Below are 70,881 nucleotides of genomic sequence, written 5' to 3' on the forward strand. Positions count from 1 at the left end.
CCCTGTTTTTAACTAGTTATTAAGATTGATTTAGGATGGAACACCTGCCTGCTTTTTCATAGGGTGCCAGTCCTCTTTGAGTCAAAACAGTGCGAAATAAGCAGAATGTCTGTGGTTTTTGTCGTCTGGCCAAAATGTTTCAGACAGCCTATAGCTCTGGTCTAGTCAAGTCTTCCATTCCAAAATGTTGGAATCTGTACTCTTCTACTTCTACCCGTTAGCAGCCTGTTAGCCACTTACCTACAACCAATTGTAAGTTAACTCTGTTTTCTTTACACTACATCTTATTCTTTTGGCACTTCCTGTAGCACTACTTTCCTGGTTGGTGCATCCATTCCCTTTCCAGATGAATTTTCCTTGGAGCTTTCTTTAAAAAACATTTTTTGTACAGTACCACTTATTTTGCTAGAAGTTTGATTTAATATGAAAACTTATTCAGCTAGTCAACTGTATTTGGCTTGAAATATTATGCTATCTGGGGAAGCAGTAAGAGGGATCACTGATTTAGCATCAGGTCTAATTATTAGTCTACAAAGCTGCAGAAAGGAAAAGGACCAGTTTGTGATTAATGATATTTGAGAGTTGTGGTTATGTTCAGGAAATGATGTTTACTTGACAAAACATCATAATGTTGTTTAAAAAAAATCTTGATAGCATAAATTGAAATATTGAAATGTCAATGGAAAAACTGAAACGGCAACTAATACTTGTCAAAGGGCTCTCTTCCTGATTTATGGGTTTTTATTTGAAGTAATGTGTGCGTGTGTGCGAACAGGGGGGTTGGATGAAAATGAAATGTTTTAGAGGAAGGGAAACACAACCTATTTGAGCCCTCATTGCTCTAAACTGTTCGAATAACATATGCGTTTAGAAGTTGCCTGGAGACACATATGGTGGATGTGCTGGCACTAGTATGTCACACCATGTTGTTGTATGCAAGCTAATAGTTGGAGCTTTTGGTAGAAGTGGCTTAATTAATGGTGTTCTTTAGTATTACCAGGGATAAAGTTGTTAAGGCACACCAATGTTAGGGTGCTTGAATAGTGAGGTGTGACGAACTCCTGAGTCCTGACCGTAACTTGCTTTGCTGATGTTATCACTTTACAATTTACATATGATTATTGAGCTTGGACAGTAACAAAAAGAAATACATACAGTCATGCTAATCAACTTGCTAGCGAGACAAAGATACATCTCTTACTTTCTTATCTGGTACAAATTTTCAAAGACTCCATTTTGATTTATGGCTATCAGGCAACTTAGTTGAAAAGGTTATGTTCGTCATTTTACTTGTGCATTCCTTAACTTACCATCTTATTGACAATTATTTTGGTACATCTTTTGCAGCCGGTTCTTGCAATGCAGAGGACCATTTGCTCAAAGAAGACATCCTCTTGTTGATGCTGTAGTAGTTACTCAGATTCAGAGATGCTTAGAGGAAGGAACTGAGTTCCAGGGTGATCTGCTGAATTTCAAGAAAGATGGTTCCCCATTCATGACGACTCTGCAACTAAAACCCATATATGGAGATGATGAAACAATAACCCACTATATGGGCATTCAGTTCTTCAACGACTGTAACGTTGATTTGGGGCCGTTGCCTGGCTCTGTGGCAAAGGAAGTTGTGAAATCAATATGGATTGCACCAGATAATACTATCCGATCAAGTCCAACACGGAAGGGTAACTTTTGCTCTGAGCATTCTAATCTCTTCCAACTGAGTGATGAGGTACTGTGCCAGAAGATCCTATCAAAATTGTCACCTAGGGATATAGCATCCGTAAACTCTGTATGTAAACGTTTGTATCACATGACAAGGAATGATCACCTTTGGAAAATGGTTTGCCAAAAAGCATGGGGAAGCGAGGCTACTCGGGCTCTTGAGAATGTGGCTGGCACAAAAAGTTTGGCATGGGGACGGCTAGCAAGAGAGCTGACCACATTGGAAGCTGTCGCCTGGAGGAAATTGACAATTGGGGGTACAGTGGAGCCATCTCGCTGTAATTTCAGTGCTTGTGCTGTAGGGAACCGTGTTGTCCTTTTCGGTGGGGAAGGTGTTAACGCCCAGCCGATGAATGATACATTTGTGCTGGATTTGAGTGCCAGCAAGCCAGAATGGAGGCACATCACTGTGGGCTCAGCTCCTCCTGGCCGCTGGGGCCATACCCTGTCATGTCTAAGTGGATCACTGTTGGTTCTGTTTGGTGGATGCGGAGGCCAGGGCCTGCTCAATGATGTATTCATTTTGGATTTGGATGCAAAACAACCAACATGGCGTGAGATTTTTGGCCGTGCACCACCAGTTCCACGGTCATGGCATAGTTCTTGCACACTGGATGGATCAAAGCTGGTGGTTTCTGGTGGCTGTGCCGACTCTGGTGTGCTTCTCAGTGATACTCATCTCTTAGATGTAACAATGGAAAGACCTGTTTGGAGGGAGATACCTGCACCTTGGACTCCACCTTCTAGATTGGGGCACTCACTCTCTGTTTACGATGGCAGAAAAATCCTGATGTTTGGTGGTCTTGCTAAAAGTGGCCCTTTACGGCTCAGGTCTGGTGATGTATTCACCATGGACTTAAGTGAAGACGCGCCATCCTGGCGGTGCATCACTGGTAGTGGAATGCCAGGAGCTTGTAACCCAGCTGGAGTTGGCCCACCTCCTCGCCTTGATCATGTTGCCGTGAGCCTTCCTGGAGGGAGAATCATGATATTTGGTGGTTCAGTAGCAGGTCTTCACTCTGCTTCACAGCTCTACCTCCTGGATCCAACCGAAGAGAAACCTACCTGGAGAATACTGAATGTTCCAGGGCGCCCCCCGAGGTTCGCCTGGGGCCACAGCACCTGTGTTATGGAAGGAACAAAGGCAATAGTCCTTGGAGGACAAACTGGAGAAGAGTGGACGCTGACTGAAATACATGAGCTTTCTCTGGCAAGCTCATTAGTTTGAGATCTGAAAGTCTCAGTCAAGCCTACAAGTTCCTCAAAGCCATGCAATACTGAGTTACTCTGTTCGCAGGTTAGTTGTGTATGCTTGGAAGGAGACTACGATTAGTATCGAGTAGATCAAACCTGGTTACTCCCACAATGACTCGGGAGTAGCCTCATGTAGTCTATGAAGTAGGAATATGCTCTCGCTCCTATTGTTGTTTGTTTGGTCTAGTACAAGATAAGTAATTACTGTTCATAACCCTTAATATGTGCTGTTCTCATCAGATGTTTCCAGCACTCTGATAGGGAAACCGAAGGGGCTGGTGTTGTATAGTTGGAATCTCTGGCGTGACACTGCGATGCGCTTCTGTGGCTGGGTCTCTGGCACCACCACGAACAACCTGATGATGTTGTAATGGCTCTGAAATTTCGATCGCCTGGTCGGTTATGTTAAGTTTTGCTTTATGTACTATTTCTATTTTCTGCGGGTGGGCGGCATCGTGAATTTTACCGAAGCAGGAGTTTATCCTGTGGCCGTACATTGTTACTACTTCAGCTGACAGAGACCTTTTCAGTTATACCTTTTGTAACACTGATTGTAGGTAAAAGTATCAGGTTTGGTTGTATGAAAAATAGGGAAATTCGCTTCCTTGCTACATCTTTTTAGAATGTAATTTCACAATTTACAGAGATCTTGTTACAGCAATAGTAGTCATAAGCTGATATATATTTATATGCCATGTTGGACTCCATTTTGAGATCTGGTTTTTGCGGAGAATGAGAACTCCCACCAGTTCTAATAAACTCTCGCGTCCAGCTCCTAGTTGGATGCCATTGCGTACCCTGGTGCCTTGTGCAATTATAGTTGGATGCTAGTTGCGCAAAGAGTTGCGTACCCTGGTGCTTTGTGCAATTATAGTTGGATGCTAGTTGCGCAAAGAGTTGGGTACCCTGTTGCTTTGTGCAATTAGTGTCGAATCGCATAGCGCAAAGAGTTCACTGAACACACAATTCTCCCAACCAATCACCTAAACTAAGGTTCCGTGGCCATAGCCGATGGATGTTTTAGCCGTGCAAGCAAGTGAATGGAATATCAGCGTTCCATGTCTAAATAAAGCACCAAACAAACGAAGATCCCATCCAAGTCATCTTCAAGCCATCGGTACAGCTCTAACGGAAGCCAGGTCAACCAGGAATCAAGCAGCAAAGCGATTGATTGAAGCAACCAGAAACATATAAGATTCAGACAGACAACATCAGTTGTGCTTCTGCACGAAATCACAGTTTAGTTTAGACACCAGTACCAATCAATCAAACGCATCCTAGCACAGGAAGCCATTCTACAACAGCCCCAGCAGCAGAAGCAAAGCACATCACACAACCCAGCACTTAACACAACCTTCTTTTGGAGATACAAAAAACAACTGGAAAGGTTTCCTGACAATCATCGCACACGGAAGATTCCGCGGCGGTGTTTTTACATAGTGGTTTCTCAGACAGAAACCGAGACAGACTATAAGGTACTTCGTAAAAGCTAAGATATTTACAAGAAGAATCTAAGATGGGGAGACCTGAAAAGCTTGAACAATGAGGGGAAGGTCTACTATCTTGTAATATGCACAACGAATTAGGGCTGAGATAGCAAAGAGAAGGTAGAAAGAATGAAGTGAGCAGAGCTGGAACGGTTCTGATTGTTGCAGGATTGTATGTCAGGGCTGATCTTTCTTTCTCGCCTCTTGATCCTACATTTGCGGGCGTCGGCGGACATACCTGGCATCCCTGGATTGATAGGAAAATTACATGTCAGTGCACACCGAAGCGAAATATAAGCAAATATGATTTGCTACAGTTTCTAACAAGATGATTCGTTTGTGCTGATTTTCAAAGGATCAAGACACTGCTCAAGGGCTATATACAAGTAACAAAATCTAGTGGTTGATAGCTTGAAATGGAACCAATAAAATCTGGTGGTTAAAGTGGTACTACCTTATTTATGCTTTCTGAATAAAATGTTAGTACTCTAGAATGACCAAAGGGAGTAAATCTCTTAGCAACAAGCCAACGACAAAGAAGAGGGAAATCAAAGTATATGCGCAGACCTGTAATGACTGGTCATTCTCCTGGATGCCCCTGTAACTAGATATTCATCATCTACTCCACCGAATCTGATTTCTCTTATGCCAACGGATCTGGCTGGAACCTCGACAGCAAACCTTTCCTGAGTAGACCTGCTGACGCCCCTGCTTTCACTACCTCTCCTTTCTCTTGTCCTTGCTCTTCTCCGGCCTCTCGAAGATCCAAATGACTTGCAGAAAATACAGGACGTCCACCAGTTTCCCCTGACCCTGTGGAGAACTTCATAGTCATCACCAGCTTCATCATCCCCATACTCGATCACATAATCTCCCAGAACTATACTGTTGGGCACATGTGCATGTATCGTGCTCAAGACATCTATGATGTCGGACGATTGCTGGAAATTCTCCCAGTCAACTCGGCGAGCGGGATCAATTTCCGAAGGGCGGGAATTCGGATGCTTCTGCTGGGTGTGCTTCTGGAGGTCATGGAAGTTGCCAACATATGAACAGCAACTCTCTTCACAACATCTTTTCTTTTGGTTAAGATGCTGGCGGGCCTCACCGATAACAACCCACCCAATAACATCGCCTCTACACAATGGGCAAGCTGGGTGGTTGTTTGCATTTGATGAGATGATATGGATGCTATCGCGAGGAGCGATATTAACAGCTGAGACTTTCACGTTGACTGGCTGCCCATGAGCACCTTTAAACCGCTCAAGGCAGTTTGAACGGGACTTGTCGGTGTCACATACGAACGGCCTACAGCCCTTCTCATAAGATGTGCACCTCAGCAAGACCGCGTTGTGTGGAAAATCAAGACATATCGGGCAAGTAACATCCTCTATCCAGCTTCTGTCAAGTTGTATGTCCAGGTCGAAAGAGCTCGGCTTCACCGCCTTCTTCATCACCAGATTTCCTGAACCCATGCTGAAACTTGAACGTCGGACGCCTACCAAGTTTATCTTTTCATGACAGCCTGCATGTCATAAAGCAGCATGTCAACTTACTCTTGCACTCCCATAAGCAATAAAAGCAGCAAGACTCTGCATCTCCATCACTGCACAAATACTCCAATCATAAGCCTAAGAAGCTGCTACAACATGGTACAGCAGCAACTTTCCAGATCAGCCTAGTTAACTAGATACGGGTCCAATTAATCGTACTCGCATCTAGCATCTCAATTGATCCAGTAATGATCAACCTAAAATTTTACAGGTGCCCCACCCTCACATCATTTGTCAAGAAAAGAGTTGTGGATCATAATGATTTGTTTTGATTTGTTAAATAACATTTCTTACCATGTGCTTGAGACTTTACTATAGACATGAGTATAATTCAAATGTGCAGGAGAAGGAAAACCAAGCCATCTTGTGCGCAACCAATTCTATGAAATCATTCCACCTAAATTGCCAAATATTCGAATAGATTGACCACAACCTACCATTTCAGCACAAGAACAAATAGTACCAGAAATTGGGGAAAACAATTCCTAGAACAACATGGAAGCAGACAAGCAGTAGTCTAGTAAATTAATCAACACGCTAGGAATAAAACTGGAGCAGATTGGGCACAAGAAATTAATCAAAATCTATGCGGCAACTAACCAAAACCCAGAGACTAAAGCCATCCAAGCTTAATTCAGTTAATTCGCAAAAAAATCAGTTAAATCCGCCATACAAACATGAAACACCAAAAGGGGAAAAAAGAAGAAATAACTCTGACACAGTCACACAGACAAGCTTGGTGCTGCTACCCCCAAATAAGAACTTCTTGGAATAACTTAGGACGCGGATCAACGACAAAATCTTCAGAATGACACGAAAAAGGGAAAGAATCAGAGGAAGGGGAAGAAAGGATGTGACGGGGGCGAGACGAGAGAGACGTACCGCCGCCGAGGTCGCGCCGGCCGTCCCGCTGGAGAGAGCAGCGAACTATGGACGGACACTGAATCGCCGCCGCCTCCCTTCTTCCGAATCGCGCGCTCTCTCTCTCTCTCTCTCTCTACACTTTTGTCCTCTGACTCTCTCTCTCTCTCTCGGGCGCCCTTAATATTCTCTGCGATTCGCACCACCACGGCACCACTACCACTAGTCGACTCGTACAAGCATAAAAACTCCAACTTTTCTCTGCTTCCGTGAGGAAAGCCAACAAAAATCGAATTTCTTTATTGGGCGTTTTCTCAACAGTACTGTATTTGGTTTGGTGTGAGAAATGACTCGGTGGGGGATGAGGGAGAAAGTAAAAGTCCGCGGTAGAGAGAGAAAGAGTGATGCGCACAACTCCAAAGCAAACGTCTACTGCTACTGTAGTTCTCTCTCTCTCCTTGCATCATCCGGCTGCCCTTTTCAACGCCTTCTCCTCTTTATTTACTTAGATGACGAAAACACCCTTGGAACAATTTTCTGCTGAGACTTTCTTTAGTTTACACACGAGAGCTAAACAATTTTCTCCAGAATTTCCGGACGCAGTTGAAAATTTGAAGTACTTCATGCATTCACACTTACCTCTAGAACTCGGTTTAGTTAAAGTCAAATTTCGTAAAGTTTAATCGAATATTTAGAAAAACATATTGTATTAGAATCAGCATGACGTACAATTTCGTAGCATATGTGTTTGCTATTAACAATATTGACTTCTCTTTTACATATTTTTAGTTAAACTTTATAAATTTCGACTTTGCCTAATAAAACTTACGAGATAAATAAAAATAGAGAAATATTTGCATAAAATAAGGTTGGATGCATCAGATCGAATCAGACACGTAAAACTAAGGAGCAATCTAAACCAACTTGCTACTATTCAATTGGCCTCGTGGCTTTCATTCCCATTTGTTTAGGGGACGGTGACCAAAGGTATTGTCCCACCTGATCCGAGCTTGCGTGATCACACATTCTCATTTTAATATCCTTCTCTAAATGTAAACACCAACAGCAATGTGTATCCTTTATTTAAAAAAAAATATTTATTATATTTTAAAATCTTAAAAATTAAAATAAAATTAACATGTACTTCTTCATATGCTAAGTACACATGATGTCTTTCCATGAAAGACTACCTTGACATTTAGGCTGCGTAAAGAACATAAATTTGGTGCTAAAACAAGGCTTTTTTGTTTTATTTTTTTACGTCGACCACAAAAAATATAGGTTCCACGTGGAACCATATGAACACACATAAATTATCGAGATGTACATGGAAATTTTTGTTAGAACTTTTTCATAATTAAAAATATGTTTTTGGTGAAGCAAGCATATACACTCTGAAGCTAAATTGAATTTCCGTTTCGTTCCAAAATAATAAACGTTCAATTTAAAAAAAGATGTTTTAGAAGTTCAAATAGAGCTGGTACTATCTTTCTACTTTGTCTATTTTATTTTCTAGTTTCTATTATTAGGACTATTAGTGTTTTTCTAATAAAATTAGGGAGATATCTTCTCGTAAAGAAATAAATAAACTGGTACACTGGGCTATTTTATCGCATTTGTCTTGCATTTGATAATATCCTCAGCTCTGCAGTACGCACATTTTACTCGTATTTATTTAAGGTAAGGTTGATCGTATTTGGTGTCTAACTGAATAAAAGAGATTGATTCAGTTTATAAGAAAAATCCAGTCTAAAAACAATACTCGTACTGTATTATTTAGTATGGCATGACCGAGGATACAAATCAATTGGCTAGACAAACAATTCTTTCATTACAAGGTGGCCAAGTTGTGGGCACTCGATCGGAGATATGTACACGTACACCCATGAGCCATGATGATTCGAATCTCGATATTCACGCCTACACATAGTACGATTGATGTTGTGGTGTCAACTATCACGATGGCCTTCTTCTATAACACTTTAATATTTTTCTTAGGATTGAACACGATTAGGAAATTTGCAAGGTTATTTTTTGCAAAGAGGTCCTTCAATCTATTAATCATAATAAAACTATACAAAAATCCAAGGAGTAACACAAATTACAATGAAGTCCTTAGACCATGACTATAAATAATGGAACAAGCCGAAGGTGTACCACCGTCATCGCTCATGGGAGCGCGACAATGAATCTACATGGACTTCTTCCCGGGCATGACACGGGCTCCTGGGGTCGACTAGATTTCGGGATCTCTCAACACCCCCACAGTGGTCGCTTTTTGCCTAGCTTGCCTCATGCAGCAAGTATTGGACATCTCATCGTCTCTAGCGACATGGACTCCCTTGCCCGCTACATTTCCATTTTGTGATCAGGAATAGGAGACCATACATCACTTGTTGTCGGTGTGTGTGTGTGTTCTCTCACGATGTCTGGGCTTGAATCCTTGTATGCTTTGCTGGAGGAAGATGGATTGGATTCCGTAGCCCGACTCCGACCTTGTGGAGTGGTGGGCCGAAGGAGCCCTAGAGGCAATAATAAAGTATTTATTATTATTATAACTTCAACTTCATGATTAAGTTGTTTTCTTTATGCTATAACTGCTTTGTGTCTTGGATAGGAGATTCAAAGGAAAACGCATAAGCACATGTAGAGAAATAAACAAACAAGTATTCTTGTAGTCCCGCCTCTAGGACTAGCTCATGTGTTGTTTTGATAATCATGTTTTCCTGATCATGATCGAGTATTGATAAATACTGATAACAGTGGGGGTAGATTGTTAAGGACAAGAATGGTACTGAACCTAGTTTTCTAGATATGCTATCAGACATTATTCCTGTACTATCTATGTGTGTTCTTATGAGACCAATCCTTGTACCATGTGAGTATCAGAAATCTCATTCCCGAGCAACATGTATTGGTTGCCATCAGAACTCTAACGTAAAAGGAGATGAGAAAGATGGTAGTCATATATGTTGGAAAGAGTGACTGAGGACCCGATGACTCCGGAGTGGGAATTGCTTATCCGGAATAAGGAGAGGTATCTTAAGGGCATGTCTCGATATTAGATGTCATCCAAACCATCTGGCTAGACACGATTATAATATGTATTACAAGGACATCGGAATGCAAGACGAGAAAGAGAAATGAAACCGGATCAAGGTTAACGATATAGTGATTAAGATTTGAATCACGAGGATATCAATGTCTCACCTCGGAATTTTTATAATATCGTGAAGCAATAGGATTGATACTATAAGATGTCACAAAAGGTTACCTAGCCGCTAACAATAGCTATTATGAATGTCCCGATACCGCTGTTAGCTATTTATCGGAAAGAGCTTCGAAATCATGTCTGTATGTGATTGGGATTTCATAATTTTTATATTGTGGAGAAATAAGATTTACACTATAAGATGTCACGTAAGGTTACCTAGTCACGAAAATGAGCTATTAGGGATGTTCGGTCCCGGTGTTAGGCATTGATTAGGAAGATTTTTGGAATCATGTCTATAAGTGATTGGGTCTGTCAGGGTCACAAGCTCAAGTGTTTTACGTTATAAAGTACTTCATGTAATGAGAGAAATGATTGAAATATGTTTCGATGATTGTTTGGGTTCTGTTAGGGGCGCCCTTCCCTCCTAGATGACCCCCTCATCTCCTCCAAACACAACACCAAGCCTTCGGGGTCCCTCCCTCTCTCTCTCTCTCTCTCTCTCTCTCTCTCTCTCTCTCTCTCTCTCTCTCTCTCTCTCTCTCTCTCACTCTCAGAAGTACTTTAGTACGATTCCATCCGTGAAGATGGAGTCCTGCTGAAACAAAAGCATGAACCTGTGCAATGTTGTAGAGGGGGTTGTGGCGTTAAACCCTGTGAGGAATAAGAAGGCGGAGCTCCATCCGTGTTCATCTTCGGATCTTCATCGACTAGGCAAAGCCCTGCTAGAGCTCTTTATCGAATGGACTCTGAAGTTTTGCTCGCGCTCATCATCAACGTCATCACCGGATCTCCTGCAAAAACCCCAAGGTGAGAATACGATGACCATTATCGCAGTTTAAGTTGCTATATATAGATCTTCGGGGTAATCGTGTTAGTAAAAGTTTTTATTTTACACACACAAACCCCTTCACGGTCTTCTAGAGATGCGCCACGAGTAGATCAAAGGGACATTTGGATGGTGCTGACACTAGTTTTCCGGTGCCTTTGGTGTCATCACAGCGAAGTCGTCTTCAACTCTCTATCCTCCTTGGTCGCCGTGGTTACACAAAAGATTAGATCGGAAGCGGAGGCTTGGGGTCACATTGGGCTGATCTAGGTAGAGACGTTTGGTTTCCCTTCGCCAACGCTAGGGAGAGTGGTTATAGGTTGTCACGAGCTGCTACGCATGTGGCAGCGTCGCAAAGCTATCACAACTCTGTGAACTTTTTTCAACACTCTTTCTTTGAAAATCTAATTCACATTTTAGGGTGTATTTTAGAAAAACATTGTTTTTCTAGAAGACATACAAGAAATCATTGTGCTAAGTCCTAGCAATTGTCGCCAACGATGAGAAACATATATCGAAAGGGCCATGCCTGCGACCACACCAAGGAAGACGAACACCGACCAGATTCCAGGAGATCCACCAGCAATACAACTCCATGCACCCTCTGTCGGTGCTAGGTGCACCTATTCCGACTTCAAGATGTCGCAGCCACCTCAACACCCCAAAGAAAACACGGAAATTACCTAATAAATGGGCAAAAACCCTCCCACCGATGAAGGGCCTTGGTCTGCCGCTCCTCCAAGATACCAAGGGCCATTGGAAGCAGGACGGACCGGCGGTATCGTAGCGACATGGATGGGAACCCTAATCGCCCCTAGATTGCCTTCCTCTATCCCTTGTGGGCGCGACCGCTTTTTAATTGGATGAAAGAGGGTATGATATCAGTTTGTCAATTTGCAAGGAGTTCAAATGAATGATACCACGAGGTCCAAAATCTTGTGTAAAAACATGTAAGCTCTATCAACCCTGCTCTTTGCGCCAACCAAGAAAACACAAAACAAGATCATATATGGCCTACGAGCATGAGCCCCTACACGGGATAGGTCTGGCACCACCAACACGTCTCACACTCTCTTCTAGTGATAGGCTATGTCAAAGGACGCAAAAGGAAAAAGTCGTTTATACCGTATTCGCTCGGTACGTAGCTGCTAAGTGCTAATTATATGGTAGCCCCCTCACAAAAGTTTGTGTAGCTTAGCTGCTTTCGGTGACCCTCCAAGTCGATCACCACACCTTTCTTTTTCCTCACAACTTGTATGCTGTAAAGAGAAAGGATGGTGAAAACTAAAAGGGGAGAAAAGAAGGAGTGGCGATGCGTGGAAAGAATCAGTTCCATGTCATCCAATCTTAATAGATCCATGCTAAAAGAGGCACTACTCCCACGATTTTTTTGCTAGATCTGTTTCAAGTACGGGATCGAATGGTTCATTTTTTTGGGTTTAGATATTCGCTTAATTAACGATGTTAGTGATACTATCACCCGTTTTGCACGTTTAGCTGTGAGTTCAGCGAATGGATGCGTCGTTGACATGTACTACGACGCTGTAGCTGCATTGTGCTCGGTCACGTGATGACTGACGCGGACGCATATGAGAAGAATTACGGGAGAATGGAACTTGCCGGTGTTGACCCATTGTATGATGCCAGATCCGCGAGGTCAACGAGGAGGAAGGCCGCCAAGAGTGCGCCACTTTATTTCTTACCTTTGCTTTATTTTTTGTCTATAATGGGCATGCTTTTTTTAAAGGACCGTCCATCTATTAATCATCATCAACAGTAGTACAAAGAACACCAAAGCTAATAAAAAATATAAATAGGTTTTTTGACCACCTAGCGAAAACTACACCGGAGCGAGCCCAAGGCACAACTGTCCTCACACCTCCATCACTGGAGCCAACAAAGCTTGTTGAAGTAAAACTTGTTGTAATAAATAGACGGGAAGTCGTCATGCTAATGCCCCGAAGAACCAACACAGAAGAGCAGCAATCAACACCAAAGATGAAGACCTAGATCGGAACAGTCAAACATATAACTGCACTGACAAACACAAAGACGAACCAAATCCCAAAACTCCACGCGCCCTCCACCAACGCTAGGCGCACCACTAAAACGAGGATAGGATGGAGAGGATCTTATTCTACCATTAGGATGTAGCCGCTGCCTCACCGTCCCGTAAAAAACTTTGAAAAAACCTAAAACAAAAAACTGGAACTCTCCCTCCGGCGAGAGACTGAGGTCCACCACACCTCCAAATCCTAAAAGGCCATGAAAAGCAGGGCTGACCGGTGGCTCTGCCGGCGGAGGACACATAAACCCTAGCCGCCGCCTGGAGATCGCCTCCTCTTTCTGCTCCTAAATCTCACATACCGTTTCAATGGTTATGTTTCATTTGTAAACTAATTTTAAGTTGACTATATTTCCACTTCTCCTAAAAAAAGATTCTCTTTTTTTTTGCCTCCCTTTCTTCTTCTCTTCATACTTTTTACTCATATTTATGTTGCCCAAATCATGAAAAACCGATTAATTGAATATGTACAGGCGTGTGTTGGGGTTTTAAGAACTTGCATGCTGACTTCAGGGGACATGGTTAGTTAAAATTATTCGGATGTTGCTTCCACAGTTAGTCAATTTTATATTCCGATTCGAAAGTATCTCCAACTAATAGCAAAGTAGGGCAGTTTTTCAGACTTTTTTGAAACTTAAAACATATATAATTTATTGAAAATAAAGTGCTACATGTATCTCGGCCTCCATTTATATATTTTCAGTACAGTAATAGTATATATGTATCTAGGATTTTAAACGCCTAATATCTCATTGCTTTCATAATTAATCATTTTTCTACAAAATAAAAGTCAATTTTGATTTTACTTTTACTTGTGTGAAACATCAAATATCACTCCATTTAAATGGTCTTTGCACCTTTCACCTTTTAGTTGTGCATATTTGAGGTCCCTTCTGTTTAACTAGTTGCCCCAGATCTAGCCCCCACTTGTCTTCATGTGAGAATTGACTGAGGTATGTGTTGTAAGAGGTTCTTTTCATGTTGCAATGATACTTGTTCTGCCATTGCCCATTGCATACATTTATCTTACGTCGCTTACATGGTTAATTTTTGTTTGTAGTTTTTTTTTAGAAAACAACAACTCTCAACTGACTCTTTTAAAAATTTCGGGCCTATGAATTTCTGTTTCTAGGTTCTTATATTGTCTTCATGCGCCTGATGGTCTAGTCTAAATCATAAACCATGCCGACTACAGGCACCCAAATAACGACAGCAAAGCCAGTTGCATTCGAATGGATTAGCTCATAACAAGGCTGAGTCACGCTTGCTTACACTTTTTTTTATAGATCGAGACTGCTGTTAACTTGCTGCTATCCTTTTGATTCCACGTTTCCATCACCATTTAGTCCGTTCCCACTATAAAATGGATGCGCTGTCTGACCACGAGATTCCGACCATGACACGCAGACGCGAAGGTGTCAACCATGCAGTATTGCAGATGTGTTCGATATGGGTTTCTCAAGTCTATTACGTGGCACTCTGGCAGCTTCTAAGGATCAAACTTGTGACATTTAACAAGTGTAAAGTCACCACATTTCATCCTGGCCGACCTTGCATTCTTTTTCTTGCGAGTAACCTTAGCGCAAAATATTTCGATCTCTTTTACGTGCACGTGGCTTCACTGTCTTTTGTTATATACAAACCCACCTAGCCACAAGTCATCTGTTACGTGTAGCCACAAGTCAAATACGTATACTGGCAGTATCGAGAACGACGTGTATATTGCATCAGAAACATAATGGATCCACTCAGTACTCGGAACTCCTTCAGTTATAAAAGGTTTGGAGTTACGTGCAAGGAATATGTGGTTTAGCAGCTTAACCAAGGGTATCAAACTCAATTTGATTGCGCATTGCAACGAGCAGGTTACACACCGGAACCACCTATAATTATCTGGAAGTGTCTTCATTCTTTCCAAGTGGCTTGATCTGGAATCAGCATTTTTCAGAATCCAGAAATGCCTACCGCTACATCATCAATTCATCATCGATCATCACATTCACAGAAATGGTGGGTGAAAAAAAATACAGAAAACGAAGTGTTTCGAAAAAAGCAACAACAGGCCGTAGGCTTCATCTATGCATTTCCAGGAACTTGAGAAATTTACACAGAGGCAGAAAGTGGTTTCATCAGAAAGGCAAGAGAAGAGGGCTCGATCCTCCAACCCAAACCAATCTCAATGTCGGACCTGCAGCAACTGCTTGTATCTCTCCGCCTTGTAGGTCTACCTCAAGTGAACCCAGGCTTCGCCTCCCGTCGCGACGGTTCTCGAGGTCCAGGCACTCCTTAAGCTGAGCCGCAACCTCCGCCATCGTCGGGCGCTCCCGGGAGACCTCCTGCTTGCAACGTAGCGCTAGATCAGCAACTTTCCGGACAGAGTTGATATCATAGTCCCCTCCCATCTTTGCACCCACAATGCTCTCGATGGTGCCGCGGTCCAGGCTCTGGTTCACCCACTCGCCGACGTGGATGCTCAGGCTGTCACTGATTGGGACGACAGGAGGACGGCCCGTGATGAGCTCTAGGAGGACGACACCAAAGCTATACAAGTCGCTCTTCTCGCTGATGCGGTAACTGCGGAAGTACCTGAACAATGGTAGACATGAGGATCCTTAATTATGATAAACCATGCCCACTGTAGGAAATGTTGAAGAAACTAGTGGAGTATAGAGAAGAGATGTTTGTAAATGACGTACTCGGGATCCAAGTAGCCCATAGTACCAGCTGGTTCAGTGGTTATATGTGTTTTATGATAAACTTGCTGGATTGACTAGGGTAGATCATGGCCGGGTAGGAGAGGGGTACTGTTAGTTTACCTTGTCACTTGGAGGAGGAACTCGCCGATCTGGACATGGCGAGGACGGCGGTGTGTGGGCGAGGTGGTGGTGGTGCTTCCCGTCGGCACTGCACTAACCCTAATCGGTGGGTCGTCTGGTGGGGCGAGTGGCAGCTCAGGGCAACCTCGTAACGTGTGCCACTGGCCCCCACCACTCTATATAGTGCAGGCGACAGGGGCCCACCAACAAGCGAACGGTTGGGCGCCCCCGATCAGGGCGCGGACGAGGTCAAGGGGTCGTGCCAGAGCCGTTGGGCTCTGGTGCGGTGGAGATCAATCCTAACATTCTCCCCCTTGATCTTAACTTTTCTTTTAACTTTATACTTTCACTTTATTCGTTTCATTTTGGATCAGTACATAGGGCATATTTCTTCGCCACAGCTCTATTGCCGATAGAATCGGACAGCCACAATGCACTTCTCTGTTCTGAAACAAATTCTTTTACTTTTGGGCCTCTTATGATCCAGGATAGGTAAGACTTTTCCTTAAACCCATGCCGGCTACGTGTTCCTTGAACACGCTGGGTGGTAAGCCTTTCGTTAGTGGATCCGCAAGCATATCTTTTGTCCTTATATGCTCGAGACTTATTGTTTGATCCTGGACCTTGTGTTTCACAACATAATACTTAACCTCAATCGGTTTAGTAGCTGTACTCGACTTGTTGTTGTGAGCATAAAATACTGCAGGCTCATTATCGCAGTACATCTTTAGTGGTTTGTCAATACAATCTACCACTTTCAAGTCGGGTATAAATTTCTTTAACCATAATGCCTGTCCCGTGGCTTCATAACATGCTATAAATTCTGCATACATCGTGGATGATGCAACTATGGTCTGTTTGGAGCTTCTCCACGAAATAGCTCCCCCTGCGAGGGTGAATACATATCCAAATGTGGATTTTCTATCATCTTTATCCCCCGCAAAATCTGCATCTGAATACCCTCTTATTTCTAGGGAATCAGATCTTCTGTATGTTAGCATGTAACTCTTTGTGCCTTTCACATAACACAATACCTTCTTTACCATTTTCCAGTGTTCAAAAACTGGATTTTCTTGATATCTACCGAGTACTCCGGTGATAAATGCTAAGTCAGGGCGAGTGCACACTTGTGCATACTGTAGGCTTCCAATATCCGAAGCATATGGAACCACTTTCATTTGATCGAGCTCGTATTGATTTTGGGGACTTTGATGTTTCCCAAAACTGTCGCCCTTGACTATAGGGGCAGGTGTGGCACTGCACTTATGCATATTATACTTACTTAGAATCTTTTCTAAATAAGCCTTTTGCGATAGTCCTAATACTCCATTGTTTTTATCTCGGTGAATTTCTATGCCCAAAACATATGACGCTTCACCAAGATCTTTCATATCAAAATTTGAGGACAATAACTTCTTTGTCTCTTGCAGTAGACTAACATCACTGCTGGCAAGCAGAATATCATCCACAAACAAGATTAGGAAAATATATTTCCCACTTTTAAACTTTGCATAAACGCAATTGTCCTCAATATTTTCTTTAAATCCAAATCTCTTAATTGTTTCATTAAACTTTAGATACCACTGTCTGGAGGCTTGCTTTAATCCATAAATGGATTTCTTTAGGCGGCATCCCATTTCTTCCTTGCCTTCCATGATAAAACCCTTGGGTTGTTTCATGTAGACATTTTCTTCTAAATCCCCGTTTAGAAATGCCGTCTTTACATCCATTTGATGCAACTCTAAATCAAAATGTGCAACTAGTGCCATGATGATTCTGACCTTACATGAGACCGGAGAAAATGTCTCATTGTAATATATCCCTTCTCTTTGTGTAAATTCTTTTGCCACTAGAGGTGGCTGTTGTTGCTCCCTTTCATGCTCAACAAATGGTTCATTCGGCTCCTGACGGACATGTTCCGAATTTTCACTCATCGTTGTCATGGGTGGAGTTACAACAGGCGCTTGCACCACAATCGCAGGGATCGTCGGTACAGGTGCACATGGTAGTGATGGCGTGTAACTCACACGTTCGTTGGGAACCCCAAGAGGAAGGTATGATGCGCACAGCAGCAAGTTTTCCCTCAGAAAGAAACCAAGGTTTATCGAACCAGGAGGAGCCAAGAAGCACGTTGAAGGTTGATGGCGGCGGGATGTAGTGCGGCGCAACACCAGGGATTCCGGCGCCAACGTGGAACCTGCACAACACAACCAAAGTACTTTGCCCCAACGAAACAGTGAGGTTGTCAATCTCACCGGCTTGCTGTAACAAAGGATTAACCGTATTGTGTGGAAGATGATTGTTTGCAGAAAACAGTAGAACAAGTATTGCAGTAGATTGTATTTCAGTAAAGAGAATTGGACCGGGGTCCACAGTTCACTAGAGGTGTCTCTCCCATAAGATAAACAGCATGTTGGGTGAACAAATTACAGTTGGGCAATTGACAAATAAAGAGGGCATGACCATGCACATACATATCATGATGAGTATAGTGAGATTTAATTGGGCATTACAACAAAGTACATAGACCGCCATCCAACTGCATCTATGCCTAAAAAGTCCACCTTCAGGTTATCATCCGAACCCCTTCCAGTATTAAGTTGCAAAGCAACAGACAATTGCATTAAGTATGGTGCGTAATGTAATCAACAACTACATCCTTAGACATAGCATCAATGTTTTATCCCTAGTGGCAACAGCACAACACAACCTTAGAACTTTCATCACTGTCCCGGTGTCAATGCGGGCATGAACCCACTATCGAGCATAAATACTCCCTCTTGGAGTTACAAGCATCTACTTGGCCAGAGCATCTACTAGTAACGGAAAGCATGCAAGATCATAAACAACACATAGATATAACTTTGATAATCAACATAACAAGTATTCTCTATTCATCGGATCCCAACAAACGCAACATATAGAATTACAGATAGATGATCTTGATCATGTTAGGCAGCTCACAAGATCCGACAATGATAGCACAATGGGGAGAAGACAACCATCTAGCTACTGCTATGGACCCATAGTCCAGGGGTAGACTACTCACACATCACACCGGAGGCGACCATGGCGGCGTAGAGTCCTCCGGGAGATGATTCCCCTCTCCGGCAGGGTGCCGGAGGCGATCTCTGGATCCCCCGAGATGGGATCGGCGTTGGCGGCGTCTCCGGAAGGTTTTCCGTATCGTGGCTCTCGCATGCTGGGGGTTTCGTCACGGAGGCTTTAAGTAGGCGGAAGGGCAAGTCAAGAGGGGGCACAGGGGGCCCCAGATGACAGAGGCGGCGCGGCCAAGGGGGGCCGCGCCGCCTAGGGTTTGGGCACCCTGTGGCCCCACTTCGCTTCGTCTTCGGACTTCCGGAAGCTTCGTGGAAAAATAGGCCCCTGGGCGTTGATTTCGTCCAATTCCGAGAATATTTCCTTACTAGGATTTCTGAAACCAAAAACAGCAGAAACAAAGAATCGGCACTTCGGCATCTTGTTAATAGGTTAGTTCCAGAAAATGCACGAATATGACATAAAGTGTGCATAAAACATGTAGATAACATCAATAATGTGGCATGGAACATAAGAAATTATCGATACGTCGGAGACGTATCAGCATCCCCAAGCTTAGTTCTGCTCGTCCCGAGCAAGTAAAACGATAACACAGATAATTTCTGGAGTGACATGCCATCATAATCTTGATCATACTATTTGTAAAGCATATGTAGTGAATGCAGCGATCAAAACAATGTATATGACATGAGTAAACAAGTGAATCATATAGCAAAGACTTTTCATGAATAGCACTTCAAGACAAGCATCAATAAGTCTTGCATAAGAGTTAACTCATAAAGCAATAATTCAAAGTAAAGGCATTGAAGCAACACAAAAGAAGATTAAGTTTCAGCGGTTGCTTTCAACTTGTAACATGTATATCTCATGGATATTGTCAACATAGAGTAATATAATAAGTGCAATAAGCAAGTATGTAGGAATCAATGCACAGTTCACACAAGTGTTTGCTTCTTGAGGTGGAGAGAAATAGGTGAACTGACTCAACATTGAAAGTAAAAGAATGGTCCTCCATAGAGGAAAAGCATCGATTGCTATATTTGTGCTAGAGCTTTGATTTTGAAAACATGAAACAATTTTGTCAACGGTAGTAATAAAGCACATGCATCATGTAAATTATATCTTATAAGTTGCAAGCCTCATGCATAGTGTACTAATAGTGCCCGCACCTTGTCCTAATTAGCTTGGACTACCGGATCATCACAATGCACATGTTTTTACCAAGTGTCACAAAGGGGTACCTCTATGCCGCCTGTACAAAGGTCTAAGGAGAAAGCTCGCATTGGATTTCTCGCTATTGATTATTCTTCAACTTAGACATCCATACCGGGACAACATAGACAATAGATAATGGACTCCTCTTTTATGCATAAGCATGTAGCAACAATTAATAATTTTCTCATTTGAGATTTGAGGATATATGTCCAAAACTGAAACTTCCACCATGGATCATGGCTTTAGTTAGCGGCCCAATGTTCTTCTCTAACATTATGCATGCTTAACCATAAGGTGGTAGATCTCTCTTACTTCAGACAAGACGGACATGCATAGCAACTCACATGAAATTCAACAATGAGTAGTTGATGGCGTCCCCAGTAAACATGGTTATCGCACAACAAGCAACTTAATAAGAGATAAAGTGCATAATTACATATTCAATACCACAATAGTTTTTAAGCTATTTGTCCCATGAGCTATATATTGCAAAGGTGAATGATGGAATTTTAAAGGTAGCACTCAAGCAATATACTTTGGAATGGCGGAAAATACCATGTAGTAGGTAGGTATGGTGGACACAAATGGCATAGTGGTTGGCTCAAGTATTTTGGATGCATGAGAAGTATTCCCTCTCGATACAAGGTTTAGGCTAGCAAGGCTTATTTGAAACAAACACAAGGATGAACCGGTGCAGCAAAACTCACATAAAAGACATATTGAAAACATTATAAGACTCTACACCGTCTTCCTTGTTGTTCAAACTCAATACTAGAAATTATCTAGACCTTAGAGAAACCAAATATGCAAACCAAATTTTAGCATGCTCTATGTATTTCTTCATTAATGGGTGCAAAGAATATGATGCAAGAGCTTAATCATGAACACAACAATTGCCAAGTATCACATTACCCAAGAAATTTATAGCAATTACTACATGTATCATTTTCCAATTCCAACCATATAACAATTTAACGAAGGAGAAACTTCGCCATGAATACTATGAGTAGAAACTAAGGACATACTTGTCCATATGCTACAGCGGAGCGTGTCTCTCTCCCATAAAGTGAATGCTAGGATCCATTTTATTCAAACAAAACAAAAACAAAAACAAACCGACGCTCCAAGAAAAAGCACATAAGATGTGATGGAATAAAAATATAGTTTCAGGGGAGGAACCTGATAATGTTGTCGATGAAGAAGGGGATGCCTTGGGCATCCCCAAGCTTAGACGCTTGAGTCTTCTTGATATATGCAGGGGTGAACCACCGGGGCATCCCCAAGCTTAGAGCTTTCACTCTCCTTGATCATGTTGCATCATACTCCTCTCTTGATCCTTGAAAACTTCCTCCACACCAAACTCGAAACAACTCATTAGAGGGTTAGTGCACAATAAAAATTAACATATTCAGAGGTGACACAATCATTCTTAACACTTCTGGACATTGCATAATGCTACTGGACATTAGTGGATCAAAGAAATTCATCCAACATAGCAAAAGAGGCAATGCGAAATAAAAGGCAGAATCTGTCAAAACAGAACAGTTCGTATTGACGAATTTTAAAATGGCACCAGACTTGCTCAAATGAAAATGCTCAAATTGAATGAAAGTTGCGTACATATCTGAGGATCATGCACGTAAATTGGCTTTATTTTCTGAGCTACCTACAGGGAGGTGGACCCAGATTCGTGACAGCAAAGAAATCTGGAACTGCGCAGTAATCCAAATCTAGTACTTACTTTTCTATCAACGGCTTTACTTGGCACAACAAAACACAAAACTAAGATAAGGAGAGGTTGCTACAGTAGTAAACAACTTCCAAGACACAAAAAAAATAAAAATAAAGTACTGTAGGTAAAAACATGGGTTGTCTCCCATAAGCGCTTTTCTTTAACGCCTTTCAGCTAGGCGCAGAAAGTGTGCATCAAGTATTATCAAGAGACGAAGTGTCAACATCATAATTTGTTCTCATAATAGAATCAAAAGGTACCTTCATTCTCTTTCTAGGGAAGTGTTCCATACCTTTCTTGAGAGGAAATTGATATTTTATATTACCTTCCTTCATATCAATAATAGCACCAACAGTTCGAAGAAAAGGTCTTCCCAATATAATGGGACAAGATGCATTGCATTCAATATCCAAGACAACAAAATCAACGGGGACAAGGTTATTGTTAACGGTAATGCGAACATTATCAACCTTACCCAAAGGTTTCTTTGTAGAATGATCAGCAAGATTAACATCCAAATAACAATTTTTCAGCGGTGGCAAGTCAAGCATATTATAAATTTTCTTAGGCATAACAGAAATACTTGCACCAAGATCACATAAAGCATTACAATCAAAATCTTTAACCTTCATCTTAATGATGGGCTCCCAACCATCCTCTAGCTTTTTAGGAATAGAGGCTTCACGCTCTAGTTTCTCTTCTCTAGCTTTTATGAGAGCATTTGTAATATGATGTGTAAAGGCCAAATTTATAGCACTAGCATTAGGACTTTTAGCAAGTTTTTGCAAGAACTTTATAACTTCAGAGATGTGGCAATCATCAAAATTCAAACCATTATAATCTAAAGCAATGGGATCATCATCCCCAATGTTAGAAAAAATTTCAGCAGCTTTATCACAGGCAATTTCAGCAGTTTTAGCAGTTTCAGGCAGTTTTTCGCGCTTTGCATTAGAAGTGGAAACATTGCTAACACCAATTCTTTTATTAGTATTAGTAGGAGGTGCAGCAACATGTGTAGTATTAGCATTACTAGTGGTGGTAATAGTCCAAACTTTAGCTACATTCTTCTCTTTAGCTAGTTTTTCATTTTCTTCTCTATCCCACCTAGCACGCAGTTCAGCCATTAATCTTATATTCTCATTAATTCTAACTTGAATGGCATTTGCTGTAGTAGTAATTTTATCATGATGATTCTCATTAGGCAAAACTTTTGATTTCAAAAGATCAACATCAGCAGCAAGACTATCGACTTTAGAAGCAAGTATATCAATTTTCCCAAGCTTTTCTTCAACAGATTTGTTAAAAGCAGTTTGTGTACTAATAAATTCTTTGAGCATGGCTTCAAGTCCAGGGGGTGAACTCCTATTATTGTTGTAAGAATTCCCATAAGAATTACCATAGCCGTTGCCATTATTATAAGGATATGGCCTATAGTTGTTTCTAGAATTGTTCCGGTAAGCATTGTTGTTGAAATTATTATTTTTAATGAAGTTTACATCAACATGTTCTTCTTGTGCAACCAATGAAGCTAATGGAACATTATTAGGATCAATATTAGTCCTATCATTCACAAGCATAGACATAATAGCATCAATCTTATCACTCAAGGAAGAGGTTTCTTCGACAGAATTTACCTTCTTACCTTGTGGAGCTCTTTCCGTGTGCCATTCAGAGTAATTGATCATCATATTATCAAGAAGCTTTGTTGCTTCACCAAGAGTGATGGACATAAAGGTACCTCCAGCAGCTGAATCCAATAAATTCCGTGAAGAAAAATTTAGTCCTGCATAGAAGGTTTGGATGATCATCCAAGTAGTCAGTCCATGGGTTGGGCAATTTTTAACCAGAGATTTCATTCTTTCCTAAGCTTGAGCAACATGTTCAGTATCTAATTGTTTAAAATTCATTATGCTACTCCTCAAAGATATAATTTTAGCAGGGGGATAATATCTACCAATAAAAGCATCCTTGCATTTAGTCCATGAATCAATACTATTCTTAGGCAGAGATAGCAACCAATCTTTAGCTCTTCCTCTTAATGAGAAAGGGAACAATTTTAGTTTAATAATATCACCATCTACATCTTTATATTTTTGCATTTCACATAGTTCAACAAAATTATTAAGATGGGCAGCAGCATCATCAGAACTAACACGAGAAAATTGCTCTCGCATAACAAGATTCAGTAAAGCAGGTTTAATTTCAAAGAATTCTGCTGTAGTAGCAGGTGGAGCAATAGGTGTGCATAAGAAATCATTATTATTTGTGGTTGTGAAGTCACACAACTTAGTATTTTCAGGGTTGGCCATTTTAGCAACAGTAAATAAAACAAACTAGATAAAGTAAATGCAAGTAAACTAATTTTTTTGTGTTTTAGATATAGCAAACAAGATAGCAAATAAAGTAAAACTAGCAACTAATTTTTTTGTATTTTGATTTAGTGCAGCAAACAAAGTAGTAAATAAAACTAAGCAAGACAAAAACAAAGTAAAGAGATTGAGAAGTGGAGACTCCCCTTGCAGCGTGTCTTGATCTCCCCGGCAACGGCGCCCGAAAAAGAGCTTGATGGCGTGTAACTCACACGTTCGTTGGGAACCCCAAGAGGAAGGTATGATGCGCACAGCAGCAAGTTTTCCCTCAGAAAGAAACCAAGGTTTATCGAACCAGGAGGAGCCAAGAAGCACGTTGAAGGTTGATGGCGGCGGGATGTAGTGCGGCGCAACACCAGGGATTCCGGCGCCAACGTGGAACCTGCACAACACAACCAAAGTACTTTGCTCCAACGAAACAGTGAGGTTGTCAATCTCACCGGCTTGCTGTAACAAAGGATTAACCGTATTGTGTGGAAGATGATTGTTTGCAGAAAACAGTAGAACAAGTATTGCAGTAGATTGTATTTCAAAGAAAGAGAATTGGACCGGGGTCCACAGTTCACTAGAGGTGTCTCTCCCATAAGATAAACAGCATGTTGGGTGAACAAATTACAGTTGGGCAATTGACAAATAAAGAGGGCATGACCATGCACATACATATCATGATGAGTATAGTGAGATTTAATTGGGCATTACGACAAAGTACATAGACCGCCATCCAACTGCATCTATGCCTAAAAAGTCCACCTTCAGGTTATCATCCGAACCCCTTCCAGTATTAAGTTGCAAAGCAACAGACAATTGCATTAAGTATGGTGCGTAATGTAATCAACAACTACATCCTTAAACATAGCATCAATGTTTTATCCCTAGTGGCAACAAGACAACACAACCTTAGAACTTTTCTGCCATCGTCCTGTGTGTCAATGCAGGCATGAACCCACTATCGAGCATAAATACTCCCTCTTGGAGTTACAAGCATCTACTTGGCCAGAGCATCTACTAGTAACGGAAAGCATGCAAGATCATAAACAACACATAGATATAACTTTGATAATCAACATAACAAGTATTCTCTATTCATCGGATCCCAACAAACGCAACATATAGAATTACAGATAGATGATCTTGATCATGTTAGGCAGCTCACAAGATCCGACAATGATAGCACAATGGGGAGAAGACAACCATCTAGCTACTGCTATGGACCCATAGTCCAGGGGTAGACTACTCACACATCACACCGGAGGCGACCATGGCGGCGTAGAGTCCTCCGGGAGATGATTCCCCTCTCCGGCAGGGTGCCGGAGGCGATCTCCTGGATCCCCCGAGATGGGATCGGCGTTGGCGGCGTCTCTGGAAGGTTTTCCGTATCGTGGCTCTCGGTACTGGGGGTTTCGTCACGGAGGCTTTAAGTAGGCGGAAGGGCAAGTCAAGAGGGGGCACAGGGGCCCCAGATGACAGGCGGCGCGGCCAAGGGGGGCCGCGCCGCCTAGGGTTTGGGCACCACTGTGGCCCCACTTCGTTTCGTCTTCGGACTTCTGGAAGCTTCGTGGAAAAATAGGCCCCTGGGCGTTGATTTCGTCCAATTCCGAGAATATTTCCTTACTAGGATTTCTGAAACCAAAAATAGCAGAAAACAAAGAATCGGCACTTCGGCATCTTGTTAATAGGTTAGTTCCAGAAAATGCACGAATATGACATAAAGTGTGCATAAAACATGTAGATAACATCAATAATGTGGCATGGAACATAAGAAATTATCGATACGTCGGAGACGTATCAGGTAGCGCAAAAAATGGCTCCTGAGTCATCGGATTAGGTGCATGCACCCTCTTCTCCTCAAGATCAATTTTCCGAGCTACCATGCTCCCCCTCATCATTTCGTCCTCTAAGAAGACAACTTGTCTCGTTTCCACAAACTTTGTGTATTTCTCTGAACAGTAGAAACGATAACCCTTTGACTTTTCAGGATAGCCAATAAAATTGCAGCTGACTGTTTTGGTATCTAACTTTGCGATATTTGGATTGAATACTTTGGCCTCAGCAGGGCTCCCCCACACTTTCAGGTGGTTTAGAGAAGGCACTCTCCCTGTCCATAGCTCATATGGTGTTTTGGGCACCGATTTGCTTGGTACTCTGTTTAGAATGTGAATAGCGGTTTTTTAGCGCCTCAATTCACAATCCCAATGGTAGGGTGGAATAGCTCATCATACTGCGCACCATATCCATAAGGGTACGGTTGCGCCTTTCAGCTACCCCATTCTGCTGAGGTTCGCCCGACATCGAGTACTGGGCGACTATTCCAGTCTCCTGTAGAAACCTTGCAAAAGGTCCAGGGACTTGGCCATATGGAGTATGTCGACTGTAGTACTCCCCTCCACGATCAGACCTGACTATCTTTATTCTTTTATCATGTTGATTTTCAACTTCAGCTTTGAATATTTTGAATTTATCCAACGCTTCTATTTTTTCTTTTATTGGATAAATATAACCATATTGGGAGTAATCATTCGTGAATGTTATGAACGAATCATAGTCGTCCACACTCTTCACAGGAAATGATCCACATATCTCGGTGTGAATTATTTCTAGTGTCGATGTGCATCGATTTGCACCCTTTTTAATTTGCTTTACAACTTTTTCTTTAATGCAATCGATGCGCTGTTATGTGTGAGAATTCTAATGGAGGAAGAATACCATTTTTAACAAGTCTTTCTATTCTCCCCCTCGAAATATGGCCTAAGCTACAATGCCATATTTCGACGATTCATCAGTTCTTTTCTTTTGTTTTGTTCTTTGTCCAACGCGGACAACATTCTTTCACTCACATTACACACAGACAACACCCACATAAGCATTATTACAACATATGTCACACTTGCCATGTCCTTCATGTCCATGTGTACTTTTCTGTCACCAGTTGCTTCAGCAGCTGGGTTGCACATATCTTTGAAGAACCAGTGAACTGGCTCTTTATTCTTTCAATATACTCCCATACGGAAGCACACTCTGCAATTGAGCCCACAATAGCGTTCTCAATTGTATTCTTTATAAATGGCACTTAGCCACTTTTATTCTGTCATGCAGAATCATCTTTCTTGTCATTTCTGACTGGATCTTTTGGTCTGACCGGCTGTGGGGAACCAGTCCACCTTAGCACAAATCGACCTTCTTTCTTCATTCAGTGTAGTTGTCACCTCTAAGGGTTGGAACATCCTTGATGCAACTTATCAAGTAGTACCCTCCTTTAAACAACAATGAAATGAAATCATAACAACAATTGCATGCAATAATCCAACGTTGGTCAAAATTAGAACATACAACTGTTTGGGCAATTAAATCTATATCACCGTTGGGCAGAAAATAGAGATAAATGCACACCTTATTGCAACAAATCATGATCATGTCATTAATAACGTTGGTTAAAAAATAACAGAATCATAATTGTCACAATAATCACTTTGATTATCACTTTTGCACATGTTATTACAACAAAACATGATCATACCATCAATAAGGTTGGTCATAAAATGACATATCATAATTGTTTCAACAATCACTTTTAAGCAACCCTTTAAATTTTAATCATCACTTTTGCATTTTTCAAATTGAAAATGCATCTTAACTATTTGCAGCGGAAACTTTGAAGTCAAACTTTAAACTTTAAACTTTTCAGAAGCATCTCTGTTACTTTTTAATTTTCTAAAACAAATATCTTGTTGGTTCAATTTGCTCAGGAAAAAAACTTAACAAAAATGCTTCTTTTACTATTGCAGCGGAAACTTTTACTATTAACTTTTGAACTTTCCAGAGGCATGTCTTTCACTTTTAATTTCTAAACAAATATCACGTTGGTTCTATTTGTTCAGAAAAAAAACTTGGACAAAATTAGGTCAAAATTAACCCAAAACTGTCTAAAAAATGCCTTTGGAAAAACATAAACCAGTAAAAAAAAACTGTTGTTACTGTGCTCACGTGGCCAGCGGACCACGCGGCCTGTTCGGCCAGGGCTGCGCCCATGTGCGGCACGCAGCAACGCTGCGGCCTACTCGCGGCCCGCACACGCGGCCCGGACACGGCGCCCCGCGGCCCAGCCGGCGGCCTCTACGCGGCCTGCCGCCGCGGCCCGAACGCGCCGAGCGACGTGCAGCAACGCGTCGCCCACGCTGCTGGCAGACGCGGCGCCCACGCGGCCAGCAGACGCGGCCCGCACGCGGCGAGGCCTGCTAACGCGGCATGGCCCGCGTCACCTACATTGTAGGGTTTCGATCCTGGCCGTCGGATCCATCCGACGGTCAGCCTTCACTTTCGGGCCGGTATAAAAAGGGCCGAAACGGCCTGAACCCGAAACCCTAGCTCACTTTTTCCCCAAGCCTCTCTGTAACTCTCGGTGGCGGCGGCGGAGAGAAATCTCTTCCCGCGCGCTCACGCCGCCCGGCGGCTCACCGGCGACGGTGGGGCTCTCCCCCACTCGCCCTTTCTTTCTCTGGCGGCTGGGAGACGGCGGCAGCAGCTCTCGCGCGCGCCTAGCCAGCTTGTCGCTGGCGGCGGGTGGAGCAGCCTGCCCCTCCTCCCACTGTTCTTTCCTCTCTCCACCGAAAACCCGAGAGCCTAGCTCTCTGGCGGACGGCGCCGCCCAGCCCTTGGCCGGCGACGAGCACCCCGTCCCCCTCTCTGTTTTGCTTCTCTTCCACCAGAACCCCGGCGGCCTGTGACAAGACGGTGGTAGTGGCACCCCCCATGGCCCTCTTGCCGGCGCGTGCGTCCACCCGAGCGTGGGCGCACCGCCGGCAAGCGGCTCATGTGGCGGCGTCCTTTGCCGGCAGCAGCAGCCGCAGCGGCTGCATCCGGTAGCTTTGCCGGCGAGCCCGAGGGCGTCGGCCGGTAACTTTTCTTTTTCCCTTGTCAAAAAAAAGTTAGGGTTTCGGATCCGGTGGGGATGAACTAGGGTTTGCATGTTCTTTCTTTTGCATGTTCTTTCTTTTCTACCCGAAAAAAGCACAAGATCTACACACTAGCGGCTCTGATACCAATGATAAACTTGCTGGATCGACTAGGGTAGATCATGGCCGGGTAGGAGAGGGGTACTGTTAGTTTACCTTGTCACTTGGAGGAGGAACTCGCCGATCTGGACATGGCGAGGACGGCGGTGCGTGGGCCAGGTGGTGGTGGTGCTTCCCGTCGGCACTGCACTAACCCTAATCGGTGGGTCGTCTGGTGGGGCGAGTGGCAGCTCAGGGCAACCTCGTAACGTGTGCCACTGGCCCCCACCACTCTATATAGTGCAGGCGACAGGGGTCCACCAACCAGCGAACAATTGGACGCCCCCGATCAGGGCGCGGACGAGGTCAAGGGGTCGTGCCAGAGCCGTTGGGCTCTGGTGCGGTGGAGATCAATCCTAACATTTTAGAGTCGCCGAAAGCCTTGGTCAGGCCAAAATCAGCAACCTTAGCCCCAAGACCTGTTGTCAGCAGGATGTTGCTACTCTTCACATCTCTGCGGATCAATGCTGGCGTACACGCGGTATGGAGATACTCCAGACCTGTGATCAAAATAATACTGGTGTTTGAAACCCATGCAGGGGGAAATCTGAGGAACTACATAGATTGTGAAGTCCTAACCCTGTGCAGAATCACAAGCGATGTGAAGACGTTGCTCCCAAGTGAGTGGTTTACGATTAGAACCTTCATGTCAGACAGAAATTAAACATAATTAGTTTAAAGAAGATGTCAGAGAAATTCATGAGCTCCAGTTATGTAGTTCTCTTTTGAGCAACGCAACATCCTTATGCAATACCGGTTTCACACTGCTGATCTAATATAGGGCGCCTAAAAACTCATTAGCCCGTATAAGGATCTATATTTGAATAGCCAAGATGAACAACCTCTCAGATGATCCTCAAGGTTCCCTTCAGGCATGTACTCGTAAACAAGGGCCAGATGATTTTTCTCCTTGCAGTAACCAATCAACGAAACCAAGTTCTTGTGATGAATCCTTGTCAAGTGCTTAGCCTGCAATATAGTTTCCAGAACTTCTGTTCAGATAATTTAAGCAGAATGTACAATAAGAATGGTATGTGTAGTTTTATCTACAAAACCACCCAAAAGCCTTGAAAATGCTCATTCATCAAAACTGAGAAACATATGGCCACACAAGAAGACACGAATATTTGAACTGCCACACGTATAACTTCAAACCGATTTTTTTTTTACCTCAGCCAGAAACTCTTTAACCCCTTGTGAAGATGAATCAGAATGCACTTTCACAGCAACAGGGTTTCCATTCTCCAACGTTTTGTTCCTCCTCCAAGGCCTAAGGCCTCCCCATGGGAGATGAATCCGAGACCTCCTCCTAGGAGATGAACTATCCCCACGTGGTTCTACCATTCTTCGGATTGTGTTGAACCAAGTGACCTCTTCAGTGCAAAATAGGTTTCAGTTGAGAGTGTTGTGGGTTGTAGATTTCAAATTGGCTTAACTAGTTATCTCTCCAATTCGTGAACATTTGTAGCGCTCACGTATTATTTGGTATCAGATCTCATGGTTACCACGAATTGTTTGTACTCCTCTTAAACCCCTGTTGGTCCTCTCCATCTTTTTGTTTTTCTTGCCTATTTACAAAAACCCACAAAAAACAGCCCCATTTGAAGTTTGATGAAATTTGGTGTTTCTTGTGAGTTTTAATCCACAACATCTTTGCTATGGTCCAATTTAAAGTTTTTACCTCAGATATTCAGCTTGAATTTTTGTTATTGCCTCCTTGATTTTCAGATTTGAAATTTCGAGCTCTTTCAAACGTCTAAAAGTTGCAAAAACATGAACAAGGCTATCTTGTTAGTTCCAGAATTATTTTCGCTAGTTCCGGAATTTGACTTTCAGCCTAAACTGCTTCAAGGTTTAATCTTGATGATCTTGGTATCTTTGGAAGCTAACAACGAGACCAGGTTCTTGCCATGGATTCCATGTCTTTTGCTTCACACCAGCACTGAAAGCAAGGCCGGAACTCCAAAAGAGGTCAAGGCCCTCAAAAAGGTATAGGTTCACAAAACTTTTTCCTCCTTGCTTTTTTTTGTCTGTGAGCCAATCTTTCCTCGGAGAAATCTTTGTGTATTCTTTGGGCCTCGCACACTTGTGCTACATAGAGAATATCCCAGTTGAGCTTGTAAGGGTTAGTTTTGTATCGATCCGGAACAAAGAAAAAGAGAAAGTAAAGAGTCAAAAAAAGATAAAAGAAAAAATAAAGATAAAGAGGCAAAAGTGTGCCGCATACTATCTTGTAGGAGAATGTTAAGTGTAGAGTAGAGAAAGTAAGAGTTGTAGGCAAGTGTACAAATCCTTCGCCCATTAACCATTGCAATTGACTTACCGTATTTCTATGCACTTGCGTAACACGGGATTTATTCTTCGTTAGGGAAAATTTTGTATGATTGCTCATTCCTTTGGTTACACAAGTCCAATCATTGTTCTTTTTTTTTTTTTTTGATAAGGGGAGGACCCTAGCATTTGCATCAATTGATGCACGCGGCCAAGTCCCATCATTGTTGCCTGTGTTTCTATTGAGCTTCACGAATATCAATTGGGATCTTCATTAGTTGCTTTGATTTCATTATGGGTCTCGCTAATTATTACAATACCATGGATTCCAGTTGCTTAGTGTATGAAGAAATGTTTACTAAGCACCTCTTGACCTCATCTTCCCCAACAATTACTTGATTCGTCAATACAAAAGGATAAGGTATACTTGGTCATAAGGGAGAATTGTGAGTTATTTTCCATTATCCATATCCACGTATATCTTGCACCCTTGTGCATTAACCATGGGTACGGTTGGATCACTTGGATCCAACAAAGGAGAAGCGTACGCAACACACAATCAAACCCTGGAAGGCACCATAATAGATCTTCGCACTTGGCTTGACCAAGAAATTTGGTCAAATATGGGTGGGCATGACAAACATCCATCGGAGACTTGTAGTCCACCTCGCGCCATCGGCAAAAGAAGAAAGAAGGCCAAACGTTGTGTACATTTAAAAGAGGTTGCACCTCTATCGACCAATCAAGGGCCGGAACCCAAAGGAACTTCGGATCCCTCAAGGCAAAGGATGAAGATTTACCCAAAGGTGCCCGAAAGAAGACTCGAGACTTGCATGACGGGTATGATGATGAAAGCAAGCCAAGAAATCGCCCCCAGCGTCCCCAATGATGCGAGCCAAATGATTCAAGTGTCCACACCCAAGGACCTCACATACAAAGATCCAACAACGACGAAGAAATGTTTGGCAAACTCAAATTAACCATGCCAAAGTTCTACGGAAAAAGCAACAACCACGAGAAGTACCTTCAAGGTGGACAAGGTCTTCCAGATGCATAACTACTTCGTAGAGAACAAGGCCATGCTGCCCTCCATCGAATTCAAGAAGTACATTTGTTTTTGGTGGGAACAAGTGCAAAAGCTTTGCAATGAGCAAGGCATGCATCCTGCTAGCAATTGGGAGAGCATGAAAGAGGTGGTTTGTGCCCTTACAAGAGCGATCTCTTGCAAAGGTTTCAACTTTCAGGCAAGGAAGCCACTCCGTCGAAGAGTACTAAGGAGAGGGAATTCACTATGATGTACACAACTGTAGAAGAAGAAAATGCATGTTTCTTACAGAGCTTGAACCATCCATTCAAGTATGTAGTTGACTACCAATCTTACACCACAAATCCACAATGACCAAGTTGGCACACCAAGCCATCATGGTGGAGCGACAAGATAAGAAGATGCCATCTAGTCCAAGAGTTTAATATAGGTTCCGCACTCGATAACCTTTGCTCTGCACCCTACTCCAAATGTGAAGAACATTTCTACAACTGCTCCTTTGTTGGATTGTCAAACGACAACGACATGTACAAATCAAACCCATGAATTCCTTAGCCAACGGAGTAGCAGCCCCTAGAACCATTTCTACAAGTGCCAAGGGCATGACACAAGTCCAGGAGTGCCGAAATAGCCACATTATGGTGATCACACAAGGGAAGTATGAATCCACGATTGAAGGAAGTCTTGAAGCAATTGAAGTGGCAAAGGAGACCAAGAACGCGTCTAATGTGATGTTGGTTTGAGCCCAACCCTCGTAGTCACCAATAATGTGTTGGTTCTTCGAATTCAAGACGAACCTGAGAAAAGATGCAACCTCTTCCAAGTAAAAGTCGGTGTCAAACGAAGATCCTTCAATGTCATCATTCGTAGAGGAAGTATCCACAACTTGGCAAGCCTAGAACTTTGCTCCACAACTTGATCAAGATGAGCCAAGGAGGGATGAGGCCGCACGATTCTAGACGCAGCGCGCGCCCCCTCCCCTCCAGCCTGTAGCCCCGCCGCCGACAAGCCCTTCCGGTAGGTTCCCTCCCTCCCAGCCCCTTCTTCCTCCTCTGCGGCATGGCCTCCGACGACAGCAACGGCGGCTGCCGCCGCAGCGACCGGTGGCTGGCCTCCGACGACGACGGCTCCTCCAGCCGCGGCTCGCGCAGCTACAGCAGCGTTGCGCGCACGCCGCCGCGCGCGCGCCCTCGCCGGCCTCTCCGCCCCGGCGGCCTGCTGCTGCGCCGGCGGCGGCGGCGCTCAACGCGCGCCCGCCTCCACTCGCCTCGGCCCCCGCTCGGAGGTCCACCGCCCCGCTCCTGCGGCAACTCGCGGCGCCGACGCGGAGGGATGGCTCCGGCCTCGGCGCAGGCACCACCAGCGGCGCCGACCGCAGCACGACGCCGGCGCCACGCAGCGGCAGCCGCGGCGCAGCCCTCGCCGGAGGCAGAGGCGGGGCTCTGTTTCCGCTGCTTGGAGCCTGGGCATGCCGTCCGTGACTGCATCAACGAACTGCGCTGCCGCCGCTGCCTGCTCTCCGGCCATGGCTCCCGGAACTGCACGCCGGAACAGCGCGACTACGACCGTGCCCGCGCCCGCCTCCCGCCGCTGCAGCGCCCCCGCCCTCCAGGCCCGTGCGGCACCGCCGCCACCACCGCCGCCCCCGCCGCCGCCTCTTCAACACCAGGAACGCGCCATGGTGGTTTCTTCGGCGCCTGCGCCGATCGTGGGCGCCCTGGAGCCGGACCGTGTCATCGTGCCCTGCACCGCCGAGATGGAGGAGGCAGAGGCTGTCCTGCGCCGTGCCATGGTCGCGACCATCACTGGCACGCGGCCGGCGGTCACCGCTGACGCCGTCTCGCACCTGCTCTGCGCGACTTTCGACCTGCACCCCGACGAGTTCTCCGTCCACCTGCACCATCCCGAGGACTTCCTCATCATCTTCGCCTCCCAGCACAACCGCAACCGTGTCTCCGGCGACCACTTCCTCAGCACCACCGGCTTCTCGCTCAACCTGCGGCCATGGTGCAAGCTCGCCCACGCCGGCTGTGACAGGCTTGATCAACGCGTCGAGGTACGCCTCCGCGGCATCCCTGCACAGGCCTGGCAGCTGTCCACGGCGGAGGCCTTGCTGCGCGGTAGTTGCTGGGTTGAGAGCCTGCACGCCGAGACTCGCACCCGCGCCGACATGGCCACCTTCCGGCTAACCGCTCGTGCTCGGGATCCCGACGCCATCCGGCGCCATGCCGTGCTCGAGGTTGTGGAGATCATCCCCGCGCAATCCATGTCCCAGGCGCCCACGCTCCGGACGCTCACGTACCCCATCTCCATCGACGTTGGCCCTGCCGCGGCCATCGCTCCGGCCACGCAGCGTGCGGACGACCCTGGTCGTGGCACTGGAGGTGCTGGCGATGGCCGTACTGATCACGACGATGGACGGCCCCAAGCTCGGCGGCGCGGCCGTGGACGCAAACGCCGGCGCCCGAACAATGACTCGCCGCCACCACCTGGGCGGGCTGACGGCTTGGCCATGGATTCGCTGCCCTGGGCTATCATGCAACGGGGTAGACGCGCCGACGGTGTGGCGTGCGACGCAATGCGCCGGCCGCCGCGTGCTCCGGCCGCAGCTCCCGGCGTACGGACCATGCAGCCTTGGCCTGGCCAGGGTGGGCCACGACGGCAAAGCAGACGAAGCTTTTGGCGCAGGAAGGACTCTGCACCCGACCCCACTACGGCGCACAGTCCACCACCAGGATCTGACCAAGTCCAGAACGGGACAAGGGAAGGGGCAGATGGCACCTCCCCTGTGGCCGCTCCCCCGACCACCACTGCGCCGGACCCCACCACGGCTTCCACCCCATCGTCGTCTACCGCCTATGGCGCCAATCCAGCTGCGCCCACGCCTGGCCCAGAGGCCCACCTGGTTTGTCGGAACCAAGATACAGCGCCAACAGCTCCTTCTTTCGAAGGGAGCGAGGTCCCCATCCCCTCGCCAGTGACCGAGGAGGATCGGTTGTCGGGCAACTCCTGTGCATCGCCACCATCAGCCTCTGGCGCGGGCGTGGACGCTAGTGTGGACCGGTCCACGGACCTTGGGCGGGAAGAAACGCCAACGAGTCCTAGGGCTGAGCTGGCCTCGCCTGACACCGCCCAGGACGACCTCGTCTCGCAAGTGGAAGAGACGCAGGCCCCAGATGCGCAAGCCCAGGGGCCGCCGGCCCAGCAAGATGCTACTGGCCCACGAGAAACAACCGACGCAGCCACCACCACGCCGAGCAAGTTCAGGTCGCCACCGGTGGTCATGCGCCGTCTCCGGCAACGCGCGCGCACGCAGCAGGCGCAACCACAGCAGCCACCATCCTTTACGTTGGGAGAGTTCCTGACCGCCGCCACCAGCAGCCTTGGTGCTGCGCTGCCCACTCCTGGGAAACGCCCGCGGAGGCCTCTGGTGTTCTCTCCGAGACGTGGCCGATCGGCCGCCAGGGCTGCTTCGACAATGGGAACCACCGCGCCGCCAACGGCGGAGAGACGCGCCCATGTCCAGGTCCTGCGCACGCTGGGGCTGCTTGACCTCCATGAGAAGATAACCCCTGAGACGATGAAGGCCTACGACAAGGTGTTTGCGATGCCGATTCCCATCGACATCCTGCGCGCCATTGCCGCCCTGGTCGACAGAGAGCTCCCTCAGGCCCCTGATGCTTTGCCTTGCACGGTCTTTGCCAGGCCAAGTGCTGCAGATCTAGCAGCATGCTAGTTCCCTACGTCGATTCCGTCCATCATGTTAGAAAACCTTAAGATGCTAGTTTGGAACGTGCGTGGGCTCAACTCCAAGGCACGTAGGATCGCCATCCGTGCACTTGTAGCGACCACGAATGCCTCTATCGTGTGCTTCCAGGAAACAAAGATCAACTTATTCTACTCTGGTCTCATTCTGGAGACGCTTGGTGCCGAGTTCGACGATTTTGTTTACCTACCTGCGGACGGTACACGCGGTGGTATCCTCTTGGCGTGGCAGAGTAGGACGGTGGCCATCACCGATCCCATATTCACCACCAACATTCTCACGGCCAAGGTGCACATTGCTGCCACCGCACCACAGTGGCTATCTGTGGTTTATGGGCCACAAGAGGAGGCTGACAAGGTGGAGTTCCTCCGCGAGATACGCGAGTTGCGACCAAACTGCCCGGGGCCTTGGATGATCTGCGGAGACTTCAACCTTATCTACCGGGACGAAGACAAGAACAACAACAACCTGGATAGGCGTATGATGGGTCGCTTTAGGCGCTGCATCAACGACCTCGCTTTGAAGGAAATTTACTAGAGCGGCCGGCGATACACTTGGACCAATGGGCAGGATCCTCCGACACTCGTCCTCCTCGACAGGGTCTTTGTGCACCTACGGCGGGAAGAGCTCGCTGGCGAGTGCAGCCTTCGCTGCCTCGCATCTGTAGTCTCCGATCATAGTCCCCTGCTGCTTGACTGCTCACCCACGCCGCCGGTTCATCGCCGCTTCCATTTTGAGGAGTTCTGGATTCGCCTTAACGGCTTTCAGGAAGTGGTTGCTGAGGCCTGGGCCTCGGTGGGCAGCACTGACCCCTTCGAGCGGCTCATGCTACGCCTCCAGGCGACGGCCAGCAAGCTCACAAGCTGGGCCGCCAAGCTGGTGGGGAACGTGCGCCACAAGCTGGCCATCTGTAGGGAGCTTATACTGCGATTCGACAAAGCCCGCGAGGACCGGACACTTACGCCGCATGAGATATGGCTTCACAAGGCGCTGAAGCTCTCCCACCTTGGGTATGCATCCCTCGAGCGCACGATCGCAAGGCAAAGGGCTAGGATCGCCAATCTTAGGGATGGCGACGCGAATACGGCTTTTTTCCACCAGCAATGTTCCTACCGTCGTCAAAAGAATCGCATTCACAGCTTCATGGTGGGAAACCGGGTGATTGACCAACCGGCCGAGATGGCGGAGGCGGCGTTTGCCCATTTCGACGCCCTCATTGGCTCGACGGCTGACCGTGACTGTACCCTACAATTGGAGCATCTGATCGACCCCGCCGCGGACCTTGCTGAGCTCGACGAGCCATTCACGGACGACGAGGTATGGGCTGCTGTCAAGCGCCTTCCTGCTCGCAAGGCGCCAGGCCCTGATGGATTCACTGCTGAATTCCTTCAGGCCTGCTGGCCCCTGGTCAAGCATGACATATTGGCTGTCTTCCAGCAACTGAACGAGCTCCGGGGCAGAGGCTTCCACAAGCTCAACCAGGCCACCGCTTACCTTGCTGCCAAACGCCCGGATGCCGAGACTCTCGGCGATTACCGCCCATCAGCCTCGTGCACCTCATCGGCAAGGTTGCGGCGAAAGTTTTGTCGCTGCGCTTGGCCCCAAAGCTTGATCGCCTTGTCGGCAAGAACCGTAATGCTTTCATCGGTGGACGTAGTCTCCATGACAACTTCGTTCTTGTCCGACAGTCCATGCGACAGCTGCACCAGCTGCGTGCGCCGAGAGTGCTGCTAAAGCTCGATCTTGCCAAAGCATTCGACACCATCTCCTGGGCTTTCCTGTTCGACGTCCTCCGGAGGTACGGGTTCGGCGCCAAGTTCTTGGACTGGCTCGCGATACTCCTTTCCTCTGCGAGCACACGAGTGTTGGTCAACGGATGCCCTGGGCCACCAATCTGGCATCGCCGGGGGCTGCGGCAAGGCGACCCTCTGTCGCCGCAGTTGTTCGTCCTGGCCGTTGACACTCTGGGGCGGCTGATCATGCGCGCTGTTGATGCCGGAATTCTTCAGGCGCTGCACCCGACTAAGATGATCCCGGTGGTTTCCCTATATGCCGATGACGTGGTGATGTTTTGCCATCCTACCAGGGAGGATACCGGCGCCGTGAGGGCGATCCTACACCTGTTTGGCCGAGCCTCTGGGCTCCTCGTCAACTATGGTAAAAGCTCCGCCACTATGCTCAACTGTGAGCCGGACGACAGCGAGGTGATCGCGGCAACTGCGGGATGCCGGCTTGCGGAGCTGCCACCGACCTACCTTGGCATACCGCTCACGCTCCGCCGCCCTACCCGTGCGCGATTGCGGCCGCTGGTCAGCAAAACCGCGGCCAAGCTACCCACTGGAAGTCTAGGCTCATGGACCGCTCTGGAAGGCTAGTCCTTGTGAAATCTGCTCGGCTGCGATCCCCCTACATCAGATCCTTGTGCCGCAGCCGCCGAAATGCATCCTAAAGCTCCTTGAGAAAATCCAGAGAGGCTTCCTTTGGGACGGCCGCGCCGAGGCCAACGGCGGGCATTGCCACGTTAATCGGCAAGGCTGTATGCAGGCCTCTATCTCTTGGAGGCCTTGGTGTTCGGGACATGGAGAGGGCCGGGCTCGCGCTTCGGATGCGATGGCTTTGGTATAACGTAACGGATCAAGTCGAGCATGGAGTGGGCTTGAGCTGCAATTCTCGCGCCAGAGCAGAGCCTGTTCTTTGCCTCGACGCACATGATCGTCGGCGACGGACACCTCGGCAGATTCGGGAAGACGGATGGATCGCCGGTCGCTCTGTCGGTCAAATCGCCCCGAGCTATACGCATGTATCCCTAAGAGACGTCGGAAGGCAACCTCCATCAGAGATGGGCTGCTCGACCACAGCTGGGCGCGTGACATCCACGGCGTGCTTGGACTCCAAGAGCTGGGCCAGTACCTTATGCTCTGGACACAGGTGGAGGCGATTGTCCTCACAGACCAGCCTGATCAGATCGTCTGGAGATGGAGCACAAACGGCGTTTACTCGGCTAAGTCCTGCTACCGGAGCACATTCCAGGGGTCCAGGGCTTGCCCGGCCTGGAAGCTGCTGTGGAAAACTTGGGCGCCTCCGCGCGTCAAATTCTTCCATTGGTTGGCTAACAAAGACCGGTGCTGGACGGCGGAGCGGCTACGACGGCGAGGGCTGCAGCACCATCCTCGGTGCCTGCTATGCGACCAAGAGGCCGAGTCCATGCATCACCTCACCTTGGCTTGCCCCTTCTCTAGGCAGGTTTGGTACGACACACTGTCCTGGCTACGGCTTACTTGTCGACCTCCTGACGGCGAGCCTACCCTCCACGAATGGTGGACTACTGCAAGGCAGCACACACCCAAGCCAATGCGAAAAGGCCTTGCAACTGCCACGCTTCTTGTGCCCTGGTTGATTTGGAAGCACCGAAACTCGTGTGTCTTCGATGGAGAGCAGCCGTCCATCCAGAGAGTGAATGACAAGATCAAGGCAGAGGCGGCACTTTGGGCGAGAGCTAGAGCCCTTGGCCTTCGCGCCGTGTTACCTGTAGACTGGGATGTGCACTAGTTTTTCTGTTAGTTGCCGGTTGTTTTTCACCCTCCATGGAGGTGTGATCTTGTAACAAACTATTCTTCTCCTTTGCAATGAAAAGAAACGCAATGTCATTGCGTTTTCTCGAAAAAAAAAAGAACTTTGCTCCAAGCTCTAATTGAGTGCAAGCAACATTCTAACCATACCATGTACAATGGATGAGTGGTTGCGGGACCATCAAGATAGAATACACGAAGCTTGGTACATTGCCCCTAAGTGTGTTTTTTGGTAATTAATGACAATCCTCTATGGACTAATGTTTTCATTGTCTTTATATGAAAAAATATCCCATAGGTATTTCTTGAAGTCCATATGTTGGATTCAAGTGTGGATGCCCTGAATATAATGTTATAACTTTGGTATTGGCATCAAGATCATCGATTTGAAGAGAAGAATTTGAAGAGAAGAATATGATATGATCAAGAAGAAGAAATGAGAGCATGAAGAGATACACGGTATCTTGCCATGGGCTTGCATCAAGAATATGATCTCATATAGTCCATGTGAGGATGGCATCAAGTATGGACGTCATCAAGGTTGAGAAGGGCAAGTTCAAGATGAGCATATCGAAGATATCATGCTTGAAGCTTGTGGTCCATTTGGTGATAATGGACATGTGAAGATGTGTCTCAATGAAGCTATCCCATCATGGTGTATGGGGGAGCATTTGTGAGTCTTCACGAAGCAACAATGATCAAGTGAGGCCTTCCGGCTTGAGTGGAGCTTGAAGCGTTGTCATCAAGATCAAGCGGGATGCGCAAGGCAAAGGTATGGCCTTGCTAGGTTTTCCTTTTACTGGTTTTATGGTGATTCTTGGGAGACCGGGTTATAGGATATATAGCCGCACTATTCTTTAGGTGATTCTTGGGAAACATCTTCGGTTGAGTAACTTGATAACATCGTCTTAGGGAGCTCAATTCTTTGCATACTTTGCATCCCTATATTCTTGTTGCTTCTTGGTGTTTCTCTGTGTGAGGTTCTTGAGCTTGTTGGTAGCTTTTCAACAAGCCCAAGTTCATCGAAAACGGAATCCACATGCATCTTCTATTGCGTTTTCGAGTTTGGACGTCTTTACCATTTCTTGACGTTGGGAGGCTCCCTCTCTAAAATCATCTAAAAATATTCTGGGAGGAGTATCAATATTTCCAAGAAAATTGGTTTCATCTCAATCAGAGTTCGGGAACTTTGTCAAAGTTATGTTCTTTCGAGAAAACTGCGTTTGAGGGGTTCTGGCGATTTCGACGCTGAAACCGGTGCTGCCGGCTCTCCTGCCGGAACCTCTCGGCGAGCCGAAATGGTTCCGGTTTCGCCAGAACACGTTACAATACATTGTTTCGGCAAAACCGGTTTTGTTCCGGTGAGCCGGTCTCGATCCGGCGAGGGAACCGGTGTGCCGGTTTCAGGACCAGCCTCGTGTGCTGGAGATTTCCGGCGGCGGTTTCGGTCAGCCGCTTTGCTCGCCGGACCATTCCGGCGTGTGAACCGGCGGTGCCGGTTTTACCGCCGGTACGGGTCGCAGGAATTTCCCAAACAGCTAGTTTTCCCCCTTGGACTATAAATAGTCCTTCTTCCTCCTTTAGGAGGTAAGGTCAACCATTCTATTTGCTCTATCTCTCCTACTCCATTGTTGAACCTCATAAACTTGCTTCCTCTCCATCCCTCCCATGATTCTTGCATATTCTTGAGGGATTTGAAAGAGGAGATCTAGATCTACAACTCCACCAATCCATTCCTCCTCTTAGTGAGGGAAACTCTTGGGATCTAGATCTTGGAGTCATTTGTTGATTTCCTACATTGTTCTCCCCCTCTAATTCCTCCCTAGCACTTGTTGCTTTGGTGGGATGTGAGTGTGAGGGATTTGAACACCTTTGGTGTTCTTGCTTTTGCATTCTTGCATAAGTGTTGAACTCTCCATTACGATTAGTTCGAGTGAGAGACCGTGAGCTTGTTACTCTTGGAGGGGTGACCTTCTAGTTGGCTTGGCGGTTATTGCTTTGGTGACCTCTTCGTGGAAGATTGTGAAGAGGCCCATGCTTCTCCTTCGTGGAGCTTGTGAAGTGGTTGTGGAGCTTGCCATCTCCGGAGTGGAGAAAAAGCTAGCCATAAGGGAAAGGCCTTTGTCCTTCGTGGTATTGGCTTGGAGAAGAAGGTGAGCCTTCGTGGCGTTCGGAAGACCTTCGTGGTAGCCCGCATCTCTCCAACGTGACGTACCTCACCTTGTGTGGGGGAACACAGGAATACATCTTTGTCTCCGCATGCCTCGGTTATCTCTATACCCGAGTTTACTTTCCTTGTGATAGCCATCGTGCTTGATGTACTTATATCTTGCTATCACTTGTGTTTCATAGATCTTGTGCCTATCTTGCTTAGCTTGAGTTGTTGTTGTTGCACTTAGTTGAGCCTAGCATATTTAGGTTTTGTGCTTGTAAAATAAACGTTAGTTTAATTCCGCATTGTTACAAGCCAAATCCGTAATAGTTTTTAAAACGCATATTCACCCCCTCTAGGCGACATCTTGTCCTTTCAGCTTCAAGATTAGTGCCCATGACGGTTTGCCACCTCCTCTTGGAGCGATTCATGATGGCCGCACCATTTACTATAGCTTCAAATGGAACAAGAAAAAGTACAACCCTCGCCTAATGACACTAAGCCAAATCATTTCCGACAATATTCAAAAGTTGGCTAAGGAACAAGAAAAGAAAGAGAGAGCATAACAAGAGGAAAACTAAGGAAGAGAACCACCTTTCGGTGAGCGGGAGCCACATTCTGAAAGTGATATCATGAACTTGGTGATGCTAGGCACCAAATCCAAGATGAGAGAGCTAGAGTGAGATATCCACACTCCACTTTGAACTTATGTGCAAAGATGAGATTGTTTGACTAATGACTAATCTCCACTTTCTAGTGCTATGACATGTTTTGTAGGTGATCGATGACTACCTACTCTACTACAAGCAATGAAGCCACTCAAGGCAGTTTATGACTTCAACCCGATGAAACCACTTGATCTTCTACACGTTACACTACGAGAGCACACAAACATGGGTGCCTCCAAGAGGGCCAAGCAATTGAGGAAGATCAAATTGTTGACAAGGAGGCTATGAAACATTAAGTACAAGCGAGCGTTCCATGGAAGACACAACTCCCAAGCTTATGCCACATGGAGCTGGTCCTTTTCAAGTTCTCCAAAACATTAACAATGGTACAAACAAGATTGACACCCTAATGAGAAAGCACATTCTGAGTGAAATCTTCAACATTGTCGATCTTTCCCCTTATCATGGTGATGAAGATTAGAATCGAGGATGAGTTCTTTTCAAAAGGGAGAAATGATATGACTTGTGCAACGTGCATCACCGTACCATGGTCACGGCCATATTCCCCAACTTACGCAAGTGATCCAACTTGCCAAAGGACTAACCAAGCAAAGTCAGTACGACATGAGGTGAATCTATGTCCAATCGACATAACAAGAACTAGATGATACTTGATGGTTTGATCATATGTGTTCTTGGGTTTGGAGGAGCAAGAGCTATGGGTGAAGAGGACTACCAAGACAACAACAAAAACTAAAGCCTAGCTTCACCGGATTCAAGGTTAAAGCTTATTGAAGCAGTGAATTTGAAGCCAAAGCCCCTAGCACAAAGTACAAAGAGCGATCCCGGTACTACGAGAGTAAAGCCTTTACAAATTGAACCTTTTACGAGTTGAGGCTTTTAAACCAAAAGAAGCCGGTACTACCAAGATTGAAGCTGCCTACGCACCGAGTTAAGTTTTACACGGATTATAATTGTCTTTGGCCTATCTAAACCTAGGGCTAGGGGTAGGACTATCTATACCCCTAACCCACCTCTCATTAGAATTAGATCTGATGATTAGACAAAGATAGCTTTGTTCCTCCTCCAAGACCCAAGGCCTCCACATGCAAGATGAATACATGACCTCGTCCTAGGAGATGAACTATCCGCAGCTCGTTCTACCTTTCCTCTTTGGACTGTATTGAATCAGGTGACCGTTTGAGAGCAGAATATATTTCAATTGAGAGCATTGCTGATTTGAGATCTCTTCCCAAAGGCTTTTTTTTTGACACCTCTTCCCAAAGGCTATCACATTGGTGTGTGCTGTTGGGTGTTGATCTCAAACATGCTTCACTAGTTATCCCTCCAATATAGCTAAAAATATAATTTAGGTGCACTCTAGAAGATCGAGAGCCCTCAAATATCACTTTTACTTAAAGTTTAATGAGAATATAATTTAGGTGCACTCTACCTTAATGACAGAATCCCATTTTGGGATTTTTGAAGAAGACTGTAAGGAATCGCTCCATGGAGATCATTGCTGGACAGATCCCTATGCCAAAAAAACATGATATAGCTAAAAACTGTTCTGATAAGATTCTACAGCTGGTATATGTAACAGAAAAAAAATCACAACTTACAGATATATAAGTAACGGAAGCTGCCCAAGAAAATCTGGAATGGTGCCAGACAAGTCGTTATGTGACAGATCCCTGAAACAAGTCACATCTCTTGTGAATACTAGCAAGAAATGGGAAAGGCTATGTTTTAGAACTGATTTTTTCCAGCAACACTTCATGACTTAATTCAAGAGGAAAAATCTGCAGACAGTCATAGGATGTAAATGAAGATTACATTTCTCTTCCAAAATACTCGCTCCGTTTTCAAATAGATGACATTTAGACATTGAAACATATACATTTGACTGTCACTTCTTGTTCACATATGTTAGTAGAAATTAAGAAATTTACTACTGCGAAAGTATCAAGTGATACTATTTTACCATACCTATCTAAATATTTTCATATATATTTACCATACCTATCTAAAATATTTTCATATATATTTTCATATTTAGGAAAGGAATATAGTATATATTTAAATAGTTTTCTAGGAGCATATCTTTTGTGGATGAAGATAAACAAGGAAGTACATATCTCTTGAAGTATCCAGATTTCCAGAGTGCAGGGAGATATGACAAATGATAAAGACAGTTAAATATTTTCATCTACCGTGAAGATCAAAACAGTATGTCCTTTACTGCTGTGTAATTCAGATCCATGTGTAACTTTGCTGAAAACAAAATATCAACGCGGTTCATTTTGCTAATATTATGAAAAGAAAAAGGCTGTGGCGCATTACAACTCTATGGTGAGACATGGTGATGAGGACCTACAGGTACTGGAGTGTGTTCAGATCTTCAAAATCAGTAGAGATGGCACCGGCCAACCCAAAGGAAGACAAATTTCTGCCCAAAAATTAATCCAGAAGAGTTAGTCTCTCTTGACGAAATGTTTTGACGTCTCTATGAAGCATGCATAGTATTCAGCCTATAACATAATATTTTGTTTATTTCATTGAGATATGATTATGAAACTTACAATGCTGTTATTCTAGAGGGATAAACTGGAGAATAGGAGCAGTTTAAAGCCCCCCATGCAAAAGCTTTTGGAGCGCATGGATCACCCATCCAGTCGTTCTTCACGCCAAATTTTTCTTGGATTGCCATCATGGCTCTAGCTGGTTCGCCAGACCAACAAATATGTTCATGCCCACCACAGATGGGCAAGCAAGTAGGCAGGAATTAACATAATACACTTTAAATGTGGTAAATAATAACTGTAGCTCATTCAGTTTAGTACCTCTCATAATGCAAATTGTATCAAGACTTAACGTGGTAAAAGTAGTACTATAACAAACGTACACTGTACATACTGCATCAGTAAATTCATAGCATCTCCAGGATCAGTTGCAACCTCAGTTATCGGTTCTACCAAGTACATCTCCATGGCATTGAGGATAGGTGAAAGAGTTGCATTTTTTGTAGCAACAAGTGAGACACTATAACTTGCCAACCCCTGTACAATGCCGGAAAAAGAATCGGTGAACAGGAATGGCGGGCTGTATGGTTGCATGTTCCATGTCTTGTTATTTATAATGATGTCAAACTGCCTCAGAGCATTACTCTGTACGTTCTGCAACTCAGAGAAGTAGAAAACAAAGAAGTAACTGGAGCTGATGTTCACCGATGGACTCCATGAGAAATCAATTCTTGAGCCATTGATGGTTGCTGCATTTTGCATAACAGCTGATGGCACGTCGTACACATCAGTGAGGTAATTCTGAACGACAGATGTTGCAGAGACTTCATTCCAGTTCGGGATTGTGTCGTATGTTGACCAGAGGCGGTCATGGGGATCCGAGGGGTACCTATTTAGAACAAAGAAATATGTTTGTGTGATCTAGTATCGTAGTTCACTTAATTAACTGGAGTCAAAATGACCATCGTTTTGTGCCAAAATATAACTTTCAGAGACATAACCCATGCAAAATTTGTCTAATATCAGCAGCTACAGTCATTAATCAGAGAATGTGTTTTTTCCTTCTTTTTTCAGTTTTCCCATTAAGTCCACAATATACCCAGTCACCTAGGTAATACCAAAAATGGTTGACAGTATATCATTCAAGATGGAGACAGCATTTAATTTGTTTACTTGGATTTTTTTCAGCTAACAACAAATCTAAAGGACCAAAACAAACCTGATTATGGAGTTGTCTGTGGGCCCCAAATTGAACCGATTGGAGCTAATCAGCACCAGCGACTGACTTGCATTTACCTCTTGGTAAAGAGTAGTCCTCAGGGGCCTCAAATCTAGCCCAGAAATAAATGGAGTTCCCATCCCTTTGTTCACCAAACAAACATGCAGGTAGTCGGCAGGAGCCACAACTATGATGTCCATCCAACTGACTGCTGCTGCATCACTGATGTTAACTTCATGCCAGTAGTTTGCCCCCATGTACAGATCAAAGACAGGAAGTTTGTTAAGGCCATCATAGTTTCCGTAGTAAAAAAGTGCACGAACGAAGTACTTGTTTCCTGCTACCAAGAACCTCAGGGTATAGCAATTCCGTGTCCCATGCTGAAAGAACCGGACATCAAAATTGCGCTTTGCCAGTGAAGGCTTGATGTAATCTGAGGAGATCTTGTGGTTTTCTCCAGAGGTAATGAATCCATAGTCTGAGATATGTGTTATACTTGAGGTGTGATCTTGGTAGGAAGAGTTCACTGGTATGCCACAATCGATGCTTACGAAACCTGCAAACAAAGTACAGTCAAAAGCAATACCGGGCAAGAACTTGTTAGCTTTCTTCAAAGACTTTTCGCACGCATTGATGTTTAAGCTTTAGTGGAGCTGATCGGTTTCTCTCTTTTACACAATAATGGCTACGAATCACTCATTCATATTATGCTAACCATATAAAGTGTCAACAGATCTTTGAGTGTCAGATAAAACCACTGAGACTGCCTTAATTTGGTCATCATCTAAACATAAAAGTCTGCAGGAGTTAAGTTTAACGCACCTCGGTCATCAGGCTGACCATGGATAAACTGGAAGACGCAGGATAAGAGAATTACAACACATAGATCCATGCTCTTGGTAACTCTTGTAAACATAACTAAAGCCTCCTACGAGACAACAGACAGAGACTATGTATGCATATCTATATCGGCAGACAACGTATAATTATTATGCATTCATGTTACAACCACGCTACCCTGCAGTTATAGGGCAAGAAAGTCAACATACGACAAATTAGGCCAGCTATCATATGGTCCAAAGTAAAAAAAAAAGTTATCTTCATGATACTTAAGTATGTCCCACCAATAGAGAGGATACAGCTATAACATTCTCCCATATTTTGCAATTGTCAGTTATGCCTACATCATTCCAACTGAGCAAATTTAATGCATGCCGGCCGCATATCCACTCAGCAAATTTGACCTGGTACTAACAAAATGAACCTAAGAATCTTATAAGTGACACTCAAGGATACAATAATTAGAGAAGAATTGATGACTTGATGTGTTAGCAGATTTCATGCTCTACCAACAACTGTGATGGCAAAAGAAAACGACGCTGGGAGCTCTGATGGAGCCTAGCACGTAGAAAAATACTGCGGCAGCTGCAAAGCAACAACGCACCTCACCTGGCCAAGACAACGGTACGCGGCGGCGACTTCAGAGACCCTGAGCCCCTGAGGAAGGTGTGCACTGGTAAGGCCGACCCTCCCCGCGAGGCCAGTAGACGGTCGCAACTTGAGAAGAACAGGCTCACCCTTGCCGTATTCTCCCCTCTCGCACGCACGCAGCGGGCGCCGGAAACAGAAGACATCATTCGTCGAACACCTTGCGCGCGCTCAAATACGGCTTGAAGGCAACGCCCACCGTAGTCGGTTTCGCCGCCCCACGCGCGCGCGACCCGAGCAGAATCGCGGCGTGGAACTCCCCGGAGTGACCCGCGCGGCAGGGAAGCGCGAGCCTTCGGCACCGGCATTCCGCCGGACAACTATCGAGCATTTTCGCCACCGCCAGTGTCGCCACCGGCTTGCGCATCAAACCTGCAAAAAAAAAATTTTGAATTTTTCACGGGGGGAGAGAGGATCCCCACCTGAATTCGTATTTCCAACCTGCAAAATTTGACGACGCCCTGGGAATTTTGGCGAGTTCCGCTTTAAATTAAGTGAGATTTCGGATTGCCGATCACGCTCAAGTGGCAAGTCCATCTCCATTGTCAGGATCCTCTGCCTGTGTTCTGAAGATGAAGGCACTCCGTCAGTTATCCAACGGCCACGAGGAAGCGTATCCGACGGCTGTCGTCAGTTACCTAGTTTAAACCTGTTTCGCGCTAATTACTGTTTAAGCGCTGTAATGACTATTATGCAAACTATGCGTGGTCCTGCTCTTGATGTATAAAAGAGTGGGAGAGGGTGGATGGGAGGCACGCATATGAAAAACCCTAAATTTATACTTTGTCTTGTATCTTACTTTTCTTAGTTGCGTAAATTTGAGCCACCGGAGCTCCCCTTCTTCCCCTTCTCCGGCATGGCTGTCAACACCCGGATTTTTAATTCCAGATGCCTATTATGCCATACATCGCAATCCCAGGAATATTGTTTTTGCGAGACATAATAGTTGATATCACAGAACATCATTCATTACAAACCATAATCGTCTGACAACAAGGGATCACATGATCCAGTCTTACAACAACATTGATCTAAAGATCAAATACAAAACACATAGCGGAAGAAACGTAGTAGCGGTCCATCTGTTCCATAGGCAACGCTTGACGTCAGGAGGTGATCCTAGTTATCATAGACGTCCTGCTGTTCATCTTCCTGGTACTGGTGCTCCTCTTTATAGTCTGGCCATTTAAATAGCCAGAGACAAAGCCATGAGTACTTTTAAAGTACTCGCAAACTATCACTAATAGAAGTACTAGTAGCTCTAATCATGGTTCTAAACTTCTAGGTTTATTTGCACAAAGCTAGTTTTATTTCATAAACACTTTAATAGTCAGCGACTCTTTATTTGTCAAAAATTACTCAAGTGGGAACATTAGTGTCATTCCCACAACTGGGTGGTAGTCAAGTCAGGTTCACCTTTCAAGTCACAAGTCATTTTGAAAACATCTGACAACGGAACAGTATGGCCATTCAACCGTCCATGACCGCGGACACGGCTATTCGAATAGTTTAACACTCTGCAGAGGTTGTACACTTGTGCCACAATATTTGCAATAATCCGTCAGGGGTAACTGGCCCTGATTTATCACACTCAGTGTGCGGACTACCAATCATAACCTTTCAATTACATACCCTAGTACAGGCACCTCCCCCGATGAGTTTGGCCTCCCAGCCATGGCAAACCGCCATCCTGGGAACTGCAAAGGGCTTGGGTCGGACATTCACCTCATTTCGCGTCATTTCACTTTTCACGGAGGCAGCCTCGGCATAACCCCTATGACGCTTGTTCAGAGGGAACCCATACTAAAATACTTAAGTTTCCAGTTAAGCCCTACCCAGATTCAGGTATTGTGGGGGTACTTTAAAATTGGAATGGTATCGCATCCGAACCCAACCATCAGTTTTGTCAAAGAGTCACCTTGTTCACCAATGGTCATATTCACCTTCAAAACTTTCAATAGAATGACTCATCATTCTAAGGTTTTCAAAGTCACTTGATTCACCAGTTCCCATCTAGAGTAGTCAATTTTAGTTTTAGCACTAGCAACTAGTCATGAGGGGTGCTAACTAAATTTCAGCTCTCTAGGCTAAGTTTGAAGATCTTGTAGTATTCTATCTCTAGATCAATATCAACTATAAGAAAAAGCCTTGGTAAACAAAGTAAAAGATTGCAAGATAAAAACTTGGGCTTGGACAAATCCTTAAACACCATAGTATTGCAAGATTATCTTGCAAATGTATAGCTTGTATTAGGGGAGCTTGTATTGGTAATAGCTTGCATTAGGGTAGCTTGCCTTGGTTGGTACAGTGATCAAAGTGTTCTTCCTCTTCTTCGTAGAAGACCTCTTCGTCCTCGTAGCCTTCGGTACTAGCGTCTAAAAACGGATACAAGGTATACAATCACCAAACAATACTGAAGTACTAGACTTAACACTCAAAATGGCTCACACAAGATAATCGAGCATCACACCATTTTTAATTCTATGGTTGGCTTTGTTTTCTTTTCGAAGAATAATTTCCTCCCATTGAAAAACAAATGTTAGGATTTAATTCCTACTAGGGTTTTCCATTTATTTCTTTTAAAAAGTAATTTACTCTCATTGAGCATTACTAAGATTTAATTTCCTCAAATAATAAAGTATGAGATCATGTTGACCAAAGTCACCACTTCATATTTATCCATTTGGGAAAATGATTTAAATGAGATACTACATCTCATACAATTTAAATACTGCTTTGGAAACGATTTAATATTCTCAAGTAATAACATATGACGTCATGAAGACTAATGTCATCACCTCACATTGAATTACTTGGGAAAGTGATTTAAATGAGATGCTACATCTCATAGATTTTAAATACTAATTTTGAAATTATTTAAATGGGCTAGAAATAGCCACATAGCCATTATTTGAATCTAGCCCATGATCATATGAAACAACCATGTCATAGTTTTACATATTCAGATAAGCAATATGAAATGTGATTTTTGAGAGTTGGAATCAACTCAAAATAATTTATGGTTGATTTTTAATAAATGTTTGAATTTTGAAAAGGTACTGCCTTGTCATTTTTGTTGCAATTGCTCTATAATGAATTAAGGTTTGAGACCTGTGGGGTTGGCTAGAAAAAGTCACAGGCTCTCCATAGAATTTAGAATCATCAAATTTGGTTCAGTAGATTTTGTTCTATTGAATTTTAGACAGGCAGCAATATTCAAATTTTGGTTAAAACGAATTACATGAATTCAATTTCGTGGGCTTCGGCGGGAAACGAAAACGGGCCGGCCCAGCTACGCTCTAGTGCGCAGCAGGCCACCTGACAGGGGGCTCCACATGTCAGTGGCTCATAGAACCCGAATCGGTATGCGCTAAAGAGGACCGTAGGATTAGATCAGCGATCGACGGACGAGGGTCGTCGTCGTCATCGACGGGATCAAACCCTGGCTGCGGCGAGGTGGGTTGCTGGGGGCTTACTGGCGCTCCGGCGAGGTTCGGCGAGGCGGGCAACTGGCATTGAAGACGACGACGATGCGAACGAGGGTCGTGGGAGAGGCTGAGGTGGTCGGAGTCGTCGCCTCCGTCCGGCTACTGCCGCGGCGAACTCCGGTGAAGGAAGGTGCAATGTGGACGAGGAATTGGTCGGGGAGAGCGAGAGGAAGGAGGGGAGTCGATTGGTGTGATGAAAGAGGGTCGGGGCGTCCTCATTTTATAGCGGGCGAGAGAGGGCGGAGGTCACCGGCAGGTCGACCATGTCGACGATGCTACAGCGGCGCAGAGGCGTGGGCGAGGAGCTAGGACGATGCAGCGTGGCCTGGTGGTCCTTGTGGACGTCATTGCGCAGCAGGGGGTGGACGGGAGCATGCGGGCGACGTCGGTGTCCTTGCAGTACCGTGGCGGAGGACGTCGACGATGGCGTCGGCTACAGGGCACGCGCGGGGAAATGGAGGTGTCTAGGAGCTTCCTGGTGTCCTGGTGAGCGTGTGGGAGAGAGGAGAGGGCGAGGGTAGGTCGGAGGCAACGGGGCGATGAAGTGCACTGGCGTGCCCGTGGGCATGTCCGTGCGCGTGCTGGCGCGTCTGGGCGTCGTGGGCACGTCCTGGCTAGGGCAGTGCCGTGCTCTCCTTGGCCAAAGGCTGGTGTGATCATGATCAGGGGAGCAATGTCAACCTCCAGGACATGCTGATGTGTGCCAGGGAAGAGAGGAGAGGAGGGTTGGCATGGTTGATGTCATGATGATTGGCATGGGCTTGTCCTTGATGAAATCATCCATGATCATTGGTTCTGGTGCTTGGCATTGTTCAAGGGGTGCAAGAAGGAGCTGAGGTTGACCAGAGAGGTGATGGTTTAGGCTAAAATCCTCTGGATATGGCTCATAGCAGATTCATGCCCACCAAGTGCTCGACACAATGGCCGCAAGAACTTTTATTTTGAATTTTGCCAAACTTTTTCTTGGGTGTGTTTCAAATAATGTTTGGCATACATTGGTAGCATTGGTTTGCAAAATGAAACTGATTTGGTGAAATTCAAATTTTAGGTGATCTTGTTTCTGTTTCAATGTTGCAACTTTGCATGCTTATTATAAGCAATTGAAAAATAATTTGCATGGTTGGTCAACACGAAATGTGATCACCTTGATGTGTTCTTGGATGAGGAGAAAAGAATTGGGAAAGTTTAGTTTAGAAATTTCTTAATACAGGGGCTCAAAGTAGGTACCCTGATATAATTTGTCAAAGTGACCATTATCTCATGTGACTTGGTTTTGATTTTTCTTTTGATTTTTTTTTGCATTTTTTTGATTCAAATGTTATTATTCTGAGTTTAGTAATGTTTCCAAACCTTTTACACAAGGTAAGCATGGCCTAGTTAAGATTTGCAATTATGGCTATATGCCCATATGTGCTTCTCTTTTTATTTTATTTTCTTTTCTTTGTTTCTCTTTGATTGTGAAAAGGGGTAGGGTTTAGGGTTTAGAAATAGGTTCAACACTTCAAACAAACAATCATGGCAAAAATCCAATCATACCTGCTTGAACACTATGCACATAAGGTAAGGCAATTTAAGTTTTTGTTGGCTCCAAATTTTGGTAAAAGAGAAATTCATTTTCTTCTTTGTTTTGAATTTTTGGGATGTTACAATGGCCATGTCATGACCAACGGGTCCTGACACGGTGGTATCAGAGCACCATATCGGCTGGTCTTACCCCAACCCTCCCTCCCTCTCGACGCCCACCCACCCTCCCACCATGGCACCAGAGATCTGATCTAGATCTGTGTCCTGGGAGCGGCGCGCCCGCGCCGACGGCGTCCACGCTACCCCGACAAAAACCGACGAGGACCTGGAGGATGCGCAATGCCTCGCCAAGTTGCCACGAGAGGTGCGCACGATTCGCCGTCGTCTGGACAGGCAGGAACGAGCCGCCGACGACTCGACGGCCGCCTTCAACTCCATGCAAGGTGAGATCGCTCGTATGTCTCAGATGATGGCCGTCCTATGCGCAAATCTTGCTCACCCGGGTACCCCCGAAACCACCACCACCACCACTGCTGCCACCAACACCACCACCGCCACCATTTCCTTTCCCCCGCCGCCACCCACACAAAGCCACCCCTTTTCCACCCCACCACACATACCACACGTCTCGCTCTCTCCGTTCGCCGAGGTGTCGACCCCGGCGCCAACTCCGACCACACACCCCAACGCCCCACCCAAACTCGGCGTCCTGCCTCCAGAACACCTTCCTCACCCAATGTTTCCACCAAAGTCCGCTCCTTTCACCCACACAAACTTCGCTCCCGTATAAACAAACACCACACCCATCGTCACAACAAATCCCACCCACTCCAACCCCTCATCGTCTACCCATGTCCACCAACACACAAACCCAAACACGCACCCTCACCTATACCAAAGCTGTTCTTACCAAGTAGCAGAACCAACCCAGTACCAACCCATACACCAATCCGGCACAACCCAGAATCCCACGTACTCCTCGTGTTATCACCCACCCTTTAGCCAGCCTCACTGTTCCCAACCATATTATCAACAACAAATCCCATACACTGCACCACACTCACATCAACACTACTCCCAGCACGACACCTATCCTGCCCCACCCCACAGAAACTTGGGATACCAGCACAAAGGTGCACAACAAACCAACTATCAGCAGTACAACACCACTGATTTGCACCTCCGCACTCCCCATGTTGAACTTCCCATATTTCTGGGCGAGTCACCACGGGCATGGCTGCTAGAGTGTGAAGATATTTTCCATCCGGTTAACATTCCTGCAGAAAACAGGGTCAAATGGGGAATTGCTCACATTCGTGGACAGGCCAAGACATGGATCAGTAGCTCGGACATTTACTTACAAAGGCTAACATGGCAGCAACTCAGTCAGGTTCTCCTCGATAGATTCCCTGACAATGTTGCAACAGATCCTATGGACCAACTTTAGATCCTGAAGCAACTAAATTCAGTGAATGCTTACATTGACACCTTGTTATCACCAGATTTTGGCCAAATCAGGAGGTGGGCCGTAAGGGAGATGGGCTTGGAAGATTACACGTGAAAGATCTCTGAAGCGGCCTTGCACGAAGAGTTTGGGCTAGATTGCCCGTGTATCTGTATTATAGTAGATCGCATCTTAGATTAAAAGTTAGAGTTTGTCTCGTGCACGGTGGGGATTATTCCCACGTTAGAAAGTCCCCTGGACTATAAATATGTATCTAGGGTTTATGAAATAAACAACAACCAACGTTCAACCACAAATCAATCTCGGCGCATCGCCAACTCCTTCGTCTTGAGGGTTTCTACCGGTAAGCATCATGCTGCCTAGATCGCAAGAATGCTGCCTAGATCGCATCTTGCGATCTAGGCAGCACAAGCTTTATGTTGTTCATGCGTTGCTCGTACTGAAGCCTTTTTGATGGCGAGCAACGTAGTTATCATATATGTGTTAGGGTTAGCATAATTCTTCGAATCATATGCTGTCGTAGTGCAACCCTTGCATATCTAGCCGCCCTTACACCTATCTTAGGTGTAGGGGCGGCACCCCGCTTGATCTTTATTTAGTAGATCCGATCCGTTACGGTTGCTCCTTGTTCTACAAGGATTAGTTTAATATCTGCAATAGTTAGGCCTTACAAAGGGTTGGAGGATCCAGCGGCACGTAGGGTGTCGTTCGCTAGTCCTAGACAGGATGTTCCGGGGATCAACTTCGTGTTGGTTTTTAGGCCTTGTCTAGGATCGGCTTACGATCACCGTGCGTGGCCGCGAGGCCCAATCGTGAGTAGGATGATCCGATTATGCGGTGAAAACCCTAAATCGTCGTAGATCGCATTAGCTTTATTTTGATCAAGCAGGACCACCATATATTCGTGCACCTCGTACGAATCATGGGTGGATCGGCTCCTTGAGCCGATTCACAGGATAACCTGAGAGCCGATCGAGGCTCGTATTTAATGTTTACGTGTATGCCATGCAGGAAACTAAGCGAGGCATCTCCATCACCTTCCTGACCAGGTATAGGTCAGGTGGCACGCCCTTGCATCAGCATCGGACGTGTGTACCAGAGGCTTTGCGGGCCGTCGCTCGGAGGGACAGGGCCAGCCGCAGCCCTAAGTTGTTCCCGGCTCTACTGTGTTGCCCGTCGCTGCTCGCCGGTGGGTTTCGACCGCAACACATTCTGGCACGCCCGGTGGGACAAGCTTCGTCATCAACCACATCGCCATCTACATCTGAGATGGCGGACGGCACTCCAGTCACGTACGAGGATCTGACCGACGAGCTCAAGAAGAAGTATGACGAGGTCAAAGCTATCCTCGAGGCCGATCTCATCGGCTCTTTTCACAGAACCCGTTCACATGGCATCAGGTGGAAGTTGTTCTCGCCTGATGGTGCACTTGATGGGATAGACCTCTCTGCCCCGTCAGAAGAACGCACCAGGTCCCTATGTCAGGAGATCAACTACCTGGTGGCTCACTCGCTGCACCGCCACTCTGAGAACCTGGTGAACACTTTGGAGCGTGTCGCTCTTCGGGTGATCCAGGAGATCATGAGGCACCAGTACTCTCCGTCAGGACCAGCTCTCGGGACACACCAAGGAGAGATGCCACTCCAGTCCCGTCCACCGCTGCCATTTGCGTTGGCAGCACCAGAAGTGCCGAATTCACCGGCATTCGTCGTCTACAAGATCGGTGGTGACCCTAGTGACTGCCAGTTCTTGCATGAGGCGCCTAAGGAGATCCCTCACGGGTACATGTGCACATACGTGCCAGATTGCGGTAACTGGGCGCTCACAAACCAGGCCGCAACATCAGGGACTTCTGGGAAAGCAGGAGGAACGTCAGCGATAGATCTCGAGAAGCAGACGTGGCTAACTAAATATGCCACCCCGACGAACCTCCAGAACACAGCTCCTGCAGTTGGCTCAGAGCTGGAAAAGCAAGCATGGCTGGCTAAGTACGCCACCCCGGCGAATCTTCAGAGTTCGACTCCTGCAGCCAGCACCGCGGATCAGATCAGCACGATCCTGAGGGACCAGTTCGGCATGGTGCCGAAAAGGAGGACAATCGGCTATTCCAAGCCGTACCCCGATGAATACGAGTTGGTCCCGCTACCACCCAAGTATCGGCTCCCTGACTTCTCCAAGTTCAGTGGATCAGATGGTTCCAGCTCCATCGAGCATGTGAGCTGATATTTGGCACAGCTAGGAACGGCCTCAGCGTCGGATCCACTACGCGTGAGGTTCTTCGCACAGTCCCTCACGGGATCGGCTTTCGGGTGGTACACTTCGTTGCCACCAGACTCGATCCGGACTTGGAAGCAGTTGGAAGAACAGTTCCACATGCAGTTTCACTCAGAAGCTTCCGAGTCTGGCCTTGCCGATCTAGCACAGATACGTCAGAAGCGTGGAGAAACTGTGGTAGAATACATCCAGCGCTTCAGAAATCTAAGGAACCGATGCTATTCGGCTCGTGTGACTGAAAAAGAAGCAGTCGAATTGGCAGTGGTGGGCCTTGCCTCACAAATCAAGGACATGGCCTCCCAAGCAGACTATCCTTCGCTAGCGCACATGGTTCAGAAACTATCAGCATATGAACAGCGCCACCCGGACTTGTACCAGGACAAATTCAAGCGTGCAGTAGTCCTGGTCGAAGCAGAGGAAGACGAAGTTTCTGCGGGAGATCAAGAGGTAGCAGTGGCTGAATGGACTCGGGGGGCAACCCCCGTGTCCTGCAAATGGGTTAAGCCACCAGGTCCGCCCAGAGGGTTTGATTTTGACGTGACCAAAACTGAGCAAATCTTCGACCTCCTACTCAAGGAGAAGCAATTGAAGATACCCGAAGGTCTCAAATTCCCCACGGTACAGGAGCTGAACGGAAAGCCATACTGCAAATGGCATAATTCGCTCTCCCATGCCACCAACGACTGCAGGGTGTGGCGTCAGCAGATCCAAATGGCGATAGAACAAGGACGTTTGATTTTCAACCAGTACGCCATGAAGGTCGACACCCACCCCTTTCCCGCCGTTAACATGGTGGAATGCACTTACCCTGAAGGTTGCCAGCCAGGATCCTCGTTCAGTATCAACATGGTAGGAACTGTGCACCACTCTGGCAAGGATGGAGACGAGGGCAGCTGCTCTCGTAGCAAGGACACAGAGGAGGCCGCTCCACGCGATCGGCTCCGTCACGATGGCAAGCGTTACGTCACAGAGGGAGAAGTGAAGAACATAAGATATCAGCGACCCCTCTCTGATCACCTCCTCAACAAGTATGTGAGTCAGTATGACCAGCGCCGACGATCCAGCGATGATGATGAAAGAGATCATCTGGCCAGAGAAGCCAGAAGACATCGTCGGCATGACCGCGATGAGGAGGAGTACGAGCGCCGTGCCAAGGAAAAGTCAAGGGAGCAAGGCGACGAAGATAGGCATTGGGACTGCCCCTTCTTCAGACACTGCTGGGATTCAGGAATGAGCCGATTGCCCACAATCGGCAATTGCCCAGAATGCAACCTGAAAAAGAAGGAGGCGGCCAACGTGTCCGTGTTTAAACGTCTAGGGCCTCTCCCACCACAAGGCAAACACGCTGAGTCCCCTCGGCTGGAAGATCTCGAGGATTCAGAAGACGAGGGAGAAGAAGAAGAAGACAGGTACCACCGGCCAAGTTGGTGCCCTGATGGACTCAGCCGTTCTCAAAAGCGTAGGGTTCAGCGATTGCGCGGCTTGGAAGAAGCCGAAAGGTTATATCTGCACACGCTAAGAAAGGCGCGGCCTGATCTGGCCGCGAGGATTCAGCGAACCCTGGATGAGGAGGGTCGACCACAAAAGATGGTGTGGCGCCCCAAGCAAAGGAAAGCCGATGATGAAACATCGGCTGGCACAAATATGGTGCTCATCCTTCCAATAGAGTTTAGTGCTCCAGGATTAAACGATGCACTCAAGGTGGACGACAGCGAGCGCATCGACATGACGAAGGATGAGGTTGGGCTGGTCTTATCCACCGGCCTGACCATATAGCAAGAACAAACCAATGAGCAAGCGTGGCGAGGCCGGTCCTTGGGATCGGCCCCCAAAGATCTATGAAGGAAAATTACAGGACCTTCATTGAGCGCTTCGATCAATATGGAGGCCGATTCCAGCAATCGGCCAAAATTATCCTCACCACATAGTCTGCTTGTGTTCAACATCGATCTACTGGGCAGCGGTTTTACGTCGGCTGATGAGTCAGGGAAAATCAACATTGGTCTTACCGGAGCCGACGTACAAAATACAATGCCTTGGCTAACCACAAAGCCGATATCTGCAGTCACCTGGCAGATTCGGCTCGGGGGGCACCTAGTCAGATGAACATGTGTGCAGTAAAAGTAAAACATTGGGGGCCGATTAGAAGTAAAATCGGGGCCGATTAGAAGTAAAATCGGCCAGTAAAAAAAAAAAAGTTTTCAGCATCACGACATACAGCCGATGCAAGGGCATCGACTTTAGAACTAAGAAGCGAAGCCGATGCGCAACCATCGACTCTAGTACAATTACACAAGACCTACCGGCTATGTGCTCAAGGCCCAGATTTTCGCCAAGATGGTTTTCAGTTCAGCTTCAAGGGCTTCTGTTTCCTTGAAGGGAATGTACAATGAGAGCAGCCTCGGCTGCAATGAGCCGATAACCCTTTGCGCCAGTTAAGCTGTTGGTGTTTCATCTACAACATCGGCGTGCAGTGGAAGAAAGCTGATCAAGGGAGGCAAGTTTGGCCGACTCTTCATGATGGCTGTCTTGGATTCCCAGATTACCTGAGGTCAAAGCCTTTTTTGACCTGTGCATCCTCGCCGGTATTCTCGCCTTGATTAAGGCTCGGGGGGCAACTAACTTGGTAGGTGCTCTGTTTTTTGGAGCCGATTGGAGTTGCATCGGCTGACCCTGCATCGTAATCTTCTCCGAAAGCAGTGAGGTGTTGCGAAAGAAGACTGCTAAAGCTATGGAGAGGAGCCGGAAAAGGAAACCGTCGGCTTTTACGGGGTTTGGACCGTCCTGTTGCTGCGAGGAAAGGAAAGAGACTGGATTCTCAAAATAGCCGATGAATAGTCATCGGCTATGGGATTGCGAAATTTTATGGTCAGGTATCAAATCGCAGTCTGAATTTGAGAAGTGCTTGACTGACGGTCTAAGCGATATTTGAGTCCGGCTTCATGGGCGTCTAAGGAAAAAGAATCCGATACGTTGCTATCGGTCTTGGTGTGGCAAGCGGAAGGATTGGAATTGGATTAATTGAAAGATGAATTGGAAGAACAATTTTCATTAATTCAAAGGAGCGGCTTTACAGGAAAGAGCCAATGGCTCTCAAAAGGGGGATCTGGTGCCTAGTGCACTGCTACTACTAGTCCTACTCTACTAGTTGTCGCTGTCCTCATCGTCGCCGTCATCGATGTCGTCGGCGCTGCTCCCAGGAAGTTCCTCGTCGCTGCTGCCCCAGCCCTCGGCCGGAGCTTCGTCTTCCTCGTCATCATCATCATCCTCGCTGTTCGCCCAAGAGCGGAAGCGCTTTGTCGGCGGGTACCCGATGGAGGAGGAGGATTCATCCTCCTCCTCCTCCTCCTCCTCCTCCTCCTCGTCATCATCATCGTCTTCGCTGTCTGCCCAAGCGCGGAATCGCTTTGCCGGCAGAAGCTTAGCGGGGGAGGAGGGGCCGCCCTCCTCCTTTTCCTCTTCTTCCTCTACTTCTTCTTCCCCCTTCCCGTTGGAGGAGGTGGGGTTCACCCAGGGATGAAGGTCGTCTTCGCTTTCGCTTATCAGCTCCCCTTCGATGAGGAACTTGAGGTCGTCTTCCCCATCGGTCAGAGGCAGGTCGCCGTCTGGTCCGTGATCGGAGTTCCACTCCGGCTCGCTCGAGGAAAAAGATTGGAGGGAGAGGCCGGAGGAGACGGAGGAAGAGGAAGACATTGCTACAGGGGAAGAGGGTTTTTTGGTGCCGATAGCTAAAACAGAGGAAGGGGATGAAGAGGGCTAATCGATCGGCACGGTTAAATAATGAGGAGCCTGGTGGAGATTTAATGCCATTGCAGTTTCCGAGGAGGTGATGCTAAAGCTATCGAATTTTGCAGAGAAGCTGAGAAGACAGGGCATCATGATGAAGGATACTGCAACGGTTCTGCTCTGCCACGACATGACCCTTCGAAGGAAAAAAACAGAGTGGTTTTGAAATTATCATTACCAAAACCAGGGGGGCATGTGTTATCACCAGATTTTGGCCAAATCAGGAGGTGGGCCGTAAGGGAGATGGGCTTGGAAGATTGCACGTGAAAGATCTCTGAAGCGGCCTTGCACGAAGAGTTTGGGCTAGATTGCCCGTGTATCTGTATTATAGTAGATCGCATCTTAGATTAAAAGTTAGAGTTTGTCTCGTACACGGTGGGGATTATTCCCACGTTAGAAAGTCCCCTGGACTATAAATATGTATCTAGGGTTTATGAAATAAACAACAACCAACGTTCAACCACAAATCAATCTCGGCGCATCGCCAACTCCTTCGTCTCGAGGGTTTCTACCGGTAAGCATCATGCTGCCTAGATCGCATCTTGCGATCTAGGCAGCACAAGCTTTATGTTGTTCATGCGTTGCTCGTACTGAAGCCTTTTTGATGGCGAGCAACGTAGTTATCATAGATGTGTTAGGGTTAGCATAATTCTTCGAATCATATGCTGTCGTAGTGCAACCCTTGCATATCTAGCCGCCCTTACACCTATCTTAGGTGTAGGGGCGGCACCCCGCTTGATTTTATTTAGTAGATCCGATCCGTTACGGTTGCTCCTTGTTCTACAAGGATTAGTTTAATATCTGCAATAGTTAGGCCTTACAAAGGGTTGGAGGATCCAGCGGCACGTAGGGTGTCGTTCGCTAGTCTTAGACAGGATGTTCCGGGGATCAACTTCGTGTTGGTTTTTAGGCCTTGTCTAGGATCGGCTTACGATCACCGTGCGTGGCCGCGAGGCCCAATCGTGAGTAGGATGATCCGATTATGCGGTGAAAACCCTAAATCGTCGTAGATCGCATTAGCTTTATTTTGATCAAGCAGGACCACCATATATTCGTGCACCTCGTACGAATCATGGGTGGATCGGCTCCTTGAGCCGATTCACAGGATAACCTGAGAGCCGATCGAGGCTCGTATTTAATGTTTACGTGTATGCCATGCAGGAAACTAAGCGAGGCATCTCCATCACCTTCCTGACCAGGTATAGGTCAGGTGGCACGCCCTTGCATCAGCATCGGACGTGTGTACCAGAGGCTTTGCGGGCCGTCGCTCGGAGGGACCAGGGCCAGCCGCAGCCCTAAGTTATTCCCGGCTCTACTGTGTTGCCCGTCGCTGCTCGCCGGTGGGTTTCGACCGCAACACACCTATGAAGTGTGGATGACACAAATGAAAAGGGAAAGAAGCTATCTGCCACGGGATTTCTTTGTAGAGCGATTCATCAGTGGTTTGAAGGATAGCATCAAACATACAGTACAGTGCTAAAAACCTGACACTTTGCTAGCAGCTTACTAGTATGCTCGTCAATATGAGAAGGCCTATCTCTCCAACAACAAAAAAGACAATCATACCACAAGCAATACCACGAGCCTATCCACAGCAGCAACAACAGCCTATCCGACTAATACAAGCTAGAGAAGTAAAAAACAGAGCACCTGTGGACAGAATCCAACGAGAACCAAGGAAATGTTGGTATTGTCCCGACAACTAGTTTTTAGGACACAAATGTTAGCCAATGCAACGAGCCTTGAATGCAATAGAGATGCAGGGAAATGATGATGAACGGGACAGACCTGCAAAAGTGCTAGTGGAGCAACAAGTGCCACTCAATGACCCTCCTTTACATGACCAACAAGCAAATGTACAAGAGGCACAGCCAGACCAACTGATGAATATTTCAGTGGCTGCTTAGAATGGCTGTCCTAGTAACTCCACAATATCACTACTCCTCCAGTTCAGCAAGACATCAACTATTTCCTTGACAGATACTGGAAGTACTAATACTTTCATGGACCTTGCTTTTGCCAAGAAACACAACATTCCTCTGACACCAAGTAAACAACAATTAGTGACTGTGGCTGGTGGAGGAACCCTTGTTTCTAACGCTGTATCATATGATTGCAAATTCAACATACAAGGACACCAGTTACCACTAATTTCCGCATCCTGCAATTACAAGGCTCAGATGTCATCTTGGGAGTTAATTGGTTCAAAGAGCATAATCCAATTATATTTGACTTCCTGGCTCGACAGTTAACAATTGGGATAGGAGACAAGTTACTAACATTGTCTGATCACTTGTTTCCCAAACAGAAGCTACTCATTTCTTCTTACAAATGCAACAAACTGCTGTCAAAAGGAGCTTCTGGATATATATTGGTACATTCAGTTACAGAGACTGAAACAACTAACAACTTGGTGCAACACAATTTGTCCTCCGAAATCCATAACCTATTGCTACAATTCCAAGACATTTTCCAGAAACCAATGGGATTACCTCCTCACAGATCTTCTGAGCACCAAATCCCCCTGTTTCCTCATGCCAAACCACCAAACATACGCCCATACAGAATGTCCCACAGTCAGAAGAATGCAGTGGAATTATTGATCAGAGAAATACTGAAAGATAATGAAATCAGACTGAGTACAAGCCCATATTCCTATCCAGCTATTTTAGTAAGGAAAAAGGACAAATCCTGGCGATTATGTGTGGATTTCAGGGCCCTAAATGAGATGAAAATTAAAAATAAATTCCCTATGCCAGTCATTGAGGACTTACTGGATGAACTCCATGGAGCAATAATTTTCTCCAAACTGGATTTGAGATCTGGGTATCACCAAATTCGCATGAAGGAAGAGGATATCCATAAAACTGCATTCTCTACCCACCTGTGACACTATGAATACTTGGTGATGCCTTTTGGCCTATGCAATGCTCCAGCAACATTCCAGGAATTAATGAACACTCTCTTTGCCAAGTATTTGAGGAAATTTGTTTTGGTTTTCTTTGATGATATCCTAGTCTATAGCAAATCAGTGGAAGAACACCAAGCTCACCTCAAAGAAATACTCTCTGTATTGAGGACACGCCAGCTAAAGGCAAAGCTCTCCAAGTGCCAGTTTGAGCAGCCACAAATTGAATATTTGGGTCACATAATCTCTGGACATGGAGTGGCAACAGATCCTGCAAAAATTGAGGATATTGTCAATTGGAAAATTCCTCAAACAATCCCACAGCTGCGTGGCTTCTTGGGATTAACTGGTTACTACAGAAGATTTATTCCCAAGTATGCTTATATCTACCAACCTCTCCACAAGGCCCTCAAGAAAAATTCCTTCCAGTGGAATACTGAACAACATGATGCTTTTGACAAATTAAAAGCAGTAATGTCACAACCTCCACTGCTTGCCCTACCAGATTTCTCTATTTCCTTTGCCATTGAAACCGATGCCCGTGACACTGGAATTGGAGCAGTCCTGATGCAGCAGTCCAGACCTCTGGCTTACTTCAGCAAATCCTTGGGGCCAGGCAATGCCGCCAAATCCATTTATGAGAAGGAAGCAATGGCAATTCTGGAAGCCTTGCGCAAATGGAGGCATTACTTTTTATGCAACAAGCTCATCATAAGGACTGACCAAAGGAGCCTAAAATATATTGCTAATCAAAAGCTACTGGAAGGAATAAAACACAAGTTAATGTTGAAACTACTGGAGTTTGATTTCACTATCCAATAGAAGAAAGGCAGTGAAAACTCTGTTGTAGATGCACTCTCCAGGAAATATCAGCCAATTGACCAACAACAAGACACTGTGCTAATAGACAATACCTGTAACACTCTGTCAGTGTCAGTTCCTTCATGGACATATGAGATCACAAATTCCTATGTTGGTGATCCAGAATGCACAAAATTGCTAAAAGAACTGGTTGTTGACCCTACTAGCCATGTGAATTACACTGTACACTCTAGAGTGCTAAGATATAAGGGCAGAATATATATTGGAAATTCCTCTGACCTCAAGCACAAGATATTTGCTTCTTTCCACTCATCTGTCTTTGGTGGACACTCTGGCATTATAGTAACATACCAGAAATTGAAGCATGCCTTCTTTTGGCCCAAGATGAAGCAATTCTTGATAGCACAAATTGTTGCATGTCCTGTCTGCCAAATTTCAAAAACTGAAAAACTACAGTACCCTGGCCTGCTGGAACCCCTACCCATTCGCAAGGCTAAATGGTCAGAAATCAGTATGGATTTTGGGGAAGGCCTCCCCAAGTCAAAGGGCAAGGATGTCATATTAGTGGTGGTCGACAGATTAACCAAATATGCTCACTTTTTCCCTCTATCACATCCTTACACTGTCCAGAAAGTAGCCGACCTGTTCATCAACAATATCATCAAGCTGCATGGTCCACCTACAATAATCACTACTGATAGAGACATGATTTTCTTAAGCAAGGCCTGGAATGAAATCTTCTCTGCTATGAAGATATCGTTGCACTTTTCTACTGCCTACCACCCTGAAACAGACAGCCAAACTGAAAGGGTAAACCAGTGCCTCGAACAATACTTGTGTTGCATGGTTTTTGATGAACCAAAGAAGTGGTGTGACTGGCTCCCAACTGCTGAATTCTAGTATAACAACAGCCACCATACTGCAATCACAATGTCGCCGTTTGAAGCACTGTATGAATATGCCCCACCACTCTTGACAGAACTTCCAGCACTGGACACTCTCTCTGCTGAAGCACAGGCAACACTGGCAGAAAAAGAACAGATGATTTCCATCTTACAGAGGAATCTAGCAAAGACACAAAAGAAAATGAAGCAATTTGCTGATACAAAGAGAACTCCAAGAACCTTTGCTCTAGGAGATATGGTCTACCTCAAGATGCAACCTCATCGTGAGCATGCTTTGGGCAAAGGAAATCCACTCAAACTAGCATCCAAGTGGTATGGCCCCTTCAAGATTACTCAACTGGTGGGCAAACGAGCATATAAACTACAGCTTCCGGAAGGAACACTGCTGCACAATGTTTTCCATGTGAATCATTTGAAGAAACAGATTGGCGACACGGTGGTTCCAAGCCCTGGACTTCCCCTGGTAACTCCTGCGGGTAAGATCAAAGGTAACCCTGCTACAGTTCTGCAGTGCCGTCAGGTACCTCGTCGAGAAGGATCCTACGATGTTGCTGTACCATAATGGCTGATTCAATGGCAAGGCATGACGGAGGTGGAAGCAACCTGGGAGGATGCCACTTGGGTCGAAGAAAACTTCCCCTTATTCAAGCCTGAGGTCTTTTCTCAAGGGGGAGCATTGTCAGGATCCTCTGCCTGTGTTCTGAAGATGAAGGCACTCCGTCAGTTATCCAACGGCCATGAGGAAGCATATCCGACAGTTGTCGTCAGTTACCTAGTTTAAACCTGTTTTGTGCTGATTACTGTTTAAGCGCTGTAATGACTATTATGCAAACTATGCGTGGTCCTGCTCTTGATGTATAAAAGAGTGGGAGAGGGTGGATGGGAGGCACGCATATGAAAAACCCTAAATTTATACTTTGTCTTGTATCTTACTTTCCTTAGTTGCGTAGATCTGAGCCACTGGAGCTCCCCTTCTTCCCCTTCTCCGGCATGGCCATGTCATAACCAACGGTCCTGGCATCCATTGAATCATTTATCATCGATCACATCAAGTCGTTCCTATCTGGTCGTATTTAAAACTGCAACTTGTATGGTCCTATCGTGTTTTATTTCTTTTTATAAGGATGTTCTTAAGGGCTGGTTTTAGATAATACCAGTAATGGAGCACGTGCAATGCACATGTCAACTAATACACATAACTCAATTGAATATTTTCATATATGAGTTTCATTATAGTTTCATTATGTTTACAAACAAGTGTAAGTTATTAGGACATGTAAATAGGATCAGGACATCACCATGAATTCAATAGACTTTCATCCTCATTAGTTGTTTGAAATCACGCTCGGACATTGTTTACACATTGAGGAGAACACATTATGTTGGTCATCACACAGGGCACCGTCAGCTCCGTCGGTGAACCACCTTCTCGCGAAGGTAAATTGAGCTCTGGCCTGTGGGGAAGGAAAAGGCTCTGACGAAGCTCCAGGGATTACAGGAAGGTTTAGGCCCCAACCACTCGAAAAATGGATGCAACGCCAAACCGATTATTAAGTTTGGTCTATTTAAACATTTCTGAAACTGTTATCGATATAAATAACAAAGCTCTTGTAGGTGCATAAGACATCTCGATACATAGTTCCCTTTGAATGAATCTAGGAGCATATCAATACATTGATATGTTTCTCATGTTTCCATTAAAGAATGAAAAGAAAAGAACACCACCTATTTCCATTAAGAAAGAATATACCACATGTTCTATGCTGGACAATGGAAATAATTTGTGCAAACAATTTTATAACATGAGCAATAGCATCCAAAAAGAAAGTGGCAGAGATATATAAGTGGAACTTTTCTCGACAGAGATAACACAAAGAGACTTAATTAAGCCTTGCCATGAAGTGAGTGAGATCTGAAAATACAAACTATAGGAAACATCAACACAAACTGTTGGGAGCATGAAACAGCGGTTCAATACTTGCACTTTCAGGAAGCACCTACCTATATAGCATGCATCTCCTATGTAGCTCTCCATGATTGGAATGTTTCTTCTCATTTTGAACTGTATTTTTTTTTTGTTTTCAGGTAAAATGGACCGAACTGTATTAGTTCAAGGTTCTGAAAAGTAATACATGAAAGCAAAATAATTCATTCGCTCAGTGGAGGTCTTTTCATATGGAAGAACAATGGTGTCATTATAAAAGTTAATGGTACACTTATCAACAGTTCAATAATAGCAACACATGCCTCAAAAAAGTAAGCTTATTTTTTTTGGGGTCTGATGTACCTTGGAAAAAACATGCTATGGTGCTGCTGAAAAAAGATGTACTAGTATCAAAATTTCGACGAAATTGGCGTATGAAAATCTTTAAAAAGTTCCTAAGAGATGAATTTGACAAACCAAAAAACCAGTTCCTTAAAAGAAGTCTCTAGCAGGTAAATTTACAAATTAAAAACCAACATAGAAAACAACCAAACATAATTTAATCTACCACATTTCTATTACGATCAATAGATAATTAGTGGTCAACTCATTTTCTTATTTCTCAATTAGTTTTTCATACCTTGGATATGAATCTAATTTTTCATATCTTCTTGTGCAATTTGGTAGTGCAACCATGAAAGATCAAAGTTTATCTGTTAGGAGGTGAACATGAGATTATTAAAATTTTAACCAAATTAGAGAAAACATAACTTAAGCAATAATCAACACATAAGATGTACAACAAATATGCAATAAAGTTGATAGGTAGAAGTAAATAGCTAGACGCATAGACATATGTTTCCTGAAGTTCAAGTTGGCAATAATACGTTTTTTTAAGAAGCAAGGCTCGCGTGCCTTGAAAGTTTCCTAGACCTCACCTTCTTTCCCTTGAACTAAGTTCACATGAACTCATCCAATAACAATGGCGGGAGCTTCACAAACATGTCAAGGTGGATCCAAAAAGATTGAAGCTCTAACTAGATGTTGGATAGGAGATACAAAATCTCCAAGATAGTGAATAAAGATATCTAGGCTCGAAGGTTCTCTTGTTCGATGCTCCACCAAGATCAGTCTCCCTCGAAAATATGTCCTAGCTCGATATGTCAGCAAGAACAGGAGAAGACTTTCAGACGAAGAGTAATTTTGTATATTTGATATCTGAAAGTCTCACCCAAGCCTATGGGGGTTAGGTCCCTTATACATCAATAGGGAAAGATTTATTGGCACAGAAAAATCTTTCTTTTCGGCTTGCCCCGGCCTCAAAACTGATAGTACTAAGATTCAAATCAACGGTCCAATTTCTGAAGCAATCCGGTGTAGAGCAAACAGATGCTTCACTTAAAGTCATAATTTGAATAAGATATGCTCTCCATTCCAAAACCATTTCCCTGTGATGTCAACATGAGACTTGGATAACCGAGATTTCAACTGTGTGTGGATACTGCATGGCCCGAAGCCAATAAAAGAAGCAAAAGACGGCTGCACCGGATTAAGCAGATGCAACGCACATTTAAAATAAATGCACAGGTACAGAGAGCATAACCTGTACCACTGAAGTGAAACTCGGTATCACGGAAGAATAAAACTAGGACTTCACAAAATTGATAACAAGACTGATTCCTAGAAGCGCGAGCTTCTAAATTGGTTAGACCATGGTCATCTCCCGATTCATAGGCCATCTTGGCATCATAAACAAGTTATCTTCTTTTAAAAGCAATTTGCATTGCTCATGAAGACATTAGAAACAATCATATAACCAATGGGACCGGAACCTGTGTTCTGAAGCACAACCTGTGTTCTGACTAACCAACGGCCATTTTAAGCTAGATGACCCACTCGTATATGCATGGGGCCTCCATTTGTGCAACATGAGGACTCTTGCATAGATGGAAGGCGTCGCCTAACTATTGAAGACTATGAAAGGATGGCCGGAGACTTTCTCGAAAACAAATCTAGATCCATAGAAGCCCCACACCACCATCATTGTCATGTTTATCCATCAACCATTTCAATCTAGGGCAGTCCATCCTATTTTGACCACCACAAAACTCTTGCCTAGTTGAACATCTAATCCCCGTGGAGTTCCCACATTGTGATCTTCCCTGTATTCTACTCGTATATTAGGGCACGAGCAATGGATCATTTGACATGCCCTTATAAGCCAAGGAAGGAGTAGGCCTGCTACCCGCAAAAGGGAACCAGACCATGGGTAAACTGGTGTCACAAATATCATCTTGTGACGTGAGCACTCTCATGACCAAACAAATTTCATGCTCTTGAAGGGTACGCTTGCGAGGTCATAGAATCCCAACGATTTTATCCCTTACAGCTACATGATCCCTCGGCACTCACGACCATAATTGTCATCCATCAAGGACCATTACTGATGTGGGGTGCCTCTTGGTCGCCCATTTCTAGGGTGGCACGTCACACACATGGCCCTATGTGAGACCTATGTCTGACGGGGTGTCCTTAGAGTCATTATGTACTAGTGATTCCAATTGGTAACATGTCTTGAAAATGTGGAGTGGTAAGAAAAGATTTCCCTCTTGACAACTCGCTAGTTACGAAGCAAGAGTAAATTTAATTTTACTCCATCCGTTCATTGTTATAATATATTTTAGATATTTCAATGTGCAATAAATAAATACCACAATAATTCAAGTACATACCGAAACGAGTTCAAATACATGCATTTTCGATAAAACCTAAAACACAACTTATAATAGTGAACAGAGGAGGAAGTGCCAATCAAGCACACGTGATGCATGTGCGCAATGGGGGTGGTGTCGAAAGGATGTGCTGTTTGTTTTATTAGTACCCTTGCCATTGGCTTGCATGCTTCATGCGGAAAAGAAAAGCATGAACGAGCGGGGTTTGAGGAGATAAAGGAAGAGTCAGTTACCACGTTAACAAAGGTACTCTTGGAAACTCTCTCCACCGCTGGGTTCTCCGTAATCAACGAGCCAAGACGTTTACACCTCAATTAACAGAATGGAGGAAACCGATCAAAGCAGTGCATCCAAGTCCATACGTGTCTTCTGAACCAACCAACGCCCGTGGAGCCTCCAACAAACGCATCCGTCTTTGCCAAAGCGATCAAGACGACGAGATCATCCATGGAGGATCTGACGCGGCTGCTACCTCCCGACGTGCTCGCCGACGTCCTCCGCCGCCTCGAGTCGCCGCGTCGCCTCGCCGCATCCCGTTCCGTCTGCAAGGCGTGGCGGGACATCATTGACGCCTACCGCCTGCTGCGCACCGACCTCCTTCCCCTCTCACTGGGAGGTATCTTCACCTACATCCATGGCACAGACCTCCCCAAGTACTTCTCGCCGGTCTCATCCGAAACCATCGCCCCGTTTGACTACTTGGGCACCCACGACGTCGAAAGCCTGACGATCATGCAACACTGCAATGGCCTACTCCTGCTTGGCGAGGAAGAGGTGAGGGTGCTTAACCCCGCAACTCGCCAATGGGTGTGCTTGCCTTCTCCTCCACCCATGTTCACGCCATGCATGGAAGACGCCCATGAAATCATAAGCTCTTGCACGACGGATCATGATATGTACCTTGTATTTGACCCTATGATGTCGTCGGAATTTAAGATCTTCTTAATCAAGTATGTTCCCAACCATCCCTCCCCCGATTGCAATCAATTGGCTAAACCGGAAGTACACGCACGAGAATGGCCACCGTCCACATTCGTTTTTCTTGTCTTCTCATCGGAGACAATGGAGTGGGAGGAGAAACCGTTCATTCGAGAAGGGGATGCCGCTGGGACAGTTGGCCATATGTTCCAAGTT

General features: G+C 45.6%; 6 protein-coding genes across 11 annotated transcripts in view; 4 read left to right on the forward strand and 2 right to left on the reverse strand.

Annotated features, from left to right (window-relative positions):
• Nucleotides 1-3,664, forward strand: part of LOC127308337 (putative adagio-like protein 2) — a 5,815-nt gene extending 2,151 nt beyond the window's left edge. Inside the window, exons 2-3 of one of the 2 annotated variants that reach the window (XR_007856438.1) lie at nucleotides 1,348-3,019; nucleotides 3,217-3,664. Coding sequence is in view for 1 of the 2 variants with exons in the window: in XM_051339137.1 (XP_051195097.1) it covers nucleotides 1,348-2,950 (1,603 nt within the window). In the remaining variant the exon portion in view is untranslated. Of the gene's footprint in view, nucleotides 1-1,347 lie in introns of both variants that reach the window. The other variant, XM_051339137.1, reaches the window with a different exon arrangement.
• A 656-nt stretch (nucleotides 3,665-4,320) lies between these two features.
• On the reverse strand, nucleotides 4,321-7,306 carry LOC127308338 (uncharacterized). 2 transcript variants are annotated; one of them, XM_051339139.2, is made up of 4 exons: nucleotides 6,899-7,306; nucleotides 6,743-6,817; nucleotides 5,031-5,988; nucleotides 4,321-4,710 (listed from the first exon to the last, which is right to left on the reverse strand). In XM_051339139.2, the coding sequence occupies exons 3-4, from the start codon at nucleotides 5,936-5,938 to the stop codon at nucleotides 4,674-4,676; spliced, it is 945 nt and encodes a 314-aa protein (XP_051195099.1). In that variant the 5' UTR covers nucleotides 5,939-5,988; nucleotides 6,743-6,817; nucleotides 6,899-7,306; the 3' UTR covers nucleotides 4,321-4,673. The 2 variants fall into 2 exon arrangements, with proteins under 2 accessions (XP_051195099.1, XP_051195098.1); XM_051339138.2 differs by lacking the exon at nucleotides 6,743-6,817 and having other exon boundaries at nucleotides 6,899-7,305.
• Nucleotides 7,307-14,868: 7,562 nt separating this feature from the next.
• Nucleotides 14,869-47,850, reverse strand: LOC127308336 (probable LRR receptor-like serine/threonine-protein kinase At4g20450). Of its 4 annotated transcripts, XM_071821596.1 has the most exons (9): nucleotides 45,273-45,565; nucleotides 45,068-45,139; nucleotides 44,313-44,384; nucleotides 44,144-44,224; nucleotides 30,062-30,188; nucleotides 29,799-29,861; nucleotides 29,582-29,719; nucleotides 15,679-15,727; nucleotides 14,869-15,568 (listed from the first exon to the last, which is right to left on the reverse strand). In XM_071821596.1, exons 5-9 carry the CDS (start codon nucleotides 30,093-30,095, stop codon nucleotides 15,112-15,114), a joined length of 741 nt encoding a protein of 246 aa, XP_071677697.1. In that variant the 5' UTR covers nucleotides 30,096-30,188; nucleotides 44,144-44,224; nucleotides 44,313-44,384; nucleotides 45,068-45,139; nucleotides 45,273-45,565; the 3' UTR covers nucleotides 14,869-15,111. The 4 variants fall into 4 exon arrangements, 3 of the variants coding, with proteins under 3 accessions (XP_071677697.1, XP_071677698.1, XP_071677696.1); XM_071821597.1 differs by lacking the exons at nucleotides 45,068-45,139; nucleotides 45,273-45,565 and having other exon boundaries at nucleotides 44,313-44,451; XR_007856437.2 differs by lacking the exons at nucleotides 14,869-15,568; nucleotides 15,679-15,727; nucleotides 29,582-29,719; nucleotides 29,799-29,861 and adding exons at nucleotides 46,432-46,987; nucleotides 47,254-47,850 and having other exon boundaries at nucleotides 29,895-30,188; nucleotides 45,273-46,101.
• On the forward strand, nucleotides 36,296-36,838 carry LOC139832353 (uncharacterized). The gene has a single exon (XM_071822086.1). The coding sequence runs from the start codon at nucleotides 36,296-36,298 to the stop codon at nucleotides 36,836-36,838; it is 543 nt and encodes a 180-aa protein (XP_071678187.1).
• Nucleotides 39,053-39,850, forward strand: LOC139832354 (uncharacterized). The gene has a single exon (XM_071822087.1). The coding sequence runs from the start codon at nucleotides 39,053-39,055 to the stop codon at nucleotides 39,848-39,850; it is 798 nt and encodes a 265-aa protein (XP_071678188.1).
• Nucleotides 47,851-69,941: 22,091 nt separating the features above from the next.
• The window catches only part of LOC127309727 (uncharacterized), a 1,839-nt gene continuing 899 nt past the window's right edge, over nucleotides 69,942-70,881 (forward strand). Inside the window, exon 1 of the mRNA XM_051340469.1 lies at nucleotides 69,942-70,881. This exon is cut by the window's right edge and continues 74 nt beyond it. Within this exon, the coding sequence (XP_051196429.1) occupies nucleotides 70,195-70,881 (687 nt within the window). The 5' untranslated portion in view covers nucleotides 69,942-70,194.

This window comes from Lolium perenne, chromosome 6 (assembly GCF_019359855.2).
Source record: "Lolium perenne isolate Kyuss_39 chromosome 6, Kyuss_2.0, whole genome shotgun sequence".
In the NCBI taxonomy this organism is placed as follows: Eukaryota; Viridiplantae; Streptophyta; class Magnoliopsida; order Poales; family Poaceae; genus Lolium; species Lolium perenne.

Excerpts from the sequence above, each read along its gene's own strand:
- LOC127308338 (XM_051339139.2), bottom strand. The coding sequence starts at position 5,938 with ATGGGTTCAGGAAATCTGGTGATGAAGAAGGCGGTGAAGCCGAGCTCT. Across the intron at positions 4,711-5,030 it reads AGAATGACCAGTCATTACAG|GGATGCCAGGTATGTCCGCC; the intron begins GTCTGCGCATAT and ends CTATCAATCCAG.
- LOC127308336 (XM_071821595.1), bottom strand. The coding sequence starts at position 30,563 with ATGGTAGAACCACGTGGGGATAGTTCATCTCCTAGGAGGAGGTCTCGG. Across the intron at positions 30,189-30,389 it reads TTAAAGAGTTTCTGGCTGAG|GCTAAGCACTTGACAAGGAT; the intron begins GTAAAAAAAAAA and ends ACTATATTGCAG. Across the intron at positions 29,862-30,061 it reads CCTTGAGGATCATCTGAGAG|GTTCTAATCGTAAACCACTC; the intron begins GTTGTTCATCTT and ends TCTGACATGAAG.
- LOC139832353 (XM_071822086.1), top strand. The coding sequence starts at position 36,296 with ATGTTAGAAAACCTTAAGATGCTAGTTTGGAACGTGCGTGGGCTCAAC.
- LOC139832354 (XM_071822087.1), top strand. The coding sequence starts at position 39,053 with ATGGATCGCCGGTCGCTCTGTCGGTCAAATCGCCCCGAGCTATACGCA.